This window comes from Alnus glutinosa, chromosome 5, assembly GCF_958979055.1.
Source record: "Alnus glutinosa chromosome 5, dhAlnGlut1.1, whole genome shotgun sequence".
NCBI lineage: Eukaryota > Viridiplantae > Streptophyta > Magnoliopsida > Fagales > Betulaceae > Alnus > Alnus glutinosa.
In genome coordinates, this window is record NC_084890.1 from 26663584 (window position 1) to 26718029 (window position 54446).

A 54446-nucleotide genomic window follows, 5' to 3' on the forward strand; every position below is an offset into this window, starting at 1 on the left:
AAACTGGGTAAAGTGTAGTGCATAAGAAGGTTCTATTGGATGTTTGAATTTCCATAAATGTGTTGGTTTAAGGATAAGATTTGTGCTAGTCGTGCTATATAGTGTAGGATGGTTTAGCTTTTTAGGCTGCTGTAAAAATGAGAGTTTTTGAATTGAGGCGGCTGCGAGTGATTGGCAAAGCAGTAAGGGACAGCTTTTGGAAATGAATGCTCTCATGGATTTGTCACATTTCTTGAGCAGTGATGCGAAGCGACCGGGCTGTATGCTTAAAACTTATCATAATAGGTCTACATTTATTTAGTTTCTGTTAGCCACTACGGTCTTGTTTGGCAATACGTTTTCTGTGTAATTTTTGCTTTCTCAGTTTGAATTCTGTCTTTAGTGTGCTCCCACAATGAATACCTAAAAACCTAGGTCTGCAAACACACGATTCCCCACACAATTTTATTTTCGAGCCGTCAACGTTTACCTAGGTTTATTTCTCAACCACAAGATTGGAAAGCTGAGTGAAAAGATTTGTGTAGGTGAAAGTAAAAAAATGGAGAAACATTAGCAAACACAAATGCGTTTTGCTTTCTGGGTAAAAAGTAAAACATACGCCAAAAGGCATTCTCAAACGAGTCCTATATCTCATGAAGTTTTCATTCGTGTGTGCTTGTCGTTTTCCAAGTTCATCCTTATCCATGTTTAATTGAAACTTATCTTTAAGTTATTGTGGTGCATGGAATGATAGTATACGAGGAGCAAAATGTAAATGTGTTGCTTATATCTTAGAATAGGGGAACCTTTCTTTCTTCTAGAGATGTACTGTCCTAGTAAATCATAGAGTTTGTTGGTTTTTATAATCTATTTTGGAATGGTAGTTTCTGGTGTTAGGACATTAACATTGTTGATTTTGTGACACAAGCCTCCTACTGATGGTTGGTTCCACGTGTGGAACCGGGTATACTAGGTTGATGGTACGAATTGGACGATATTTTGCAACTCAAAAACATAGGCCAAAAATATCATAGAATGACCAAAACTCTACCGACTCTTCTTCCTCTCTAGAATTAACACTAATTCTACAGGTACAAAACTCTATCATAATTTTTTTATTTTACAAAAAAAAAAAAATTAAAAAAAAAATTTAAATTTTTACCAGTAAATAAGGTTAAACCCACAAATTTGTTTTTTTTTTTCTTTTTTTCTTTTCTTCTTATGTTGTTAATTGGTTAGATGATTATAGTATTTAGTTGATACACTGCTTGTACTATATATTTTAGTGAAGATTCGGTGTGGTGTAGAATGACTATTTGTCCAATGCGCTCTAAAAATTATGCCATCGACTTGAATAGATCCCTATGAGGATGTTTCTATAAGATGTTTGAATTTCCATAAATGTGTTGGTTTAAGGAGAAGATTCGTGCTAGTCATGCTATATGGTGTAGGATGGTTTAGTTTTTTAGGCTGCTGTAAAAGTGAGAGTTTTTGAATTGTGGCGGCTACGAGTGAGTGGCAAAGTAGTAAGGGACAACTTTTAGAAATGAATGCTCTCATGGATTTGTCACGTTTCTTGAGCAGTGATACGGAGCGACGAGACTGTATGCTTAAAACTTATCATAATAGGTCTACATTGATTCAGTTTCTGTCAGCCACTATGGGTTCGTTTGACAATATGTTTTCTGTGCAATTTTTGCGTTCTCAATTTGAATTCCGTCTTTAGTGTGCTCTCAAAATGAATACCTAAAAACCTAGGTCTGCAAACACACGGTTCCCCACCCAATTATTATTTTTATTTTTTTTTTATTTTTTTTTCGAGCTGTCAACGTTTAGCTACGTTTATTTCTCAACCACAAGATTGGAAAGCTGAGTGAAAAGATTTGTGTAGGTGAAAGTAAAAAAATGGAGAAACATTAGCAAACACAAATGCGTTTTGCTTTCTGGGTAAAAAGCAAAACATACGCCAAACGGCGTTCTCAAACGAGCCCTATATCTCATGAAGTTTTCATTCGCGTGTGCTTGTCATTAACCAAGTTCATCCTTATCCCTGTTTAATTGAAACTTAACTTTAAGTTCTTGTGGTGCATGGAAGGATAGTATATGAGGAGCAAAATGTAAATGTGTTGCTTATATCTTAGAATAGGGGAACCTTTTTTTCTTCTAGATAGATATTGTCTTAGTAAATCATAGAGTTCGTTGGTTTCTATAATCTGTTTTGGAATGGTAGTTTCTGGTGTCAGGACATTAACATTGTTGATTTTGTGACACAAGTCTCTTATTGACGGTTGGTTCCACGTGTGGAACCTGGTATACAAGGTTGACGATACGAATTCGACGATATATTGCAACTCAAAAACGTAGGGCAAAAATATCATAGAATGACCAAAACTCTGCCGGCTCTTCTTCCTCTATGGGATTAACACAAATTCTACAGGTACAAAACTCTATCCTAATTTTTTTATTTTACAAAAAAAATAAATAAATAAAAAATCAAATTTTAGATTTCTACTAGTAAATAGGATTAAACCCACAAATTTGTTTTTTTTTTTTTTTTGGCTTTTTGGCTTTATGGGTTTCTTTTTTTTTTTTTCTTATGTTGTTAATTGGTAATATAATTATAGTATTTAGTTGATACACTGCTTGTACTGTATATTTTAGTGAAAATTTGGTATGGTGTAGAATGACGATTTGTCCAATTCGCTCTAAAAATTATGTCACCAACTTTAAAAGATCCCAATGAGGGAGAGATTGGAGAGGATATTCCTAAGAGAATATAACTGGGTAAGTGTATGAAAATTGGTTGAGGGAGAAGAGTTTTTGGCAAGTTTCTATCCCTCAAAATTGTTATTGGAGCTGGAAAAAGATCTTGAAACTTTTGATTCAAAGTTGGGGATGGTAGTGGTATTTTTTGTGTGGTGTAATAACTGGCACCCTGCAAGTTATCTCATAGACAAATATGGGTACAGGACTGTTTATGATGCAGGTCATTCTATAGGGCCTAAACTCTCTTCCATCATTCAGGGGAGAGAATGGTAGTGGCTGAATGCTAGATTAGATAATATTGTGGAGATTCAAAGTCGGCTTCCTAAAGTTGAATTTGGAGACGTTGATCAGCCAATCTGGAACACCAGAAGTTGAGTTTATTCTTGTACTGAAGCTTGTAAGAGATAAGCAGCCTGTGGTTGATTGGTATAAATGTGTTGGTTCTGTGTAGCTATTCCTCGGCATGCTTTTCTTCTTTAGCTGGTCTTTAGAGATGGCATTATTACCAAATAAAGGATGTGTGTATGGGGGTTTGCTCTGCCATGGTTTGTGTTTGTTCTGCCATGGTAGGCAGGAAAGTAGAGCTTATCTTTTCTTCAATTGCAGTTTTAGTAGAAGAATATGGAGAGCTCTTATGGCTGATTGTTTGGTTGCTGATCCGCCGGTTGACTGGGAGCTGGTTGGAGTGTTGTTGTTCTGCAAGGGAAGAGTATCAAATCCAGCTTATGCAATCTTTGTCTTGGTGCAACAGTTTATCACCTTTGGCATCAAAGAAACGCTTTGTTGCATGGTCAAACTCCCAAAATGGAGGAAGCAATTGTAGCACAGATTAAGTGGGAAGTTAGATCAAGAATTTTAGCTAAGGTCATAGCTAAGAGCAGTGTGAAGAATCTTAAGCTTGTATATAGATGGAATTTGCTTAGCTTGTTGAGTTTGTAGTTTTTTGTGTTGTTGGTCTGCTGCGTGTTTTGTTGCAGCTTTGACGGAGTTTGTGCTTTCTTGTTGGGAGAACTTGTTCTGGTGTTTACTTGATAGATTGTTTTATTGTGTTTGGTTCTATAAAGCTTTAATTCATCAAAAAAAAAAAAAAAAAAAAAAAAACTGGGTAAAGTGTAGTGTATAGGAAGTTTCTATAGGATGTTTGAATTTCCATAAATGTGTTGGTTTAAGGAGAAGATTTGTGCTAGTCATGCTATATGGTGTAGGATGGTTTAGCTTTTTAGGCTGCTGTAAAAATGAGAGTTTTTGAATTGTGGCGGTTGCGAGTGAGTGGCAAAGTAGTAAGGGACAACTTTTAGAAATGAATGCTCTCATGGATTTGTCACGTTTCTTGAGCAGTGATGTGAAACGACCAGGCTGTATGCTTAAAACTTATCATAATAGGTCTACATTTATTCAGTTTTTGTCAACCACTACAGGTTCGTTTGACAATATGTTTTCTTTGCAATTTTTGCTTTCTCAATTTGAATCCGTCTTTAGTGTGCTCCCACAATGAATACCTAAAAACCTAGGTCTGCAAACACATGGCTCCCCACATTTTTTTTTTTTGAGCTATCATCGTTTAGCTACGTTCATTTCTCAACCACAAGATTGGAAAGCTGAGTAAAAAGATTTGTGTAGGTGAAAGTAAAAAAATGGAGAAACATTAGCAAACACAAATGCTTTTTGCTTTTTGGATAAAAAGCAAAACATACGTCTAAAGGCGTTCTCAAACGAGCCCTATCTCATGAAGTTTTCATTGGTGTGTGCTTGTCGTTAACCAAGTTCATCCTTATCCCTGTTTAATTGAAATTTAACTTTAAGTTCTTGTGGTGCATGAAAGGATAGTATATGAGGAGCAAAATGTAAATGTGTTGCTTATATCTTAGAATAAATGAACCTTTCTTTCTTCTTGATAGGAACTGTCCTAGTAAATCAAAGAGTTTGTTGGTTTCTATAATCTGTTTTGGAAGGGTAGTTTCTGGTGTCAGGACATTAACATTGTTGATTTTGTGACACACGCCTACTACTGACGGTTGGTTCCACGTGTGGAACCGGGTATACTAGGTTGATGGTACGAATTCGACAATATTTTGCAACTAAAAAACGTAGGCAAAAAATATCATAGAATGACCAAAACTCTGCCGGCTCTTCTTCCTCTTTGGAATTAACACAAATTCTACGGGTACAAAACTCTATCATAATTTTTTTATTTTACAAAAAAAAAAAAAAAAATCGAATTTTAAATTTCTACCGGTAGATAGGATTAAATCCACAAATTTGTTTGTTTGTTTGTTTGTTTTTTTTTTTTTTTTTTTTTTTTTTTTTTTTTTTTCTTTTCTTTCTTTCTTATGTTGTTAATTAGGTAAGATAATTATAGTATTTAGTTGATACACTGCTTGTACTGTATATTTTAGTGAAGATTCGGTGTGGTGTAGAATGACGGTTTGTCCAATGCGCTCTAAAAATTATGCTATCAACTTGAAAAGATCCAGTAAGGGAGAGATTGGAGAGGATATTGCTATGTGAATAGAACTGGGTAAGTGTATGAAAATTGGTTGAAGGGGAGGAGTTTTTGGCATGTTCCTATCCCTCAAAATTGTTATTGGAGCTGGAAAAAGATCTTGAACCTTTCGATTCAAAGTTGGGATGGTAGTGGTATTTTTTTTGTGGTGTGATAACTGGTACCCTGCAGGTTATCTCCTAGACAAATATGGGTACATGACTGTATATGATGCAGGTCATTCTATAGGGCCTAAACTCTCTTCCATCATTCGGGGGAGAGAATGGTATTGGCCGAATGCTAGATCAGATAATATTGTGGAGATTCAAAGTTGGCTTCCTGAAGTTGAAATTGGAGATGTTGATCAGGCTATCTAGAACTCCAGAAGTGGAGTTTATTCTTGTGTTGAAGCTTGGGAGCAGTTAAGAGATAAGCAGCATGTGGTTGATTGGTCTAAATGTGTGTGGTTCTGTGTAGCTATTCGTCGGCATGCTTTTATTCTTTGGCTAGTCTTTAGAAATGCCATTATTACCAAATAAAGGATGTGTGTATGGGGGTTTGCTCTGCCATGGTAGACAGGAAAGTAGAGCTTATATTTTCTTGAATTGCAGTTTTAGTAGAAGAATATGGAGAGCTCTTATGGCTGATTGTTTGGTTGCTGATCCATCGGTTGACTGGGAGTTGGTTGGAGTGTCTCTGTTCATCAAGGGAAGAGTCTCAAATCCAGCTTATGCAAGCTTTGTCTTGGTGCAGTAGTTTATCACCTTTGGCATCAACCAAAAAAATACCAAGACCTTTTTGCCCACCAATAAAAGGTTGACATATTAGCACGGAACAAAAAAAACACAAAAAAAGTAAATGTTGGTAAAACACCGGATCATCCCTCATTCTTTCACTCTTTTAGTCTTCAGAAAAAAAAAAGGAAAACAAAAACCAAAAATCCTCCCAGCCACTGCCCCACGCGGCCACGTCGGACACCCGAGATCGGCAACTACATGGCCGGACCTGCGACGCGATGGAGCTCGAAGGAGAAGTCGACGACGGGACGGAACCGAACGAGGTTGGTAGTCCCTGAACGGGAAGGATCGGCTCTTATTGGACCTAAAGTGCGCGTCCACCCCCGGTCACTGGGGGGTGGCTGCGTGGCTTGTTACACACTTGTAACGTTTGTGAGCTATTTTGATAGATTTTTGTAATGAAATCAACTATGAATTCAATGGAAGAGTTGAATTGCATTGATAAATAGTAAAAAGGATTGTTTTACAAGTAAGTGATCTAATTCGAGGAAGATCGGGCCTCCTTACGAAAATACTAACTACAAACTAACAAATCTCTTCAATGAATCCCTTTCCACTGGAATTGGGCCTTTTAAAGCTAAACCCAAACTAAACCGACGAACAGCTAACGAAATACAGCTGCGCCCAGCCCAACAAACTCATAATCTTGCTGCCCAATAACTGCACGCCACGTAGAACCTTATCCTCAGCTTCCCAGCTGAAACGCATCACTCAACACGTCATCTTCTCAACGTTCTACCATATTCCTTTAGGTGACCTCCTTTCAAACCCTAGCCGTTGCTGAGGCTGGTGACAATACCCCCCCCCCCGATTTAAAACACCTTGCCCACAAGGTGTGGAAAATCGGTCTTTAATCGGTGAAACGGTTCCCAAGTAGCATCCTCTGCTGTCTGTCCCTGCCAGCGAACCAAAAGATCAACCACAGCGTGGTTGTTCTGCTTCCTGGAACGTCGATCGAGAACCTCCAAAGGCTCCAGCCGAAAAACACCGAACTTGTCAACTGGGGGAAGAACAGGGATCGGAATGGAGGACTAACCCAGTTTCCGCTTGAGTTGTGAAACATGGAAGACCGGATGAACTAGAGACCCGGTCGGCAGATCCAAGCGATAAGCCACAGTTCCCACCTTCTGAATGATCTGAAAAGGGCCGTAGAAGCGAGGGGAAAGCTTCGGAGAACGGCGAATTGTAACCGACATCTGACGGTACGGTTGCCAACGGAGGTAAACCCAAGTTCCGACCTCAAAGGTTCTCTCTGACCTTTTTAGATCAGCGTATTTCTTCATCCGATTCTGACTGTTGTGCAGGTTATGTGTGAGAAACTTCAGGAGCTCATCCTGATGCTTCAGCTTATCTTCAACTGCTGCTAGGTGAGTGGTGCCTGGAAGGCAAGAAAGCAAGCGAGGAGGTAAATACCCATACATCGCCTGAAATGGTGTAACCTTGCTCGAATGATGAAATGCAGTGTTGTAACAGTACTCAGCTGACGGTAGCCACTGAGTCCATTCATGTGGTTTGTCATGCACCATACACCTTAGATAATTCTCTACACACTTGTTCACAGCCTCAGACTGCCCATCTGACTGCGGATGGTAAGCAGTACTGAAGGCTAGAAAAACTCCCTGCAATTTGAATAGTTCTGTCCAGAACTTACTAGTGAAAACTGCATCTCTCTCAGAAACAATAGAGTTAGGAAGGCCATGCAACTTAAAAACATGTTGAACAAACAACTGAGCTAAAGAAGAGGCTGAATATGGATGGCTTAAGGGCAAAAAATGGGCATATTTAGTGAGACGGTCAACAATGACCCATATCACACTGTGTCCCTTAGAAATAGGAAGACCTTCAATAAAATCCATGGATATGCTGAACCATGGTCTTTCAGGAACTGGTAAGGGCTGTAATAACCCAGCAGGGGACACATTTTCAGCTTTAACCCTCTGACATATATCACACTCCCGCACATAAGCCTTGAGATCATTCTTCATTCCTGGCCAAAAGAAATCCCTCCTGGCACGATGAATAGTTTTATCATATCCAGCATGACCTGCAAGAGGACTAGCATGTACATAATGCATAATGGATGCTCTGAGTGGTTGGCTGACATATAAACGCTTTTTGTACAAAATCAAATCGTCTCTAACTGCATATCTACTATCTGTGAATGTGCCATCTTTAAGTTGTTTAAGTAATGACAATAGTTGAGAATCTTGAGAATAACTTGCCTTCAATTCAGATAACCAATCTAGAGTAGGGTAAGATATGAGAGAAAGAGATACCTCCTGTAATTCTTGCTCATCCCTGTGAGAAAGAGCATCAGCCACTTTATTATCCTGGCCTTTCTTGTATTCCACTATAAAATCATACCCCAAGAGTTTGGATACCCACCTTTGTTGCATAGGGGTTCCAATTTTCTGCTCCAAAATGAATTTTAGGCGCTGGTGATCAGTTTTAATTCTAAATGGGTGACCTAATAGATAAGGCCTCCATTTCTTCACAGCTGATACTAATGCCACCAACTCTTTCTCTTAAGTAGACATGGAAAGAAATCTACCTTTTAACCCTTGGCTGAAAAAGGCAATAGGCCTCTGACACTGCATAAGCACTGCCCCAATACCTCTCCCGGATGCATCACATTCTATTTCAAATGGTAAGTTGAAATCCGGTAAGGCCAAAACAGGGGGGTGTGTGACTGCCTTTTTAAGATCCTCAAAAGCCATGGTATGATCTGCTGTCCAATGAAAAGCATTCTTCTTTAGTAGCCCAGTTAGAACCGCAGCAATAGCCCCATAACCTTTAATGAACTTACGGTAATATCCCGTAAGACCCAAAAATCCTCTCAAAGCTTTTAGGGACTTAGGAATAGGGCATTCCAACATAGCCTTTAGTTTTGCACTGTCGGCCTTAACACCTTCAGCCGATATGATATGCCCCAGATAATCAACTTCTGTGCAACCAAACCTGCACTTGCTTCTTTTAGCATAGAGCTGGTTTTTCCGTAGGATATCTAGAGTGAGTTCCAAGTGCAAGAAGTGTTCCTGCTGATTTCTGCTATACACCAATATGTCGACAAAAAACACCAAAATGAACTTCCTTAAGTATGGCCTAAAGATATCATTCATTAAGCTTTGAAACGTTGATGGGGCATTAGTCAAACCAAAAGGCATGACCAAGAACTCATAGTGGCCCTCATGAGTTCTAAATGCTGTTTTAGGTACATCCTCGGGCCTTACCTGGATTTGGTGGTATCCTGAACGTAGATCTAGCTTTGAGTAAACTCTAGAACCATGTAACTCATCTAGAAGTTCGTCTATAACCGGTATAGGGAACTTGTCCTTCACCGTTTCATTATTAAGAGCCCTATAGTCCATACACATTCTCCAAGACCCATCGGCCTTACGAACCAGCAAAACGGGAGAGGAAAAAGGGCTTTGACTAGGTACAATGACCCCTGAGGCTAATAGCTCCTGGACAATTTTCTCAATTTCTTCTTTTTGAAAATATGGATATCTATAGGGTCGAACACATACCGGTTTAGCATCATCTTTAAGCACTATAGCATGGTCATGAGACCTACTGGGAGGGAGTCCCTTTGGTTCAGCAAAAACATCTTCAAACTGGTGGAGTAATTCTGTCAAGGCAGTGTCTTGAACCGGCACTGTAGAGTTCTCCACATTCTCCAATAACTGAAGCAAAAGTCCCTTCTGACTTTCTTCTTGAGGGCTGGTAAAATTGGACTCCACCCATAATCTGTTTGCTGCTAAACCTTGTAGTTTACAATGCTGCTGCCCCAATGAAAACTCCATGGTGAGGTCCTTAAAGTTCCATAAAATGGGACCAAGAGTTGCCAACCACTGGACACCAAGAACTATGTCACACCCAGCCAATACAATTACATAAGATTCAAACAGAAAATCATGATTCTGCACCTCCACTTTCACACAAGCACATTTTCCTTCACTCACAGCCACTTCACCATTGGCTACTTGAACTTTGACAATACAGGACTTGTTGATTACTAACTGTAGTTTACTCACCAAGGCTGAATCCAAAAAATTGTGGGTACTCCCACTATCAATCAGAATAACCACCCTGTGCTTTCCAATTCGTCCAATCACCCTCATAGTCTTAGGGTGAGTGCTGCCTGTAATAGCATGTAAAGAGATCTCTGGAGTAGCTTCACAATAGGAAAACTCCATCATATCAGATTCTGGCCCTACCGCCTCTGAATGATCTCCTGGTACTTCATTAGAAATAACTTCCACACTTCCGATCAAGAACATCTTAGGGATTGCACAACGATGCCCCGGATTCCATCGAGAATCACAATTATAGCACAACCCTTTCTTTCTCCTTTCCTCCATTTGAAGGGGAGTAATCTTCTGAACGGGCACAACATCCCTTTGGAAATTACCACTATTCTGCCCAATAACATTGCCTCCCCCTTGAAAAGTACCACTACTCTACCCTGCAACATTGCCGCCTCCTTTTTGTGCATTAAAAGCAGTAGGATTTGGATTAAAATTCCTATAATTTCTTCTTGCAGCTGAAATATTTTCTTCCTGCATTTTTGCTAAGCTAAAAGCTTCTAACAAAGAACCTGGATTAAACATTTTTACTAGAATCCGAATGTCATCCTTGAGTCCACTTAAAAAGCAACTCAGTTTATTATCCTCAGAAACACCTCTTAGTCTATTAGTGATAGACTCAAATTTCCCTTTGTATTCTTCCACAGTGGAATATTGTCTAAGCCTCATTAACGTCTCCATGGGGTCATCGTAGGATGAGGGCCCAAACCTAGCTAATAAAGCAGTAGCGAATCCCTTCCAAGAATTGAATTGGTGGGAGTCACACATGTCTTGATACCATATCAAGGCTTTTCCTTCCATGTGTATGGCAACTAAGCGTAATAATTGCCTATAAGAAGTGTTATAGAATTCTACATACTGTTCAACTCTGTACAGCCATTCAACAGGCTCATTCCCATCAAATTTAGGAAAATCAATGCGGACTGACCTGGGATTCATACCACTGAAATCCTCCATATTCTGTTCCTGCCCTGCGTGCATATCATCAAAATTGTGCAATCTGGAATGGTAGTCTCCAAGAAACCTCCTTCTTGAAGAGAACTCTCCCCGTTGATAACCTGCATCAATTTTGGAATGATAGTGATGAAATCCTTCCACTCTGGGTTCTGGGCCTTGCTTGAAAAGAAACTCAGAATTCCTCCCATCTTGATACTTGGAACCGCTCACAAGCTCCTCCCTGTGCTGGAATCGGCCATTCGAGTTTTCTTGAAATTGGTAAGCTAAACCCTCCGTCTGCACTAGTGGCTCATCTTGCTGAATTGGTTGTTTGTCTTTTGCAGGAGCAACAGGAATTGATACGTTCTCACCCCCATTTGGTATCAGATGCGTCTTAAGAGCCATTGCAAACTGAGAGGTAATTGTGTCAAACCTCTGCATATTTACTGCTTCATTTCTCTTAAACTCAGAAGTAATTGTGTCAAATCTCTGCATATTTGTTTCTTCCGTCTTTCTCTGATTATCCTCAATTCGCTCCACCGATTTCTTCAATGCAGCAACAGTCTCTGCTAACTGGTTCAATTTGGTACTGTCCGCCATGGCAGCTCGTGTCTCCAAGAAAGATTGCTCTGATACCAAATTTGTTACACACCTGTAACGTTTATGAGCTATTTTGATAGATTCTTGTAATGAAATCAACTATGAATTCAATGGAAGAATTGAATTGCATTGATGAATAGTAAAAAAGGATGGTTTTACAAGTAACTTATCTAATTCGAGGTAGATCGGGCCTCCTTACGAAAATACTAACTACAAACTAACAAATCTCTTCAATGAATCCCTTTCCACTGGAATTGGGCCTTTTAAAGCTATACCCAAACTAAACCGACTAACAGCTATCGAAAAACAGCTGCGCCGAGCCCAACAAACTCATAATCTTGCTACCCAATAACTGCACGCCACGTAGAACCTTATCCTCAGCTTCCCAGCTGAAACGCATACTCAACACGTCATCTTCTCAACGTTCTACCATATTCCTTTAGGTGACCTCCTTTCAAACCCTAGCCGTTGCTGAGGCTGGTGACACGGCTACCCCCGGTCCATGGGGCGGGCGCGCGGCCATCCCTAGATGGATCTAGGGCTGGCCCGATGGCCACCCCAGGCTCTGCGCGGCCACCCCCGGCCACTGGGGGGTGGCCACGCGGCTACCCCCGGTCCATGGGGCGGTCGCGCGGCCACCCCCGGGGTCTGGGGTTGGCGCGAACCTGGGGGTGGCCTTCGGGCCAACCCTTTTGTCCGGGCTGTCACTCACCGTCGGCTCAGGTCAACTCCGACTCCGCCGGTCTGCCCATTGGTGGCGACTCCGGTTGTGGTGGCAGCGGTGGTGATGGAGAATGGGGATGGGTTTCAGCGGGTTGGGTGTATGAGTTTGGTGTGATTGGGTGCTTTCACCCTATGGTGCTTTGGTGTGCTAAATTGACGTGTTGAGTGCTTATTGGTGGGCAAAAAACTCTTGTTTTCTGCCATGACCGTATAGAAGGGGCTCTCTTTCATTGGTGTGTGCTTATCGTTAACCAAGTTCATCCTTATCCCTGTTTAATTGACACTTAACTTTAAGTTCTTGTGGTGCATGGAAGGATAGTATATGAGGAGCAAAATGTGAATGTGTTGTTTATATCTTAGAATAGGGGAACTCTTCTTTCTTCTAGATAGGTACTGTTCTAGTAAATCATACAGTTTGTTGGTTTCTATAATCTGTTTTGGAAGGGTAGTTTCTGGTGTCAGGACATTAACATTGTTGATTTTGTGACACAAGCTTAAGCTTGTTATTAGTTACTAAACTTGGTTTATCAGCAAGCAAAAGAGGTTGCAATTTCTTTTCTTTTTGTTTTTCAGATATAGTGATTGATTCAAGTGCACAGACATGGAACAAGAAGCAGAGAAATCCTTGATTCAGGCAGAAAGTTCTGATGGGTCTAACCCAAACAGTTCGGATCTTGTAACTCGTGTAAGGAATATGCTTTATCGCCGAATGCTGGTGGGAATTAGAGATGGACGGTTTTTCTTGGGCACTTTCCACTGCATTGACAAGCAAGGAAACATCATTCTCCAAGATACTGTGGAGTATCGTAGCGCCAGACGCTCCTCTCCTTCTCCAATGGAACAGCGGTGCCTCGGTCTTATTCTCATCCCTTCCTCTTGCCGTTCCTCATGTCATGTGGATTGTTCTATTGAAGAGCAATTGTCACTGCTAAAATTTTAGGGATCAAAGAGCAGTTCTGAATTTGATAACTTTTCTGCTTTAATCAATGTGATAAGAATCGTTACATTTTCCTTGTTTTGTGATTATTATATTGTTGTTTCTTGAATAGAATAACTCCCAAGAGTTTTGCTTTTAAGTAAAAGAAGGAATGTTGTAATTGTTATTTGCCCTGGAAATTTTTGCCTGAAATGATGTGATGAATTAGGGAGTTCAACTTATGATTGTCCAGGCGTTCTCTGTTTGCATCATGTGATGGATTATTTCTTTTATCTTTTGCTTTTCCATAGGTTGTCAGGTGCATATGAGTGTTAAGAGTATTTGTAGTGAACTTTACACTTGAAGCAAAGTTGCTTCTACAATTAAGGTTCTGAATTTGATCCTTATAACAATGTTTATTGTGATTTGATTTAAATATATTCAACTTCCAGGAAAACCATTGAATTTGGTTTTTATCTGATATTTGGAACTGCTTTTGTGTTTTGAAGAAAATATATCATTTAACTGAAAAAGGATATCCCAAAAAACAATGAAAAGCAGGAATTTGAAATAATCATTTGGCTTCATGTTTTATGCCGTTGAAGAGAGATTATTATTGAAGGGTTCCTTGTTGACACTTGAATTTACATTTTTGTTGTCGGTATTTTTTTACCTTATCATTGTATGGAAACGAGCTTGATACATGAATGGAGTTCAACTATCAGCGAGTGTACTTCCTTTTTCCCTGAAACATTTCATAGCAGGTATGATGCCAATCCAAAAAGTTGATGGAGATCTAAATTGCTTGATCAATTAAATAGGGTTTCTTAGATGACTAATCCTGATCATCCATGCTATTATAGAATATTTAAAGATGATGGAAACCGGACGTGGTCAGCTCATGGATGGAAGCCATGTACAAAATTAAACTACATGGATTTGTTGAGACCTGACCTTGCATATCACTTTTGGAGCATTTTTCAAAACTCGCTTCAATTCGAAGGATGCCTGGAATTTCAAACAGTAACATATTGAATTGGGACGAGGATTTGCTGCACTTGGGTGCCTTCATTAGGAGGGGGCTGCAAGACCCACCTGCTCGAATATGTGTCTTGGGCATGTAGAGGCTGCCCAGGCCAAGTGAACTCTGCAACCTGGCCTCCTCTCTATGGGGCTGTCAAGCAATTCGGACACCCCAATGTAGTGGTTTTTGGTTGGACTTCGGGTGGGAAATTAATTTTGATTATAAAAGTAAATGGAAATTGGTTTATATGCAAGCCATAGGCCATTGTATTGGACTTCTGTTTGGTCCAATTTCAATTAGTCTTTACTATTTAGTAGGATGTCCAATTTCAATTAGTCTTTAATATTTAGTGCATCCTACTTACCAAACACTGAAAAACTGGCTTAAAATTAGTTTTTTCTGTGACAATGACAAAACTGTTAAAGTGGAATATCTCTTTCCCTCTTGAATTTGCCACAAAGTACTGCAGCTTGGTGTAATGTGTAGCCAATGGTGAATAGTAGCAATTGAGAAGAGGACTCGTAAGGAGTTGGTCTCGGCAACCGGGGCAAATGTCTCAAAATAATCAGCACTTGCAACTTGAGTAAAGCCTTTGGTAACAAGACTAGCTTTAGGTCTCACCATACGTATCTCTCAATTCTTCGATTGAGAGGGGAGGGAGGCCGGTTGACAAGCAATCATCCCCGCACCCATCCCAAAATAGCCAGCGAGAAATTTTTTGTTTTCTTTGCAGTTCATCAACTTGCTATGATTCTTTGCAATGCCTAAAGGCCACATTATGTGACAATTAAATTAGGCCAAAATTGGTGAAGGATGTAAACTTTGGGTTGCAGAAACTTGCCACTAAAGCTTTATCTAATTACAAAAAAGAAAATTATAACTAGTTCCTATTGAGCCTTGGAGCTTCTTTCCAAATTATCTAAGGTAATGAATTTTTACGCCAGGATCTTTTCTGTAAGAAGCCAAACTCAAGGGCCACCTGAAGCATTTGCTTGATATAATTGACAAACATGATCAAAACCTGTCTTTGTAAGATGTTCCATACACAATGAGGTAAGGTACAGTTCGAACAACAGTGTCGATTGGTACTGCAAAGTTAACACCAGATGATAATCCTGACCCTGTAATACAATGAAAAATCAAAAGCATTCAAACTTTGATCTAAAGTGGTTTGCTTCTAGCATCTTGATTATATTTTATATTATCATGGAGAAAAGGTTTGTGAATTTCAAAGTTTTCTGATGATAGTGACTAAATAATTTGTAAGTCTCATGTCTACAGGAGATACATATGCAACTAGGCCTAAACTGGAAGAGCTTTCAATTTAACTGAAAACATGGGTCTCTGATGATTATGCAACCAAGGACATGTTTGGTTCTTGCTTTGAAAAGTTGCTTTTGGCAATTCACATTATATCTATTGAAGATTTTGTCACAGAAGGCAATGCACCTTTGAACAAGTGGTTTAAACTATGCATTCCTGTTGGGAGAAAAATCATGTGCATGGTTTTCATTTCTAGAATACAATTAAAGAAACAAATAAATGAAGAAGCATCTATTCACCTTTGCGAGTAAAAGTTGCTGTATTAACTCCAATAACATGGCCATGTGAATCAATTAATGGCCCACCTGAATTACCTGTAAAGATTTCATCAAAGAAAATTGGAAATCATGTGATAAATACATTTTCTTTCTGAGTTACCAATGCTGATGTTGAAACTAAAAGCAATATCAGAAGCCACGAAGGATCATCAAATGAAATTGAGACACTTTTCATATTCCAAAAAGCATCAACTATGTCATGTAAGAGCATATTTGCCTGAAATTACTCAGTAGAAACTTAGTTTGTAGGGGTTTTCCTAGATGTGCTTGAATTGGATCCAGATTATATCATCTGTGCCTTGGATGGGCTGTCTATTTTGAGGGTTGCTCATAATATTTAGCCATTCGTTTTCTTACAATAACAACAAAATGAGCACCACGGGGTAATGCCTCATTGTTTGCAAGGTAGCTGATTTTAGTAGTCTCATCAAACATCCCTCAGTGATAACAAAAAGTAATGGTGATATACTTTTATATGATGGCCTGAACTGAATACATCTGATCTTCTCCACTTAATAGAAAGAAAAGAACGACTATCAAGAAGTTCATAAGAAGACTGAAATATATTTGAACAGAAAATGAAATTTACCTGCATTAATAGCAGCATCTGTTTGAATAGCTCCTTTAATAGCCCTTCCATTTGGTGAAGGTATCTCCCTTCCTAATCCACTGACAACCTGCAAGACTCAAGTAACCGGTACATAGATGTTATGTTTTTTACTATTGTTAATCCGCTGTATTACTGAAGTAATATGTTAGTTTGTTCACATTAGAGGAGCTACATCTAAAGAATCTCTTGATAATTCCGGGAAAGAAAACAAGTTCAAAGCTGAACCAGTTCTTGAAATTAGATTAGACGAAGAAAAAAAAGAACATTCTCAATTGACCACTCAAAGTACTCCACAACATCATTGCATAGTTGAATAGCTAACTGAAAACAGAATATGACCTCACTTGGGATATTACGAGGTTCACTATGACCCACTTGGGTATTAAAATCCTTTTTGGTTGATATCAAGCGCATGCCAGTCATATTACAGAAAATTACCCCAGTTGTCAGAGTGTTCTCATATCCATAAGGATTTCCAATGGCAAAGCAGCTTTGACCCACATGTAAATTTTGAGACATGCCAAGAACAACAGGCTTTAAATCATACCCTTCAACATCAACCTGCATATGATATTAGGTTAGCCATCACAAAACAATTACCGCATTGCAAATAGCAGAAAATTTTAATAATTTTACACAGACAACATAATGCAAAACACCCACGCTAATATAGTAATTTAGTCATGTGGAAGGGAATAATAAGTAAGGGAATACGTCCTCGAAAGTGCCTTTTAGATCTCACTTGTTTATGCACACAATAAATGGAGTGGAAATGGTACATTAGTCTATATAATCTTTGGAAAGGTGAAGAAAGCCATTCCTACTCCCCATGTTATCTCACACAAAGATCAATTAGCAAAAATATTCAATTTATCACCACACTTAATATTCAATTTATCACCACAATCATGCTAAAGGTCCTGCATTCAAATCCCGGGCACACGAGTACAGGTTTTGATGTTGGGGATTGGGGGCATGCTGGGACCGGCTTCTTGGTTATGCCCATTTTTTGTCTTCTAAGAAAAGAATAATGTAAAATCCAAATCGTGAAATTTATTTCATACACAACTTATCTTTCAATTAACTTCAATACAACCAACTCATCATGACCTTGGTGATGCTTAGTTTGAACTTCTAACCTAAGTAAAAAACTTTCCTCCATAACTAAACCTTAAAGCTGAGATTTGCTGTCAATCCATCTTTTACCATTAATTTTCTTAAGATGGTCGTTACTAATCACAATGGGTTGGTGGGGTTGACTATATATATATATATATATTTATATGCATCTCATGCTAAGCCAAAATGTAACCATTATTTCATCTTTTTCAGCTAACTGTTTGTTTAGATGAGCCTTCCAAACACTTATCACAACATGATTCATTCATATTTTTAATCTAACAATGGGCATATTAAAGCTTTAGTTGTTATCAGCCACTTATGATCCATTGTGTGGTATACTACCTCTTTATGTTTCACAGATGCACCAAAAGTAATGAATAGAACCAATTATGGAAGTTCCTTGAAGAGCTAACTCACCCTGTCTTCTTCTGCAGAATAGTATGTGCAAGCAGATGAAGGATATAGGCTTGTTTTTCTTAACCAGTCAAGTGAATAATAGTTTTTAGTTTTAGGTCCCTCTTTCTTAACTAAAAGTTCACTGCTTGCACCATTCCTCCTTCAATTCGTGGATATGGGGCCTACATAACCCCTTGTCACTCCCACACCTTCTAATTTTCTTGGTGCCTACATCCCACATCTGGAGTTGCAAGGAAGAAATGAGGCACACATATTACACCCTTGGCATTTAAAGCTTGCCATGTATAACACATGCAGTGTTCAGGAAGCCTATTAGGTTCAACAAAAATAATTTGCTAATAACAAAACAACTGTTTTTGGGGATTAAAATCCAGGAAAAGAATTGATCACTCGAAGTGTTATATCAGAAGAAAAATGCAATCATCCAAACAAAAGAACAGAAAAAGGTTAATTTATCTGAAGCATTTTCATGTCTCTCTAAAGCATGAGCAGTAGATCATGGAATTCACCTTAAGTTGATTGCAGCCTTTTTCTAGTGAGAAAGTGTACGTTGTCTATATCAATGATAATGAGTGTAAATAATTGAAAAAAATTGAACAATAATTTGATTGAATACCTTAAGGACAGCCAGATCATAAGCTGGATCAACACCAACAATCTTGGCCTCCCTGTAAAAGCCATTGCCTCTAGCATCTACTAGATAAACCTGTAAAAAGAGCACCAAGAAAACATTGTTACTCAGAGAAAAGGTTAATAAAAATGAATAATAATTTTATTTAGTCCACTCATTGCTGTGTCATAAGAAGTGAAACAACAATGGAAAAATAAGAACAAGAAGAAAAGGACTAAAACCTTGCAACGGTGTAATCCGTTCGCATCTGTAGCCAATTTAGCTACAACGTGGTAGTTTGTGACCTGTCATACACAAAATAATCTTAATAGCATTGGAGGGAGCACCCAATGAGTTATAAGACAAGCAGCATTTCTGAGTATGCATATAACTAATAATAAAATATTCAACCTTACGACATACCCCATCTTTCAATTTTCAGGAGAAAAAAGTATGCATACATGCACGTACATGTGTAAGTAATGGCTGCAAGACTGGATGTAAGGATTTTACCAAGAATTTATTTTGTGTAAAAATATATTCAATTTTTAAGTCTTTTATGTGAGTGAAATCATCAACACAACCCAGGTGCCACATAATGTTTTCTTCCAAAAAGATAATCTCATAGATAATATCTGTTTAGGGAAACCAGATTCAACTCAGAAAAGAATACATGCATCACCACTGAAGTTAGCAGATACAGAAAACAAAGAAGCAAATGCATATAACACTACAAGATGGATTCAAATACCAGAACAGAAGAAGAGAATGCTTACAATGTGACCAAACTTATCCCAGATGAAGCCAGAACCTGTCCCTTCAACTTTTGCATTTTCATCCTCAATGAGATTAATGTCACCGGAAGAGTTCTTGGGACTTCTAACTATTTCAAGGTCTTTAATGAAAACAACAGAGGGTGATGTCTCCTACAATAAGTCAAATATAACTATGCCGGTTAAAGTAACAAATACATGCATGCACGGTAGAGATGAAACTTGTATAAATATATGTAGAATAACTACAACTCCTCCCCAAAAAATAAAAAGCCAATATCATGTTTGATTAACATTCAGTTTGTCTCAAAGAACCTATAAGAGAATGACTTTGCATGGTCTCCATTTTTATCAATGCAGTGGCTCTTTCTTAGTGGTGTCCCTGTTGCGGTGAAGACCCACCATTAGTGATTGAGTTGCCAATTACTTCAACGAAGAACACACAACCACAAGCAAGAGACGAGTATTTACATGGTTCGGCACTAAGGCCTACATCCACTGGCAATCCGACAAGGGAGAAATTCACTATCAATGGAAGAAATTACAACAAGAGAGGTTTAAACACTTACCTGTACACCCAATAAACCCCACCCCCCCCCCCCCCCCCCCTTTACAACGTATTTATACACCTGAACACACTATGAAAGCACCCCAAAACACCTTTGATCAAACCTTTACAAGAGATAGAACCCTTGTACAGAAAACCTTTTCTTCTCTCTTTTCTCTTCTACGTCTCTCTTTTTATCTAAGACCATACAAATACAATGTGTATATCAGCCATTAGAAAAAAGATCGCACTCTAGTGAATCACACTTAATGGCCTATCAAACACTTTCGTACATTTTCAAGAATGTCCCTTCACAAAGAAGAAAATGTCAAATACAAGATTATTATGAACTAAACATGTGAATCTATATCACATTCTCAACAGTCCCTCCTCAGTGTGACTCAATTCTCTGGGAAAAACAAAAAACACTAAAGAGAATGTTGGGGCTTTTCTACAAATACCTCACTAAAGCTCTAGCCTCCTCACTTTGCGAAGAAAGGAAAAAACCTACTTTCTAGTTTCCTTTTCGGATCAACTGGAATGTCAAAACAATTAGAACTGAGCTGAAATCTTAGGAGGCTGTTGTTGGCATTGTATTCTTCATATCCAATGGTTAGATTTTGGGTTTGGCTCTGCTACATGGTATTTTGTTGATTTCTTGTTACTCCGTTGAAATTCACCTTTATAGGTAGGTGAAGTATACTTGTTGGTGATCCAAGATAGAATCGTCTAGCCCTATTTGTAATCCTATTATTTGAAGCTGAACTCCGGTCTCTTGGTTTTTCCCTTCATTTGAAGGACTTCTCCCTTGACATTAAAGGGTTTTGCACTCAAACTATAGTGCTTATTATTGATTTGATTGGCTAATTGATTAAACATTAAATCCATTATTGAGCTCCTATTCTGTAATGCTTGTGCCATTATTCAACAATTTTTTTTTTTTTTTTTTTTTTAATTTTTTTTTTTTTTTAAAAAAAAAAAACCACAGCAGACCACATAAGAATTAAGATAAGTGATCGAGAGTATATGGACAACAAATAATTGAAGACTCTCTAACCCACTTGCGAAAAAAGTAGTCACGATTATTGATTACTTGTAAAACAAAATACAAAAACTCTTACCCATCAAATTATTCCAATCACTGACAATAGAACCCAAATGGGTGAAAGAAATTACAATCAGTTTTGGAGCACCATTAAAATTGTCCACAGAAAAACGAACAAATAGAAAATGTGAGACCTGGAAGAGACGCATGAGTCGGTCTTCTTCTTGCTGTAGTTCATCTAGTTGCTGCTGCTGGGCAAGTGCAAGGTGAAATGAAAGCGGGGAGGAACTGGGATTGCTAAAACTGCTCAAGGAAGCCAATAAAACGCTTGGACAAAATACTATTGTCCTTCTTCTTGAAAGGAGACTCTTATTCCGTGTAGAATTTAAGGAAGGGGTGGCACTGTGGGCTGGAGAGGAGTTCATCTGCCGCAGAGAGCTCAACGCCATCACCATCTTACTTCTTTCTAACTGTCCAGCTGATAACTGTTTCTTTCATTCTTTTTTACGTGGCCCAGTGTTAAAGATATGGATCCGGCATCACAGCACATCTGCTGTAAAAAAAAATATTGAAGGGTCCAGATTGTTTTGGATTAAACACCGTCGTTTTACTACACTTGAAACGTATGAACCGTAAACAGACTTTGAAGCCGTTTAAGTCTCTTTCAACCCCTAGCCTGCCCACTTCCCATGCAGTTCACACAGAGCCATCTTTTACGCTCTTATCACAGTATCCCTTATTTCAAGTACAACTTCTTCTTTTTCCCAACCCTTCTCTCAGCCACTTCCTCTAGCTACTTCCCCTTATTGCTCTTTCTCAGACTTGCTACCACTACAAAAAAAATGCTGTTTTGAACCGTTTTTTTAGAGACCTTTTACGGCCTTAAAAACGGCTCTAAACAGTTTGAGCCGTTTTTGAAACGGAGGCACACCTGCAGTATTAAAAACCCAGATTAATCCGTTTCTACATAAAACGGTTTAAATTTGAGCCGCTTTTGAAAAGGGGCTCTAAATTTTTTGAGCCGCTTTTACAAAAGCGTCTCAAAACGTTTTGAGCCGCTTTTCTAACATGTTTGAGCCGCTTTTGAAAAGCGTCTCAAAATGTTTTGAGCCGCTTTTGAAAAGCGTCTCAAAATGTTTTGAGCCCCTTTTCAAAAGCGGCTCAAAAAATTTAGAGCCCTTTTGTAAAGCGACTCTAAATATTAAAACGGCTTTAAATTAAAAAAATTAAAATTTAATTTTAAGCCGTTTTAAAACTTAAAACGGCTCTAAAATTAAAAATAAATTAAAATAAAATATTTTAATTTTTTTTTTTTTTTGAAATACCTAATAGCAAAAATATTGTTCATATATATAAACTAATAAACATTTATGCAAACTCATATATAACCCAAACTTTATATCAAGGCATTATTTTTGATGCCTTAATGTACACACCAAAACATTAAAACAATAACAAATACAACATATCACTATAAATAATTTCACTCATCCCAAACCAATCAAGTTACCTACAATCTCATAAACAACATATCACCATAAAGTAATTTTTCAAAACATAATATATAAGTTACTTATGATCACAAATCGATCAAGTCCAACCAATAACATAAAGGTTACCTACATCATTTACAAAATTCAATACTACATTCACAACTCAAGATTTCTTTTTCACGATAGTTCCTTTCACATAAATTCACATATAACCTAAACTTTATATCAAAACATTAAAACAAAAACAATGTCTTAATGTACACACTAAAACATTAAAACAATAACAAATACAACAACATATCACTATATATAATTTCACTCAATCCTAAACCGATCAAGTTACCTACAATCATAAACGACATATCACCATAAGTAATTCCAAAACATAATACATAAGTTTCCAATGATCACAAATCAATAAAGCTCAACTGATAACACAAGTTACCTAAATCATTTACAAAATTCAATACTACATTCACAACAACTTAGGATATCTTTTTCACGATTGTTCTTTTCACATAAACTCGATCATATATAACCCAAACATCATATCAAGGCATTAAAACAAAAAATTTTACCTTAATGTACACACCAAGACATTAAAACAAAAACAATAACAAATACAGCATATCACCATATATAATTTCATTCAACCCTAAACCGATCAAATTACATACAATCATAAATGACATATGACCATAAGTAATTTTAAAACATAATACATAAGTTACTTATGATCACAAACCGATCAAGTCTAATCAATAACACAAGTTACCTACATTGTTTACAAAATTCAATACTACATTCACGACAACTCAAGATGTATTTTTCACGATAGTTCTTTTTACATAAACTCGATTACAAAAACTTCACCTTAATGTACACACCAAGACATTAAAACAAAAATAATAACAAATACAACAACATATCACCATATATAATTTCATTCAACCCTAAACCGATCAAATTACCTATAATCATAAATGACATATGACCATAAGTAATTTCAAAACATAATACATAAGTTAGTTATGATCACAAACCGATCAAGTCTAATCAATAACACAAGTTACCTACATTGTTTACAAAATTCAATACTACATTCACAACAACTCAAGATGTATTTTTCACGATAATTCTTTTTACATAAACTCGATTACAAAAACTTCACCTTAATGTACACACCAAGACATTAAAACAAAAACAATAACAAATACAACAACATATTACCATATATAATTTCATTCAACCATAAACCAATCAAGTTACTTACAATCATAAACGACATATCACCATAAGTAATTTCAAAACATAACACATAAGTTATCTATGATCACAAGCCGATCAAGTCCAATCAACAACACAAAAGTTACCTACATCGTTTACAAAATTCAATACTACACAACTCAAGATGTCTTTTTCACGATAGCTCCTTATATGTATCAACATCATCAAACGTCAAGAGCACGTGACCTACATTATTGATTCAAATGAAATGTGTTATGCATATGTGTGTGTATATATGTATAGTAACAATACATGTAATATTTTCAACTTTATATACTCAAAAAAAAAATTATAATTAATCATGTTTGGAGCTAACCTGGTGGACTAGTTACTGTGGATGTCACACTCACGATGAGCGTGACGTAGACGAAGAGTTGCCTAGAAGTAATGCATTGGTTCTAGCAAGATCATCAATCATCGTCTGCATTTTTTTCCATCATTTGATCTTGTTTTGCAATTCTTTCATTAGTTTGTTTCCTCTCTTCATCCGCTCTTCTCCTTTCTTCGTCCGCTCTTCTCCTCTCTTCCTCTGTCCTTCTCCTCTCTTCCTCCCATCGTTCATCTGATATTCTTTTTTCTTCTTCCCACTTTTTCATCATCTCATCCATTTGAGATTTAAACGCAGCTTCTTGAGTCAACCGTGATGCAGATAATCGAGAGGTGGGTCTAACTGGTAATGGGCCAATCCCCATTCCACGAACACGACCCGAATATTCTGTCCTTCCCATTGCCCTTGCAAGAGCATCATCTTCTGCCCGTAGTATTGAACCCTGTGGAGAAACAGGGTTCGCTCTTGCAGTGTCATCTATCATCAACTCTTTCAACTTTTCCTGACATATATATATATATATATTAAATGTGCTAATTATTAGACTCTTATTTGCGTTGGAATAAATACTTATACTACTTTATTATATGATATATTCAATAACACAAAAATAAAAACAAAGTTAAGCACTTACAATTGTCTCTCCAGCTGCTTGCGTGCTGGGCGTCCCATCTCTCTTTGTGTGAGTTGCCACAAAAACTTCAGCTCAGGTGGGTGGCTTCTACTTTAATATCTCCTACGAAAACAAATATACAGTTATCAAACAAGAGTCAAATGTGCGAACGTGAATTGAACAAGAACTTATATATATAGCACCAAAAATAAATCTCTATCAAACAAAGGCGCCATCAACTAGTAACACGAATCTTGTTATATTGTTAATGAAATCAATGTACCAGCTCTTTCGCGACTCTGGCGTAACTTTTCGAGCCAGATGTGTGAAATATCTTATTGACACTTTTTGATATTTGTCTATTCCTCTCAGCCCTTGCCTACGCAATTGTTATAAACAAATAAAGTTTCATTCATTGTTAAAAGTTTAAAGATATGTACTTTAAAAATAATAACATTTGTTAATATAATTACCTTATCTTCCGGAGTCAACCATGTGTCGATGGCTATCTCCATGTCCTCAGCATCGAACTCCGTAATGTTGGGTGTCGACTCAATAATACTCTCGCGAGTATCATTGGCTTGTATATTTATACCTTTCTTCACCCTATACTTGAAATTTTTTCGTTTATGCCCAAAGTCAATCATTGCTATCCGTTTGATCTCATTCATTGGTGCATCAGGCATGATGTAAAATTTTTGCTGCAAATTAGTAAAAAAAAAAAAAAAAAAAACATTTATATACCATGTACATGTTATAATATATGTTCAACACAATAAATTTGTAAATAATTTGCTTTACATACCATTAGGGCGGCCCATAAGTCCACTCCGAACATATTTCGCTCCTAGCCGGCTAAATTTCATGCCACTCGTACCAATTGGCTGCCATGTTGCATTAAAATCGACGACCACCTTCTCGCCCGCAGGTATTGTCCAAAGGGCGGTTGGAGAGACAACATCTCTGATGTGGAAATTGTTATCCGTATCTGTATTTAAATGAAATAGATGAAAAATAAAAAATAAAATAAAATAAAGAATTACACGTGTATATAAGTTAAATAATCAAGTAAAATATTTGGAGCCTAGACTATATATATATATCAATTGTAACATACATACCTATCGTACGGACTTGTCGACTATCCAATTGTACGCCAATATTGGGATCTTGTTCCCTCTCAGACTCTTGTGTGGGAGCTCGCTCCCTCTCAGACTCTTGAGACTGAGCTCGTTCCCCCTCAGACTCTTGAGACTGAGCTCGTTCCCGCTCAGTCTCTTGTGCCAATATCGTAGAATCAATATCATCAAAAGACTCTACAAACCCACCAACCGTTCAGACGGCGTACGTATGATGTCCTGTAAGGGCTCCTCAACCATGATTGCACTCGGAGAAGGTGGGCGATCATCATGATCTATCTCATCTACATGCTGAGATGTCTCTACCTCAGGTGTAGACTCTGAAAATAGTCGTATTGGGATTCGCAAAAAAACTTTCTTCTTTGGAGGTGGCTTGTTTGTCATATCAATCTACAAAATACACAAATATACATAAAGTGTCAGATCAAATGTAAATATAGAAACCACTCAACATTTTTAATGTAATTTGATATCAGTTTAAGGTTATTGAAAAAACAAAGTCATACATGCATGCTACTTTTATTGTTGTTATACTACTTCGAACGCAGGTATGTCGCTACGGGAATAATGAAGGTCTTCACCGTAATCAATATCATTAGGATCTTGATTAATGTTCAAATTTAATGGCTCACTCTCATGGTAGTTGAGATCTTCATCATTGTTCCATTCCCCCTCACCAACATCATACATGTTTCTCGGTTTAGTCCTTACTACGCAACACCAGTCTGGGTTTCTGTCGTCATGGACGTAGTATACTTGGGATACTTGTGAAGATAATACGTACGGATCATCCAAAATGTTATCTCCCGTATGTATTAGGCTTTTGAAATTCACAAGTGTCATACCATACTAATCTTCCGACCATCCCTTATCCTTTCTAATGTCCGCCCAATCACACTTAAATAGCACATACCTAGTCGTGTCATAATACTCTACCTCGATTATTCGAGTTAGCTTCCCATAATAGGTATCGCCATCAACTGTAGGCACACACACGCCACTGTTTTGAGTTGTTTTTCCTTCATCTTGGGCCATAGTGCGAAACAGATTGCCGTTAACCACATATCGGTTATATTCGAAGGCCGTTTCAATTGGCCCTTTAGAATGCCATACAAGCTTATCCCCTAACTCAATTCTACGTGTTTGGTCCATTTGATTGACCTGCGATTTGAGATAGCATTGTTTATAGTTGGCAGATGTAGAAAATTACATATACAATAAAATGTCACTCATAAAACGATCACTATTATTTTATAAATTAAACCATAGGAAATTCTTACTTAGTTACGGTACCAAACACAAAATGTGTCCCTATGTTGTCGGTGCAATTCTCTTTCCAATAGTCGGCCTCTATTGGAGTCGTGCCTCAACTCAGCCAGGTGCGTCCTATATGTTTGCAGTCCACATTTAGAATAAAAAAGTGTATGTTTGAGCCAAAGTAAGATGAATTAAAAAATATAACTCACGCGTGTAATTGAAGGAACTCGTCCGAGTTAAAAATAATATATCGATGGATCTGCGTCAATGTGCGCCGGTCAAGGGTTACTCGTGTTATCGCTCCCCTAGCCTCATCAGGGTTTCTCTGAGGCCTATTGTGGACTGTGAATGCGTTCTCGAAGTACCATGAACAAAATGTGAGCATTTCATCCGCTAAGTAACCTTCCGCTATAGAACCCTCAGGTGCAGCTCTATTGCGTACTAGGGATTTGTACCGTCCAAGGGACCTACATCGAGAAAACATAATTATATCTTGTATTACTTCATTGAGACAATAAAGGGACAAAAAAAAAAAAAAAACCTTATATATACATAGAATACATAATTACCTCTCAACCGGATACATCCATCGATAATGTACCGGTCCACCAAGTCGACATTCACGAACCAAATGTATGACAACATGAACCATAATTGTAAAGAAGCCCGGAGGAAATATTTGTTCAAGCTTGCACAATATGATAGGGATTTCAGCTTCATGTCGGGCTAGATCTTCTTCCGTCAATGTTTTCGAACATATACCCCTAAAAAATGCAGACAACTCTATCAAAGGTTTCACAACCTTCTTTTCCAAGGATCCACGCAAAGCTATTGGCAACAGTTGTTGCATGAGTATATGGTTGTCATGACTCTTCATACCAACAATGGTACGGGCTTTAAGGTTCACACAACGGGACACATTGGAGGCATATCCATCGGGTACTCTGACATTTTTTATCACTTTTAAAAAATTAATTTTATCCTCATTAGACATCGTGTGGCATGCCGCAGGTAGATATGTTTTGCCTCTCTCATTAGTGAATGGATGAAGTGTTTTTCTCAAACCCATCTTACATAAGTCCAAACGTGCTGCGTGGTTGTCTTTTGTTTTTTCACTCATGTCCAATAGGGTTCCAATGATATTATCCATCACATTTTTTTCGATGAGCATCACATCAAGGTTATGTCGTAACAAATTATCCTTCCAATAGGGCAATGTGAAAAAAATACTTTTCTTCTTCCATACCGCTTGCGCATTTGCCCCATGACCTTGTTGCACAGTTTTTTGTCGTTTGTCCCTTCTTATGTCTTCATGAACAACATCAAGTCCCTGTAATTGTTGTAAGATTTCACCGCCATTTGGAATAACAGGAGCAGCACCCAACTCTTGTTTACCATCAAAGGTTCTTGTCATCTGTCGCCACTTATGATCAGCAGGCAACCATCGTCTATGCCACATATAACAATATTTACGCCCGTATGTCAACCATGTTGACCCCGTTGAATGCATACAACAAGGACATGCCCTTGGACCCTTAGTACTCCATCCAGATAAATCTGCATATGCTGGAAAGTCATTTATTGTCCACATCAATGCTGTCCGCATAACAAATGACTTCTTCATGGATATGTCATATGTTCGTACCCCTACATTCCACAACTCCTGTAACTCTGATATTAAAGGTTGTAGGTAGACATCTATATTCTGACCTGGTGCAGTTGGGCCTGGAATAATCATAGATAATATGAAATATTGTTGTTTCATACACATCCAAGGAGGTAGGTTGTATGGAACCAACATGACAGGCCAAGTACTGTGGCTTGTGCTCATGTTCCCAAAAGGGTTAAAACCATCCGACGCTAGACCAAGCCTAACATTCCGTGGGTCTGATGCAAAGTTTGGGTGTAGTGTATCAAATGCTCTCCAAGCTTCACCGTCTGCCGGATGCCTGAGCACACCATCTTTTGTGCGCCCATCAGCGTGCCACCTCATGTGGGAAGCGGTATGTTGTGACATGTACAACCTTTGCAATCTTGAAGCCAATGGAAACCACCGCAACACCTTTACCGGCCGTCTCTTCAATGTTCGGGATGACCCATCTTCTTCAGTAATTTCGTCCTTCCACTTTGATGCTCCACACATTGTACATGTATCTAACTTCTCATTTTCCTTCCAGAATAACATACAATGATTTCGACAAGCCGGAATCTTTTCATATCCAAGCCCAAAGTCTCTTAAATATTTTTTCGTTTCATACATACTTTTAGGCAAAGCTGGCTCATCTGTTGGTACTATCTCATTGATGAACTCAAGCAAAGATGTGAAAATTGTATTACTGAATCCACCAACACACTTCAAGTTGTATAGATGAACAATAGCTGACAATTTGCTATATTGTGTTTTATCATGAAGTGGCTTGTCTGCATCCTGAACCAAGTTGTAGAATTTCTTGGCACTCTCATCGATCTCTTCATCAACTGCTTCAGGTACATAATCGGCTTGCACTTCCACTTGACACTCACCATCGCCTGCCAGAATATTATGCATGCCAAAAACATCTTGCAACATGGACTGCATCGTTCTTGACTTGTCGGGTATTGGTATACTATTTGCAGCTGGAGCCGGCTTGGGAGATTCAACAGCAGGTACTTTATTAGGTACAGGAGCCCTAATCTTCTCCCCATGCCAAATCCATTCAGTGTAATTAGGCATAATTCCCCTTCCACCGGTTAAATGATCATATACTTCTTCTGGCCGTAGGCTCCTGTTCAAGCAACACTTCTTGCATGGACACACAATTGAATTTTTATTTATGGAGTTCGTAACTGCATACTTCACGAACGCTTCGGCCCCTTCCATATACTCCCTCGAACCTCTCCACTTCGTCATCCAACTTTTGTCCATATTTATCTTACTACATTACAATACACAAAATGGTTACAAATATATAACACAAGTTAAGGACTGTGTTATATACACAAACGGTCCTCAATTGATTACTAGAATCTTTTTTTTTTTAATGGCAAAGAATTAAAAAAAGGAATTGATAACCTGTTGCATTATCTCAGACAACGCAGCATCTTAATTCTTAAATTTATTTGGTCCTAGGTCATGAATTTATTTTCACATTTAATGGGTCAAATTTAAGTTGGGCATGATTCAATGACCTGGGTACAATGCAATCCGGCCTCCAGTTTCAGCTTTTAGGTTTGATTTAGGTTCAGATTAGAGGATAAGGGAGAAGACGATGACAAATGACACATAATACCCTTTATTAAACGCAACGTTTAATTAAGTTTGTTGCTTCACTTTTTTATACCCCAGACACATGCTATCTTAAAAGTCTACAAAGTACAGATTTGTTATTTTTAGTCTGTGGACTATTTTTACTTACAAAGGCTACCACCATTTTTACTTTTTAATATGTGGGCTACCAAACCAACTCAAGGCAGCTTTACTTGCCAAAAATAAAAAAAAAGACAAAAAAACTTAAAACAACTTTAAAATAAAAAGTCTAAACTATATAAGGTTTCAAAGGGCATGGAAGCCAAATTGTGAATTGTTATTTAGACTTCTACAAAACTTTGGAGTTGTTCTTTAAATATGCTTTTTTTTTTTTTTTTTTTTTTTTTTTTTTTTTTTTGTTTCTTCAAGTTGTTCAACAATTTAAATTGATTGTTTTTTTTTTTGTTGATAATTTTACCTTTTTTTAAAAAGTTTTAGGTACATAATTTAACTTTTCTATTTATTAATATTTTATATTTAAATTGCTCAATCAAAATAATTGATTACGAATATATATAGTTTTTTTAACATTTTTTTATTCTATGAAATATGTAATTGCAATAAAAATTACATAAGATTATGGAGAGTAACAATGATTTCATTTTGCTTCAATCGAATTCAAATCAACCATCATAGTGATATAGACCAAATATGAAGACAATTAAATAAATTAACTCTAGGCATGACAAAATAAATTGAAAGTTATATTTATCTATTTTATTTATTTATTTCGTTAGTTATATTTTTTAATATTTTGAATCAATTTTTATTTACTTTATTTTTTTTTTAGTTTTTCTTTACATACCAATATTTTTTATTTCCTGAAAAGTTTTAGGTATGAATCAAATTTTCACATGAAATTATTTTTAGATTATTACACTGTTTAAATATGCTTTTATATTTAGATTGCTATTTTAAATAGTCTATGAATATATGGTTTTTGATAGTTTTTGATATGTATTTTAATTTTTTGAAATATCTAAATTTGAAGATAATAAAGCAGCAAATAATAAAGCTGCAAATTTGAAGATAATAAAGCAGCAAATTTGAAATATCTAAATGTAAAAAATAAATAAATGACAAATAATAATAATAAAAAAATGTGTGAGGGAGCTGTGAGAGACACCTCTTGCTCTTCGCCGGTCGGAGCTGTGAGAGAGGGTGGCCGAGCTTGTGCTTCGCCGGTCGGATCTGTGAGAGAGCGTGTTCTTCGCCGGGGGGAGCAGTGAGGGACACACCTGCAGGTAGTGGGGGAGAGAGAGAAAGCGTGAGGGAGAGAGAGAAAGCGGGAGGGAGAGAGAGAACTAAACAGAGAAACAGAGAGATAGAGAGAGCTAGAGACCCGGACTTACCCGGCCTTCCGGCGGTACGTCGGCCGGTGGTGGGGGTTCCACTGAGAGAGTGACAAAGAGACCGCCGAGGGAGACAGATGAGAGGGAAGCACCGACGCCGGGCCGGAGAAGAGACCGATCTACCTTGCAGCTGGTGGCCGGCGTCACTGTGAGAGAGAGAGAGAGAGAGAGTTCAGGCCGGCTAGCTGTTTCACATACAGGGGAGAGAGAGACCGAATAATACAGGGAGAGAGACGTTGTTTTTTCAAAAAAACAACTTTCGCAATAAATGCGAAAAGACAAGGGACTGGCGCGGGACATATTTGTGACCCGCGCCAGACTCCTACTGGAGTCGTTTTTACGGAAAACGACTCCAGATGGAGTTGTGGAGTCGTTTTAAAAAGAAACGACTCTAGTTGGAGTCGTTTTACTATAAAACGACTCTGTTTTAAGTCGTTCCATCCTAAAACGTCTCCAATAATTTTCCAATTTTTTTTTTTTATATATAAAAATATAAGGAGACGTTTCAGAATTAAACGACTCTACTTAAAGTCGTTTTTACCAAAAACGACTCCAAATGGAATATTTTTTAATAGAGCCATTTTAATGAAAAACGACTATCTAGAGTCGTTTTTAACTAGAAGGGCTTCAACTAGAGCCGTTTTTAATAAAAACGACTCCACATAGAGTCGTTTTTGATAAAAACGACTCAAATTATTATAAACTTTTAATATATATAACATATTAATATATATATATATATATATATAATCCGTTAGTTATTAATATATATGTTTAATTAGTATATGTATATAGATAACATATTATGTACATACACATATATATTATGTACATATACATATTATGTATATATATATATATATTGTCTTACTAACTAAATACTATACTTTTTCTCTAGAGAGAAAAACCTAAAAGCTTCGTTCGCGGTAGGGAGAGGCTTCCTTTCTTGATCAAGATGGTCACTTAATGAGCCTGTGCAATTCATCTTTAGTTGGTGTATGACCCATGCACATGCATCAGCGGTTTAGATCTTCTGTTTTATGCACATGTGGGCTATAACTCTTTTCTCTAGTCTCGGAAGGAGTCGACCTAAGCTCGTGAAGATTGTCCATCACTAAAGGGGTTTCCAGAGAAGGCGCATGCTTTACATATACGTTGACTCCGACAGTTGTTTCTTTCTCGAAGCCGGCATTTTAGGATGATAGGATATTTGTTTGTTTTTTGTTTGTATATTCTTGCTTGTGTTCGAAGTTTACCATTTTTTTTACCTGTTTTAAGTCAGGTTTTTTTTTTTTTTTTTTTTTTTTTTTTTTTTCGGTTTTGTGGGTAGAGATTCAATATATCTCTAGTTCACTCCAATGGCATTTGGTCAGTTGGGCTTTGTTTCTTGCCTTTGGTGTTGTGAATATATATATATATATATAAATTATTTTTTTTTTTTTTTAGTATATATGGTTAGAATCATTATAAATTGTGTTATTTTAGATTTTTAAAATTGGAGACCTTTTTTGAAAAAAGGGCTGGAAATTAAAGCCGTTTTTTTAAAAACGGCTCTAAGTGGAACCAATTTATATAAAGCGGCTGAACATTGAGCCGTTTGTAAAGTGCAAAAAGGGCTCAAAATAGAGTCGTTTTTAATAAAAGGCTGAAAATGGAGCCATTTTTCATGAAAACGACTCTAATTAATATTGTGGGGGAAATAGTCTTGGCTCAAATTAGAGCCGTTTTGCATAAAGCGGCTCTAATTTGAGCCGTTTTACATAAAGCGGCTCCATTTTGAGCCGTTTAAGTTGAAGTGGCTCGAAATTTGTTTGAAGCCGTTACTTAAAACGGCTCTAGTTTGAGTCGTTTTAATTATAAACGGCTCAAGTTGGAGCCGTTTTAAAAAAACGGCTCGAATTGCATACCTTTTATAAAAACAGCTCCAATTGGAGCCGTTTTAATTGAAAACGTTTACAATTGGAGCCGTTTTTTTAAAAGGTCTCCAAAAGAAACGGCTCAAAACATCGTTTTTTTTTGTAGTGTACATCTCCTATATATTTTTATAGAGTTTTTTTTAAAAAAAAATTGGAATGGAAAAAGTTCATTCAACTGGGTCTATAAAAATGACATATGTTCTTTGAACAAGGGCAAATCACATACTTTTTTAATAACAACGACAAAGTTGAAATGAATTTTATTAAAAAAGCATGTGTATCTCACGTGTTATTAAAAAAATGGATACGTGTCATTTTTATAGATTGGGTTAAAAAAAATTTATCAACCCAGTTTGAAAGAAATCTTTATCCTTTATTTTATATCAACTTACGTGAGTGTGTTTTAAGTTTTTTGATTTTTGTTTTTTTAAGTGATTGATGTGAAAAGCTACTTAAAACATATTATATCAACCGCTGTAAAATGAACATGAAGAAAATCATTACTCCAAAAGTTTTAAGGAATTTTTTAATTATTTTTTGGGGTAATAACCTTTTCTCCATCAACTACCAAAAAATGAGCGATGCCCTCATGAACTACCAACTCGACCAAAAAAGAGCATTCAACTACCACAGTTACATGTTTTGCCTCTTTCTGTCAGTCTAACTCGTGAAAAGACTTAAATATCCTAACTCAATTTAAAAAATGATCTAAATGCCCTCAACTTAAAAAAAAAAATGCAAAGGAAAAGGGAGTGGCTGTCGGAGGGGGTGGCCTGCGAGCCACCTCCAAAGGTGGGTCCGACCACCCCACAACCTGGGGGGCCGCGCGGCCACCCTTGGAAAATGCGCGAGCGCTTATAGGATATCAAAAGATGATATCCTAAAAGAGTTTTACTACTAAGAAACTTTTTTGATTTGTTTTGATTTAATTGCCTTATATGTTTTTCCTTTATTATTATTATTATTATTATTTCAAATATTTTTTTTTCCCTTCACCAATTATAGATACATGATGCAAGAAACTAAATAATGTATAAGATGAAAATTTCATGGCAAAATGATTAGCAAGTGTGATATGAATAATAGTGTTCAACTATAGATAATGATTTTTTGTATTTAGTAAAAGCAAGAATTACAATTTCAAGGCCCAAAATTTCCATTACCTCATATGCAGATAGCGGATAATAACCGTATTTTATAACCTTGCGAATGCGGATATCTAAAAGTGATAACCACATTACGCGAATGCAGATATTGCTAATAACTGCATCGGCATTCGCATATTCACTCCTACACTACAAAAAACCAATTGATTTGAATTGTTTGAATAGTGTCGGTTGGAAAACGACTTAAATAATAGGGTTTGGACTCCATAGTCTAGTCATTTTAATTTTAATTTTTAATTTTTTTGTCGACTCCAATTAAGGTTGTTTCTATAAAAAAAGACACTAATCGTTTGGAGTCGTTTGAACAGTGAACGACTCCAAATTGTTAGTATCGTTTTACACCTAAAACAACACTAATAGATTAGTGTCGTTTTATATCTAAAACAACACTAATCGAGTCGTGTTGTTTTAGATGTAAAATGACATAAAACCCAAAAAACAATAATTAAAAATATGGTTTTTTTTTTTTTAATTTTTTTTTATAATACCTAATATGCAACATAATAACTCAAGTCCAATGCATACATTAAAAACGTACACAAATCCCAAACAACATTGAAAACGTTATATAGCTAAAATCTATTCATACATACACTCGAAACATTCTTAAACTATCTCAAACAATTCCAAGAATAGTCAAGTTCAAAATAAAAACTCAATTAACAAAACTCATGCCCACAATAACCCACATCAAGTCCAAGGAAATCTTGATATGTGCTGTGGAAAAACTCGACCAACTGATCGCCAACTCCAAACATATATAATACAAGGTCCATATTTAAAACTCAAGTCCAATGCAACATAATAAAGTCCAAGACAACATAATTAAATACAAGAAACTCAAATCTTGTTAAAACTCAATATCAAGTTCAAGCAACATATATAGGATATTGTAACACTTTTAGTCAACAACACAAACCTAGCTAATCTCAAATGCCGCATATATATATATATATATATATATATATATATATATATATATATATATATATATATATATATATATATATATATATATATATATATTATCTGTTCGAATAACTCAATAGAGTATCCAAACGATCGCATCAAGCAATAAGTTCTCAACAATAACAACTAAACCATATACATATAACAAGTTATAATAAATCAAGTGAATTCGTAAGCATAAACGCCCCAAATTTGAGCCAGCAAATTCATAAGCAGAAACCTCTGATTCCCACGTGACATTACTACATCAAAGATAAAATCTCGCAGCGAAATATATTTTTTCTTCTAAGGACTTTGGAATTAATAGCATAACACGTTGGAGTTGACTAAAATACCTCGATACATTTATTAAAAGTTACTTAGGTTTATCTTTATATGCCATATGCACACTAAGTGCATCAAAATTAGTACCACAAACGGCACATAAGCATACAACATAAAACATGACAAGCGCAACGTCGTTATAAGTATTTACATGCCACAAAATAAAACATATTTAAATACAGCTAGCTATTTCAAGGCTAGTACATAATAATCCGATAATGGTTTTAAAAACCATCAAAACTGGCATATGGGTTCATGCCTTCAACCTTCTGATCTGCATCAGTAACTATGCAAATATGACGTCATCATATTTACATAGACAACCAAGTGAGTCATCCATTTTCATAACTAAGTTACCATCAAATTAATAACAGTTCATAAAGAATACAAATGCAAAGGTTGTATGAATATGCATTGTAGTAACCATTTAGTTTGTGTTTTATGATTATCTTTCTTCAGACCTCTCGTTCTAGGTTATCTGAACCCGTTCATGTCTGTTGCCTCACACTTAAAGTCTTACCTATTTTTACTGGAATCCTACTGGTCCCAGCATTAGTTATATATTAGGACTTCGGACACCCCTAGGTCACTTTGATTCCCCTAGGTCTACTGATTAGCCTTCCTTCCACTTGCTACTACATCAGCTTGTTGATGGCTATCTCCTCAACCATTTTATTAATTGGACACCACATGAAATGCATGAACAAACACCCATGCATTGAACACACACCACACAATCCTAATGAAACATAGAATCACCCTCAGTAAGTACATCCATACTTACTCTCCTCTTCGTGTAGTTTCTTAGACTTCTTTTCTGCATATAAATCCATCTATACAATAATATATATATCAATTATCTATATATAAAAAAAAAATCATTTTTTATAGGCCCTCATCTCTTTATATTTATTATTATCCATCACTTCATTATGTTGAGACGATCACTTATAACAATCTTAAAACCTTGGTTCATGATTTGATGACGATGCTATATGACCAATACCACCAAATATGAACTTGAAGGATTAAAATATATCATAAGGACAATTAGAGTAAATATGATCAATTCATGAAAATCATGAGGACAATGAAATGTAAAAGGAAATATAAATACGATTAACTCATGAAAGTCATAAGATCAGTCATGAGGACAATGAAATGTAAAAGCATTTTATATTACTTTTTACTTTAATTCTTTTATCTCTTAAGCTTATTGGGTCTTTAAATAATTCATAAAACAAGTAATGAAATCAAATAGAAAGAAAGAGATGCCAAGTGATTCATAAGATATTACTTTGAAAGTTTCATGTTCAAATTATATCTTTTGAGTTTTTGGACTCAATATAGCGAAAGTGAATTAAACACTTCCTTAGGAATATCTTAAAAGTCACTCCATGCATCAAGATCACTTACCAAGTTGATTTGGAGAGAAAAACTTCAAGAACACCAAAGTGGCCGTGATGTGAAATTTTGAGGGTAGATAGAGGACTTCAAGACAAACACTTTCTCTTTTTGGTTCGACTCATTTCGAGTTCGTTTTGACTCAATTCCAGTTATCAAAGTTTCTGTCTATTAAGCCAAAATATCTTTAAATTACTTTCTGCGTTCACACTTGCTTTACTAATTTTTCTTTCTTTTCATGATTACTCTTGAGATATTATTGAGATCTTTTATTCCTTCATCATTACTCTTGATTTATACACACAGAGTGTTCTAGGAATTCAAAAAGGTGGAGAAAACCCACGGAATTGTGCTGCAAATTAAAAAGCAAAGGAAGCCTCATTTGTTGACCAAAAAGTTCATTTCACACTTAAAAGTCCAACTTTTTGTCTAACTAGACTTAGCTTTTAAATAGATTTCCTAAACTAAATAAATATCAACTTGTCTTAGTTCTGGACAAGCCAACTTGTGCAAGGGGTGTGGAGGTTTTAAATGAGATTACCAAGAAACTTAACGAAGTGGAGGATGCAAATAGTACTTTGGAAGCAAGGATTAAAGATTTGGAGAATGAAAATATTAGTTGCATAGAAAGAGTTAGGCAACCACTAAAGGGGGATGATAGACAAATGGAAATCATCAGGTGTCTAGAGAAGGAAAATGACAACTATAGGGCAAGAGAGAAATTTTTGATGTATGCTTTGTTCTTGTCATGGTTTACCTTCTGTTGATTGCTTGTGTTGCACTTATGAAATGAAATGTAGTTTGAGATATGAATTATAGATTATGTAGTTCGGATATGTATTTTGTATATGTATGAGAAGTATGTAAGTTTTATGGATAGAGCTACTGGTTTGAATGGATTCCCGTGTATCACATTTGATACCTAAATGTTGTCAAATTATTACAATAGGTACTTAGGGTTTTGAAACGTACCACAAATGGTACCTCATGTTTATATTTATATCACATTGGGTACTTAAGTTTTACATATATGTATTACATATAGTACCTTATAGGGTACCTTAATATGTTATGTCAAACAATATCCTTTCTTCAACAATTTTGTCAACAAGTGTACATTCGTGCTCAAATTTTATAAACAGTATCACAGATGGTACCTCATGTTTACATATGTATTACATATAGTACCTTAATATGTTATGTCAAACAATATCCTTTCTTCAACAATTTTGTCAACAAATGTACATTTGTGCTCAAATTTTGGACACTTCATACATGACCCAATTTATTCCTTTGTTTTGTAAACAGTATCACAGATGGTACTTCATGTTTATATTTATATCACATTGAGTACCTAAGTTTAACATATGTATTACATATAGTACCTTAAAGGGTACCTTAATATGTTATGTCAAACAATATCATTTCTTCAACAATTTTGTCAACAAATGTACATTCGTGCTCAAATTTTGGACAGTTCATATATGTCCCAATTTATTCCATTGTTTTATAAACAGTATCACATATGGTACCTAATGTTTATATTTATATCACATTGGGTATCTAAGTTTTACATATGTATTACATATAGTACCTTAAAGGGTACCTTAATATGTTATGTCAAACAATATCATTTCTTCAACAATTTTGTCAACAAATGTACATTCGTGGTCAAATTTTGGACACTTCATACATGTCTTAATTTATTCCATTGTTTGGTAAATAGTATCACAGATGGTACCTCATGTTTATATTTATATCACATTGGGTACCTAAGTTTTACATACGTATTACATATAGTACCTTAAATGGTACCTTAATATGTTATGTCAAACAATATCATTTCTTCAACAATTTTGTCAACCTTTACCCCTTCATTCACTGATTTTCGGTTACCTCAGTTTGTTACATTCTTTCCTAAATGATATCAAATGTGGTACCTCAGTTATTAATATGTATCACAAATGATACATAAGTTTTGGTGTTTGTATCATATGTAGTACCCCTTCCTGCATTTTGGGTATGACCTGTCTGTGCATCTAATAATCAAACATGTACAAATATGTACATCAATAGCCCCTTTTGTAAAATATCAATACAACAACACAAAATATGTACATCAACAAACACGAGCAAAATGTGCACATCACATGAACATCAACCTGTGGCTTGATTTCAAATAACCTGCTTAACAAACTGAGATAATCAGGTACGTCAACAACCAGTACACACCCAGTAACACAAAATACATTAACAAAATGTGCACCAACCAAAATATGCACATGTGCACATCAACACAACAAGTATGTACATCAACGACCCGGATACAATTATCAACACTCATCAACAGAAAATGTGTCTTGTCTTTGTCTTGTACATCAATCTATTTCAATTGGCTATGATCCACCTTGTTGCAACCCAACCAAGAGATAGGTCAATCAACATGTATTTAAATAACTATTAACCAGCCTACGTAGGGTAACAAAAAAAAAAAAAGAGCAAGTGGCTAACCTTTAGTTGCCTCTTGTATACGGAAGACATTCTCCTTTCTCTTGGTCTTCAATGGATGCTTGTTCCTTGAGGTATTCTTTGTCTTCGACGTGTCCTTGCCAGTTGACCTGGTGGATCTGCAGGGGCAAATGGGCCTGCGCCTAATGGACCTGTAGGGGCAGATGGGTCTGCACCTGATGGACTTGCAGGGGCAGATGGGCCTGCGCCCTCATCTGGTGTGCCTGCACCTGATGGCCCTGCCCTTGATGGGCATGCATTGGATGTGCTTCCCTGCCACATATTTGACAAACACATCAGTTATAGAAATATAGTCATTCAACCAGTATACAGAAATATAGTCATTCAACCAGAAATATCTACCTTCGGTTTCTTAGGCTGCTTGGGATACTTCTTCCTATTTGGGTTGTCGGGTTTGTGGCAACTCCTAGCATTGTGCCCCTTTTCACCACAATTTCCACACCGCACATCGTAGCCCTTGCGACTCACTTTAATGCTCTCGTCTAGCTGCTCATCAACTCCTCTTTGCCTCTGTTTTTTGGGCCTCCCACGCTGTTTCTTTGGCTGCAGTGGTTCTATAGGTTCCACACCCTAGTCAACATGCCACTCATCCGGGCCAGGCATAGGATTAACCCCGGAGGCATAGGACTTTCTGTATGTATCCATCATGTACCAATGGCCGACATAAGTCTCAGGTTTTCCTTTATTGAGGTATATCGCACAAACTGCATGTGGATAAGGAATCCCATTAAGTTGCCACCTCCCACAGCCACACGTTTGTCGTTGAAGATCCACCACCCGCTGAGGCTCATGGGCATTATCGACCTCAAATTGCATCTGATTGCTCCAACGACAAATATAGTTCTTTGCCTCTAACTTGTTCCTCTCCAACTTCTTCACAATCTTAGGACAAATTACATTCGATGTCGTTGCTGCCCCAACATTTTTCTAACTAAACCGGTTCATAATTTGCCGTCGTATAGTCTCGAAACAAGTTAGTATCGGCTGGCCTTTTGCTTCCAATACCCAAGCATTGAAGCTCTCGACGATGTTATTCAGTAAGATGTCACTGCAGCTGGTGGTTCGGAATGCATGCCTTGACCACATTTTTGGGTCAACCCTCTCAGTGTACTCGAGAGCTTTTTTGTCCATCTCTCCAATGACAAGATAGTACTTAAATTGGACTTTATTGGGTGTTGCACCCCATAACGCATCTTTGAACTTTTTCCCCTTCCATCCCTTCCCCTTCATGTTTGCATACAAGTGCCTGACACAATAACGATGCTCGAGACCGGGCATTAGGTCCTCCAGAGCATCGATTAGCCCCTGTGTAAACAAAAAATAAATGTCAAACAAATGTTATTAAAATAAAAATGACCATACGATAATTGCATTAGATATTACCTTTTGTCGGTCCGACATGAACGACCACATATGCTCCTGCGGATAACCAATATCCTCTAACAGTTGGACCAAGAACCATGTCCATGTATCCTTGTTCTCGGTCTCGCATACCGCATATGCAATGGGATATATGTCATCATTACCGTCACGGGCGATGGCGGCATGCAATTGCCCACCCCGTTTGGTCTTAATGAAACAGGCATCAACACATATCATTGGCCTGCATCCTGCCAAGAATCCTTCTTTACATGCCGCCAAAGAAACATACATCCTCTAGAAGAACACTCCGTCCCTTTGGATGTAAGCTGAGCTACCGGGATTCCACTGCAATACTCTCAGGTGTTACAATATTGTGAACCATCTCTTCCGTCGAGCATATCAATTGCCATCTTCTTTGCACGATGGCAACTCAGTATTGTCATCTGCACGTTGTAATCTCGACGTATCATTTCCTGTAACGCCCTAGCCGTAAAGTTTCTTTGGTTTCGGAAAATCTCTACATATCGATTTGCAGCCCACCTTATAGTTGCCTTCTTGTTGTAGTAATCACTGCCACAGTTATGCTCATCATAGAGAGTCGATTTGAAAATACTTTCTACACGGAGTCCAGGAGGCATGTATTTTTCAGTGACATAACGATTTGCAGTGGGCGGTTACCCATTTTTCGTCGTTGTGCACATACTTGTAATCGAAGTTATTTTGCACTGTGAATAATTGTAATGCTTCTTTAAATTCTTTCGGGTTCATAAACCTCAACCCTACACTCAACTACACTGTCTAACTCTAGTCCCGCTTTCTCTTCCACTTGGGATATCTTTTCTTATGCTTTACAATTGACCCTTCACTGTCTTCTTCACCACTGTCTAGACTGTCGAACTACTCACTGTCATATGAATCCGCGTCCGGGTCATTTGTTGCATGGACTCCAATGCCCGATTTGGAATCTCTATCCCAAGTCTGAAACCAGGTATTTATATCATCATTGGGTTCGCGTAGGACATCCTTTTTCCTTCGCTACAAACATGTCCTCCTCCTCGCCGTCTATCATCTCAATGTCCTCCTCCTCCTCTGGCCTCTATTTCCTTGGCTGCCTGGGTGGCCGTTTCCTTGGCTGCTGTGGTGGAGGTTGCATTGCTGGCTTTTGGGGTGTTTGTGTAACGCCCCGCCTTTTACAAAGAGGCGTAATTGAAAATTTTTCAATTTCCACGTGACATTACTACAATATCAGAGTTATAAATTGGCAGCGGAATATCTTTCTATATAATAACACATCAGAGCTTCTAACAAAAATACTTCAAAATAAATAGAAAGAGTGTAATTGAATAATTACACATTAAAAATATTATTTGTGCCATGTATGACACAAATAATTTACAATCAAATCACTCAGAGTATCATTATTACATGTCAATAAATATATAAATATCGTTTTCCAAATATAATAATAATAGTGGACTAGACATAGTAGTCCACAAAAGTGGGAGGCATCCTCGCCTCAAACACTGCTATCAAGATCACCTAAAGGTCTGGACAATCCTGACACTCCCCCTTCTTCGTAACCTGTATTAATAGGCTATTCTGCCCATATATAAATATATGGGTCAGTCAACTGCTTTCAACAATGATAAGATTACTGATTTAATTAAGTAAATGCATCACAATGTAATAATATAAAGTAATGACAGTTTTATATGCATAGTCTTATTTATTTATATAACAATTTCCTTCTTGCATTCATCGAATGGAGACGTAACCCCAGTATATAAAAATCTAGGAGACATAGCTCCACAAGGAGACGTAACTCCATCCAATTAGTATTAGGAGACGTAACTTTTGTCTAACGTGTTATAGGAGACGTCACTCCCGTTTAGCGAATGATAGGAAACGTCATTCCCGTTTAGCGAGTTCTAAGGAGACGTCACTCCTCTATTAATTTATTATCTTTTTGGCACAGGCAGACGTCACTCCTTGGTCCGCTGGAAGACGTCACTCCCAACTCTTTTATAAATTCATTAATTAAAATAACAAAATATGCAAACTCCACATGCGCAAACGATTAAATAAAGCAGAAACCACAACATTATGGAAAGCCACACATATCATTCTGAGTGAGTAAGGAATACTCACAGTTATTCTCTGCAGTCTCTTAGCTCCGAAATAAATCCATCCACACAATAATATGTATATTAATTATCTATCAAACAAATCATTGTTTATAGACCCTCATCTCTTTATATTTATTATTATTCATCACTTCATTATGTTTGAGACGATTACTTATAATAATCTTAAAACCTTAGTTCATAATTTGATGATGAGGCTATATGACCAATACCACCAAACATGAACTTGAAGGATTAAAATATATCACAAGGACAATAAGAGTAAAATAGATCAACTCATGAAAGTCATGAGGACAATGAAATATAAAAGGAAAATATAAATACGATCAACTCATGAAAGTCATGATGACATAAAATGTAAAAAGAAATATAAATACGATCAACTCATGAAGTCATGAGGACAATGAAATATAAAAGGAAATATAAATACGATCAACTCATGAAGCCATGAGGACAATATAAAAGGAAATATAATTACGATCGACTCATGAAGTTATGAGGACAATGAAATGTAAAAAGGAAATATAAATACGATCAACTCATGAAGTTATGATGACAATGAAATATAAAAGTAGTTTATATTACTTTTTATTTTAATTCTTTCTATCTCATAAGCTTATTGGGTCTTTAAACAATTCATAAAACAAGTAATGAAATCAAAACCTATATCATCAAATTAATGAAACTAATGATTGGAAGCTTACCAAAATACTTCCTAGCACACACTTCAAGCCTTGAACCACACAAAACTACACAAATCCCACAATTTTCTCTCTTGGCCTTAGGTGTGTGTTGTGAGTGAAGCTTAATGAGTATTGCATCTTCCACCTTGGTTTTATTTATAAGAGAATGAATGGTTAGGATCAAGTAGACACATTTTGATCCAATGGATGGGAATTGGTGCATCTTAGCCTTGTCTCCAAGGCACATAGGTTTCATCATTATTAAGGTGGTGCATTCTAGATGTGGGATGTGGACAACACTTGTGGTGATGAGTGCACACATTAGAGGGAGTGGGTGATGAGTTGTCCAATCAAAGGAAGTATTAAGTAATGCTATATATGAATTTTCGTCCAAATAGAGACCAGCTTACTCCAAGCAACGTTTTGATGGTCAAATCTACTCTGATTGCTGTGAAATTTTGAGGGTAGATAGATGACGTCAGGAGGAACACTTTCTCTTTTTGGTTCAACTCAATCCGAGTTCGTTATGACTTAGTTTTGGTCAATCAAAGTTTCTGGTTTACTTTGACAAGTTAAACCCAAATATCTTTAAACTACTTTCTTTCATGATTACTCTTGATTCTATTGTAGACATCTTTTATTCTTTCATCATAAGAGGGGGAGGGAATAAATGTAGTGGAAGGTTGCACTAGGTGTTGAATCATCATATCTTCCACTATCATATTTAATCATCTAACTAGGATGATTAAGCACACATTAATTAATGGCATTCTTAAGGCATAAAATGGGTCTTTCACATGTTGAGTTGGGTGATGACTCATGTAATAATCATGATCATAGGAAGATAACATGTGGTAGGTGGGTTGGGTTTGTGGATAGCATTTGGAATGGGTTGGGTTAAGTTCAAAGATGGCCCATTAATGAATAATGTGAATTTCCGTCCAGAACAGGGTTGGTATTTTTCACGAGTGTTTTCATGGCCTTAACGACGTCCAAAATTCATGAAATTTAGAGGGTAACTAGAGAACTTCAAGACAAGCGTCCCAGTTTTTGAATCAACCAAAATGGAGTTCATTTGACCCTGTTTCCATTATTCCAAAGTTTAAGGTCTGTTTTGAGTTTTTATCAAATTGCAACTATAAATGTTTCTAAAACAAAAATACACATTTATTTTCATAAATAATCGTAGTTATTCTTTTGCCTTATTAAAAATGTTTTAAAATTAATTTAAACCATTATAATTTATGTCTTAAAATCTGGGGCGCTACAGTTTGTTGCACTGCAGCTCCTGGGGTGGGTCTTCTGTCAAATTCTCCTCCGCATATTTTATCTCAACTTCTACAGGAGACTGGGTCAAAAGCAAAATAGGGTCTACCACTTCAATAAGAACAGATTCTTCATGATCCTAAAAAACATGCAGCTTTTTCCTGCCACTATTCAATAGCCCTTTTTTCAGAGTAACGAAATCACCATCTTTGGTAAGACCGTGTATTTGCTTGTTGGTCTCATCATCAAACTTGTAATACATTTTGGATATGTTGTTGTATTCATATTCCAGGTAGCACTCCAAAATGTTGGTCAAATCTCTAAACTTGAACTGGGATGTATCTATACCGGCAATTGTCAAAATGTCTCTGCCAAGATAGGCCATCCTATGTCCAGATAGTGACCCATGATGGTAAACAAGTGGCTCAAATGTTGGATCTGACATATTTTGCACCCTGTGAATTAAACAAAAAAGAATCGTCACACTCTAGCAATAAAAACAGTAAAATTAACTACCAAAGAGAGTATGTAAAATGTAAAAACAAGTAAGACCCTCTAACAAAAGGAATGGGATATGATATGCCACCCATGCAAACTTTGCAGAGAACCTAAGGAATATGGTACAAATAATGTAGAATTACATAAACTATAACAAAATACCCCCTAACTACAAATTATTCACAAGTTTAATTTTTTTCAACTTAATTTCAAAACTGTTCACCATAGAAAAGTTCATTTTACACTTAACTAGGTATCACTAAATAAACAAATAAATAACAAAACTTTTCAAAGAAAGTCTTATCTTCTTTCTAAAGCCAATGGTAATTTGAATCTTAAATCAGAACACAACTTGACAAAAGTCCAGTTTATCCCTGTTCTTGGTTTTTTTTTTTTTTTGGCTCCCCTGAGTCCCTATCAAATCCTCCACCAAGGCAACAATCCAATAATGTAATTATTACAGGTTGTGCAATCTTTCCTGGTTTAATGTGATTATTACAGATTGTGTAATCTTTCTTGGTTTAATGTGAAAAGTAATGTGTATCTCTAGTTTTTACCAAGCTGAGCATGTTTTGACGTGCACAGTTGGTGAACACATTATGGATTAGATCCTTTATCATGTCTTGACACTTAGTTGCAGGGTGAAACTAATCCAATAATAGTGTTTTTGTACTTTATTGTTCCCTTTTGCCCAGTTGGGACCCTCTTGCCCACCATGTGCAACCACAAAAACAGTAAACTAAAACAAAGACAAAGACATGCAATAAAGTAATACATTCCAAAATGCAATGTGTTGGACAACAACCCAACCAAACTGGTTGTTGGTTTTCTTTACTCAACAAAAGATAAAAACACGTGATGATGGTCAGGCCCTACCCAACTTTTTTCCACCCACAACAACCGAAAGTTTCTGTTTTTATAACCTCATCACTTTGCCCAACAACCAACAATCACAATACACAACCCATATATATAGTACAAAACAAACTTCTAACAAGTTCTCTAAAAAAATAAAAATGGGCAAAATACCTCGTCGAGAAGACCGCAAGTCACATAGCACCGGCTGGCAAGTTCTGTAGAGTCGACGGGAGAGAGTCCGGGAGGGAGTCGGCCGGTTCTGTGGAGTCCACGGGAGAGAAATCTGGAGGGAGTCGGGAGGGAGGGAGTTAGTCGAGAGGGAGTTTAGGGATTAGGGTTTTCTTTTTTGATTTCTTTTTGAAATGAACGATGATTTCAATTTTTAGTTTCAAATATTTGAATTTCAGTTTTTAGTTTCTTAAATTGTAGAAAATATTTTCCCCCCAAAATAAGCAAATGTCGTGGGTGTGTGATGTGGAGGTGTTTGAGTGATTTGAAATTTAAGTGGATGCTGACGTGTCTGACCAGACAGGTGTCGAGTTTCTAGTGGTGTTAAGTGTCAGTGACGTGGCGGGCCGTTAGTTTTTGGACGGAGAAGTTAACCGATGTACTAATTTGGTTATTTTCCAAAATTTATTTATCATTGTGATGCAAATTGAAACTTGGAGACTAAAAAATAAAGTTTCCAAAACTCAGGGACTAAAAATGTGCTTAACCCTGGGAATAATAATATTATTTGGCATAGCAATATTATCAGTATGATAATATTATTACCAAAATAATATTAATAATGAAATGAACTAGACTCAAAACTGATTTAATATTATACCCTAATGAGATATTAAATGATAAAGACTTAATAAAAAAAAAAAAACACATGTAGATAAAATGGTTAACTCAGATTAATAAACTTAACTCAATTTTAAGTAAACTGGAGCTGCATGTTTGTCCGCACTCTCCCGCCTATAAAACAGAGGCGTCCCCTTCGTTTCAACTCGCACCTCCAGTAATCACTGAGCTTCTTCTTTCTTTCCTCTTTCTTTGTTATTTTTGGTTTCTCTCAACAAAGAGAGAATGTTCCAGAGAGTGAAATTCCGATTATTTTCTTTCTTCTTTTTCTTCTTCCGGTTCCTTTTCTCTCCTTCTTTCTTTGTTCTTCCTCCTTCCTTCTTCGGTCTTCTTCTCACCTGAACAGAGAGACTGAAAGGAGGGAGAGTCGTGAAGAGCGAGAGGAGAGAGAACTGGAGAGAGATCTGAACGGCCGAGAGAGAGAGATCGCCGAGAGAGACCCGTGAACCAGACCCGATCGTGGAGGACCCGTAGCAACCCGACGAACCCAGAGACCCACGTCCATGGGTCGTCGGCCAGAACCCATCTCTGGTGGCCAGAGGATGATTTCCGGTGGTTCTGGGCAGAAATCCGGCGATTCTAGAGACGATTCCGACGGAATTTCCGGTGATTTCTAGTAGTTTTTTGAGAAAATCTTAAGAGTAATCTTTTGTGATTTTTATCTGATTTATCTGACAAATTAATGATGAATTTAGGGTGTCTTGTTGATTATTGATTGGGTATTCTTAGTATTGCCCGTGTCCCCTGTTTTTGATCGACAGTGAGTGTGTGGGTGATTTTTGAAATGGTTTTTCTGAATGGGTTTGCCGTGTCCTGGTGTTTCGGCTATGTTCATTTGAGGATATGTATTTTGGGTTCTTCCCTATTAACAGTATATGTGTGTGTGTCGAATTAGGTTTCTGGAATATTGGGTCTTGTTGTTCGGATGGGGTATTTTGTGAATGGGTTTCATGAGTTTGTTAGTAAAATTGTTTGGGTGATCTTCTATCCAGTTGGTTCCAGTGGGTGTTGGGTCTTGTTGTTGATATGGCTGGGTGTTGATCTAAAGTGGGTTGTTGTGATTTCTGGAAGTTGGCAGTAGGTTGTTGATGATGTTCTTGTGTGGAGTCAGCCGATTGGCTGTATCAAGGGGTGTAAATGAACCGAGCTTGAGCGAGCCAGTGCCGAGCTTGAGCGAGCCGGAACTGAGTTCGAGCTCATTTATTACGAGCTCGAGCCCAATCATTACGAGCCCGAGCCGATCTCGAGCTCATTCATCACAAGCTCGAGCCGAGTTCGAGTGGTAACAATTAAGTTCAAGTCAGCTAATGAACTCGATCAAGCCGAGCTCGAGTTCATGACGAGTTCTAAAAATTAAGTTCGGTTCGGCTGAGTTTATTATTAGTTATATAGTTTATTTAACATAAAATAGAACAATAAAAAATAAATAAATAAATGATGTAATGATTGTTAAATATCTAATAATAATACTTATAACATATAATAAAATGATTACATGTCATATGACACAATGTTATATTATTATATGATCATATATTTCTTTAATCCTATTATATTACATGAATAATATGATTAAATATTTGGATTGTCATTATATCATATATATGATTAACAATTAAGTATTAATATTATTCATTTTTACTATTTTTTATGCATATAACCAATAAATTATAATCAATTAATATATATTGACTAATGACCACTGTTATTTGTTATTTAATTTATACTTACATTAGTATATTGTTTATTAATATACTATATTATAAAAATAAGTTATATATTAACAAATTAATATATATATATATATATATATATATATATATATATATATATATATATATATATATATATATATATATATATATATACGAGTCGAGCCTTAATAAGCGAGTCGATCCTTATACGAGTGGGTTCACGAGCTTTAACCGAGTCGAGCCGAGTTTATACGAGTTTGTATCGTTTAATAATCGATCTTATTTTCGTGTTCACGAACAGCTCATTTAATAATTAATTCGAGCACGAGTCGAGTTTGAATCGAGCCAATCTCGAATAAGCTCACGAGTGGCTCAGCTCGTTTACACCCTTGCCTGTATGTATGTGTCACAGTTTAGTAGCCTTTTGGTCAAAGTGGTAAATGGGATTTTAAGTTATTTACTGCTTTGGAATTATTTGGTGAAAATTGTATAAGGTGTTGTGTTTGTCTTAACAGTGAATATGGGTATTAGCCGTAGGGTTAGAGGGCTATATTTTTGGAATATTAAAATGATAAATATAAAGCATATTTATCATGTTATGTTTATCATGTTGAGGTTCTTAAACTCATAAGAGGAATGCTAGGCATCCAAACACTTGTTTCCAGAATTTAGTTCCAAACTGATGTGTCACAATCTCATGAGATCTATCATTTTGGGAAGTGTGCCACAATCTCATAGGATTGTGACACATCAATTTAGAACCAAATTCTGGAAACAAGTGTTTGGATGCCTAGCATAAATATGAATGATTTTCTAAACAAAACAACAATTAGATCTATGTAAATATAATTTAAGATCCATGAATGATGATATTAATATTCTATGTTTATAAATGCATTTATTGCAGATGATGAGCTAAGAGATTGCAGAATAAAACTATGAGTATTTCTTACTCACTGAGAATGATACGTGGTGGCTTTCTTTAACGTTATGATTTCTATTTTATTTAATAGTATGCAAGTTGTTTGGAGCATTACATGTGTTAGAGTTATAAGTTAGGAATAAATAGATTGGAGGTTTAGGTACCAAGGCGTCAGTAAATTGAGAAGACCAACGGATATACTGAGGTTTAGGTACCAAGGCGTCAAGCAATTGACTAAACCAACGGATAAACTGAAAGTTTAGGTACCAAGGCATCAATACACTAATAAGACCGACTGATAAACCAAAGGTTCAAGGTTAATAATGATAACAAAGCTGGCAAGCATAGGCCACCAATGGGAGCATAAGCCCTTGAGAGATTTAATAAAAGTGAACCTGGAATGTATAGGCTTCTAGCAAAAAATAGCTGGAGTACAGGCTCTTATTAAATGAAGTAGAGGCTTCAAATAAGTAGAACATAGGCTCTTATTAAGTGACGTATAGGCTTCGAAGAAATCAACATAAGCTTATTTAGTTAAATGCAATAGGTAAATAAGAATGTACATATATGTTTATGGCTGTCATCATTTGCTTGCATAGTGTACTTTTAAATGATTCAATATTTCATTATGTTATTAAAGGTTGTTGACTCACTTGAAAACATTTCAAGTATGGGATTGTGGAAGAATCCGCAATCACATACTTATTGGTGCATGTTCTAAAGATGGAGAAACGGTTTATACTAGTTTAAGGATTTTAAGGCTAACGTATATTTAGCCAGTTATATTTCTTTGTAAACACTTGTATTTGTATTGTATTTCTTGTGGAGTGTATGTTTCATTAGAATTTCCTTGCATGTTTATGTGGCATCTGTGACACATGCTTTTAATGTATTTAGCATTAAGAAACTGATGACTTTTATTAAGTGATTAGAGGTAATTCAGTCAGCTCTCATGTGTTATATTCTCAAGTTTTTAAAGAAAAAAATATATTCCGCTGCCAATATTTAACTCTGATGCTGTCATAATGTCACGAAGAAATTGAAATTTTTACTTACAAAAAGGCTGGGCATTACAGGGACAGTATAAAATATCTTTGAGCAGAAATTGAGAAGGCTTAGAGGAGTTGGATTGAACTACTGATGAACCAATGCTAGTGATATCCAAACTTATTCAATTTCCAACCCCTACTGTCTCTCGGTTCCTGCAAATGGTTGTGGATTGTTGATGGTGGTAGGATTAGCTGCAGCATGAGTATTGGCACCAGAATTAGCTAGCCATTCATCGCTATCAATATCAGCATGGTGGTGAGAAACCATTGCTTAAAGTTGTGGTGGTGGATGTCTGCCTTAATAGGCATAATCCATCCTGTAATAGTAGTCTAATGCAGTGTGGTTGAACTTGCCACAGATTTGGCAAGCAACCGTGTGACCTAAATTGGTGTTGTTGAGAGAAGCACTTGGTGTGACAATCAGTGCAGTGTTTCTGCCAGAAGTGTGTTGTGGTGGGTGAGGTCTGCTTGGTGGGGCTGAATATCTGGGAGATGGAGTTGAAAATTGAGAGGGAGTTTTTTGTGGGAATTTTGGTTTCCTGTTGGATGGATGAAAGGTGGAGGAACAGGTTTTGTTAGAGTAGAAAGCAAATGAGCTAGTTTTTGATGCAGGGGTATGTTGTTGCTGGGTGGGGCTGTGGTGGGTGAGGTCTGGCTGGTGGGGCTGAAAACCGAGGAGTTGGGGCTGAATATCTGGGAGATGGAGTTGAAAATCGAGAAGGAGTTTTGGGTGGGAATTTTGGTTTCATGTTGGAGGGATGAAAGGTGGAGGAACATGTTTTGTTAGAGTAGAAAGCAAATGAGCTAGTTTCTGATGCAGGGGTATGTTGTTGTTGAGTTTCCAGCAACATTTCATGACTTAGCAAACTCAGTTTGAAAATTTGCAAAACTCATATCAGTAGTGCAAATGGCAAGGGAGAATGCAGTAACAAATGGATTAAAGGTGGGATTCAACCAGCTTATGATGTAAGAGATGAGATCATCTTCTTCAACTTGTTTTCCAGCAGCTACTAACTAGTCTGCCCATTGTTTGGCTAGATGGATGTATTCGGTGTAAAACTTGCTCCCTTGCTGCAATGTTTGGAGCTGTCTTTTGAGATATGAGATGTGTGAGCTTGACTGACTTGCAAACCTTTTAGCCAAGGCACTCCACGCTTCATGTGAAGTGTTCAATCCATACATGGATGAAATGAGAGCTGGTTCAAGTGAGCACAGAATCCAGCTTAGTAGATGTTGATCTCTTTTCTGCCATAAAACATATGCAGAGTTGAGAACCTGCTCATTGGTTTCGGTATTGGTTAGGAACTTTGGGGGACAAGGTTCAGAACCATCCACCAGTCCAGTTCGTAGCTACGAAGAATAGGAAGGAACTGTGAGACCCATGCTAGGTAATTTGGGCCATCAAGCTTGACTAAGGCGAACTGGGTTGTGTTCGGCAGATTGGATACAGTAGAGGTTATGCCATTTGAGGAATGAGATTGGGTTGAGGAGGAAGAGGATGTAGGGTTTGATGCAACATTTGATTCAGCCATGGGAGGAGCGTGAGCTTGAGTACGCTCTGATACCATGTAAGAAGAAAATGGGAAAGATGTTTTGACCATTAACGAGAGAAAATGAGAAAGCTGTTTTGGTAGCTTGACCAAAACAGTTTGTGTTCCATTGATATTTATAGACAATTACAAGAGATTGAGTATACATTTCAAGTGGTCAATGACCAGGATACAAAGAAGAAAACTAAGTTGCACTTGCAAACTTTTGGAATGTCAACTAAGTAAACTTAATCTTGTAATTTAAGTGAGCTGTTGTAGCAGAGGAGCAGAGGTATGGTTAGAGAGATTAAGAAAATGGTTTAGGTGTTGTGGCCTTGCTGATGACGTGCTGTGCAAGTGATTTGGGCAAATTGCATGAATTTTCTGTGAGCTATGTTTTGCATTGGTGGAGTGCTGCAGTGGAAATTTATTGAGATGGTAACTTGTGTCAATGGAGAGCTTGTTCAAGTGAGGATAAGCTGGTTTATCCTTAACAGCCGATTCACAACAAAACCCACAAAATTCTAATTAATCGGCCATCACAACCAAAATCACAAAGAAGAGTAACACATTACAAATTCTCAATAGAAAATACAATTAGTAGAACCGAAATCAAAACCCACACATTTTATCAATCACCCACAACCACCGAACCCCAAAATCAAAGCCCCAATAAGTGGAAAATAGACAGAAAAAAGTTTGATCTCACTGTTTGCCTCTTTGCATGGTAACAACGTTAGTTTTTGGGTTAAAAACTCTTGGGAAGAATTTTGTCCATCCCAAAAAAAAGTACCGTACATATGCGGTAGTTTACATAGAAGCCAATTTAGCCAAATCCAAAGATAAACAAAGGGTACACACTTTCTTGGATTAGGGAGACATTGATATTTTGTTGAAAGAAAAAAAAAATGTATAGAGGGTTCAAAGTTGTGTGACCAATGGATACCGTCCCTATAAATACTTTTTTTTTTTTTTAAGAAAATATAATATAAAACTGAAAAACATTCATGACAATTTTAATCAATTTTAAAATCATTTTGTGTTTACTACCTCTTAAGAAAATTTGAGATGGAATTGCCTAAAGGCTTCTTTTGTCGCAGTACTTACCTTCTTCCCCCCTGCTAATTTTTAATCCCTTTCGTTTGGCATTCCATTTCTCACTTTAATCCTGTAATTTTGGTTGTAAAGTTAAAACTTGAGAATGAAGATAAATGTGTATTCGGTCAAATTGGACTATATAAGTGATTGCAATGAACCTTAATTGTGATTAGTCATTTTGGATATGATGTCATTAGTTCGTCCCACATAACTACACTTTTTCTACAAACTATTCACAAAATTTTCTTGAATATCATTGCAAGTGTACTAGAATAATCACAATACATTTATTAAAACAGATTTGTTACTCTTAATGCAAAATTGACTTGTCACTGGGGACGGAATGAAGATTTGTCATCAGGAGGCCAAACCATAAATGAGGGGTAAAACCTAATTTT

The 54446-nt window shown here is 36.8% G+C and overlaps 5 protein-coding genes across 11 annotated transcripts; 1 reads left to right on the plus strand and 4 right to left on the minus strand.

Annotated features, from left to right (window-relative positions):
• The first annotated feature begins 6564 nt into the window (after window positions 1–6564).
• On the plus strand, window positions 6565–13473 carry LOC133867660 (uncharacterized). Of its 7 annotated transcripts, XM_062304415.1 has the most exons (4): window positions 6570–7244; window positions 7329–7429; window positions 11390–11463; window positions 12942–13473. In XM_062304415.1, exon 4 carries the CDS (start codon window positions 12970–12972, stop codon window positions 13306–13308), a length of 339 nt encoding a protein of 112 aa, XP_062160399.1. In that variant the 5' UTR covers window positions 6570–7244; window positions 7329–7429; window positions 11390–11463; window positions 12942–12969; the 3' UTR covers window positions 13309–13473. The 7 variants fall into 7 exon arrangements, with proteins under 7 accessions (XP_062160403.1, XP_062160402.1, XP_062160404.1 ...); XM_062304419.1 differs by lacking the exon at window positions 11390–11463 and having other exon boundaries at window positions 6565–7244; window positions 7329–7534; XM_062304418.1 differs by lacking the exon at window positions 11390–11463 and having other exon boundaries at window positions 6565–7244; window positions 7329–7510.
• A 1391-nt stretch (window positions 13474–14864) lies between these two features.
• LOC133867659 (protease Do-like 5, chloroplastic) lies at window positions 14865–21538 on the minus strand. The gene is made up of 8 exons (XM_062304413.1): window positions 21228–21538; window positions 19445–19594; window positions 18911–18973; window positions 18675–18764; window positions 16958–17080; window positions 16499–16586; window positions 15871–15945; window positions 14865–15429 (listed from the first exon to the last, which is right to left on the minus strand). Exons 1-8 carry the CDS (start codon window positions 21486–21488, stop codon window positions 15323–15325), a joined length of 957 nt encoding a protein of 318 aa, XP_062160397.1. The 5' UTR covers window positions 21489–21538; the 3' UTR covers window positions 14865–15322.
• Window positions 21539–24223: 2685 nt separating this feature from the next.
• On the minus strand, window positions 24224–25440 carry LOC133869177 (eukaryotic translation initiation factor 5B-like). Its single transcript, XM_062306132.1, has 3 exons — window positions 25228–25440; window positions 25038–25133; window positions 24224–24583 (listed from the first exon to the last, which is right to left on the minus strand). Exons 1-3 carry the CDS (start codon window positions 25438–25440, stop codon window positions 24224–24226), a joined length of 669 nt encoding a protein of 222 aa, XP_062162116.1.
• Window positions 25441–25551: 111 nt separating this feature from the next.
• LOC133869178 (uncharacterized) lies at window positions 25552–30055 on the minus strand. Its single transcript, XM_062306133.1, has 8 exons — window positions 28861–30055; window positions 27720–28707; window positions 27440–27617; window positions 26807–27054; window positions 26431–26713; window positions 26103–26283; window positions 25876–26031; window positions 25552–25742 (listed from the first exon to the last, which is right to left on the minus strand). Exons 1-8 carry the CDS (start codon window positions 30053–30055, stop codon window positions 25552–25554), a joined length of 3420 nt encoding a protein of 1139 aa, XP_062162117.1.
• A 10071-nt stretch (window positions 30056–40126) lies between these two features.
• Window positions 40127–41749, minus strand: LOC133869179 (uncharacterized). The gene is made up of 5 exons (XM_062306134.1): window positions 41480–41749; window positions 41102–41401; window positions 40709–40978; window positions 40439–40666; window positions 40127–40348 (listed from the first exon to the last, which is right to left on the minus strand). Exons 1-5 carry the CDS (start codon window positions 41747–41749, stop codon window positions 40127–40129), a joined length of 1290 nt encoding a protein of 429 aa, XP_062162118.1.
• Between the last annotated feature and the right edge of the window lie 12697 nt (window positions 41750–54446).

What these genes read in the sequence shown, in the direction of transcription:
- LOC133869179 (XM_062306134.1), bottom strand. Translation starts at nt 41,749, where the DNA reads ATGTATGTTTCTTTGGCGGCATGTAAAGAAGGATTCTTGGCAGGATGC. An exon ending in TCGAGAGCTTCAATGCTTGG is followed by an intron (nt 40,979 to 41,101) that starts GTATTGGAAGCA and finishes ATTTGTCCTAAG; the next exon opens with ATTGTGAAGAAGTTGGAGAG. An exon ending in AGCAGCCTAAGAAACCGAAG is followed by an intron (nt 40,349 to 40,438) that starts GTAGATATTTCT and finishes AATATGTGGCAG; the next exon opens with GGAAGCACATCCAATGCATG.
- LOC133869177 (XM_062306132.1), bottom strand. Translation starts at nt 25,440, where the DNA reads ATGCCTGATGCACCAATGAATGAGATCAAACGGATAGCAATGATTGAC. An exon ending in GGTTGACTCCGGAAGATAAG is followed by an intron (nt 25,134 to 25,227) that starts GTAATTATATTA and finishes ACAATTGCGTAG; the next exon opens with GCAAGGGCTGAGAGGAATAG. An exon ending in CCAGAGTCGCGAAAGAGCTG is followed by an intron (nt 24,584 to 25,037) that starts GTACATTGATTT and finishes GTTTCTCCACAG; the next exon opens with GGTTCAATACTACGGGCAGA.
- LOC133867660 (XM_062304419.1), top strand. Translation starts at nt 12,970, where the DNA reads ATGGAACAAGAAGCAGAGAAATCCTTGATTCAGGCAGAAAGTTCTGAT.
- LOC133869178 (XM_062306133.1), bottom strand. Translation starts at nt 30,055, where the DNA reads ATGGACAAAAGTTGGATGACGAAGTGGAGAGGTTCGAGGGAGTATATG. An exon ending in GCCCTTACAGGACATCATAC is followed by an intron (nt 26,032 to 26,102) that starts GTACGCCGTCTG and finishes TATTGGCACAAG; the next exon opens with AGACTGAGCGGGAACGAGCT. An exon ending in TCGACAAGTCCGTACGATAG is followed by an intron (nt 25,743 to 25,875) that starts GTATGTATGTTA and finishes ATTTAAATACAG; the next exon opens with ATACGGATAACAATTTCCAC.
- LOC133867659 (XM_062304413.1), bottom strand. Translation starts at nt 21,488, where the DNA reads ATGGTGATGGCGTTGAGCTCTCTGCGGCAGATGAACTCCTCTCCAGCC. An exon ending in ATGATCTGGCTGTCCTTAAG is followed by an intron (nt 17,081 to 18,674) that starts GTATTCAATCAA and finishes TATCATATGCAG; the next exon opens with GTTGATGTTGAAGGGTATGA. An exon ending in AGATGCTGCTATTAATGCAG is followed by an intron (nt 15,946 to 16,498) that starts GTAAATTTCATT and finishes AAATCTTTACAG; the next exon opens with GTAATTCAGGTGGGCCATTA.